The following is a 72,089-nucleotide window of genomic DNA, read 5'->3' on the forward strand; positions in this document are numbered from 1 at the left end:
ATTATGACATCATCAAATGATTATGACATCAACAAAATGATTATGACATCATCCAATGATTATGACATCAAATGATTATGACATCATCAAATGATTATGACATCAACAAAATGATTATGACATCATCCAATGATTATGACATCAAATGATTATGACATCAACAAAATGATTATGACATCATCCAATGATTTTGACATCATCAAATCATTATGACATCAACAAAATGATTATGACATCATCAAAATGATTATGACATCATCAAATGATTATGACATCAAATGATTATGACATCATCAAATGATTATGACATCAATAAAATGATGATGACATCATCCAATGATTATGACATCATCCAATGATTATGACATCATCAAATCATTATGACATCAACAAAATGATTATGACATCATCAAATGATTATGACATCAACAAAATGATTATGACATCATCCAATGATTATGACATCAAATGATTATGACATCATCAAATGATTATGACATCAACAAAATGATTATGACATCATCAAATGATTATGACATCAAAAAAATGATTATGACATCAACAAAATGATTATGACATCATCTAATGATTATGACATTATCAAATGATTATGACATCAACAAAATGATTATGACATCATCCGATGATTATGACATCAAATGATTATGACATCATCAAATGATTATGACATCAACAAAATGATTATGACATCATCTAATGATTATGACATCATCAAATGATTATGACATCAACAAAATGATTATGACATCATCTAATGATTATTACATCATCAAATGATTATGACATCAACAAAATGATTATGACATCATCCAATGATTATGACATCAACAAAATGATTATGACATCATCTAATGATTATGACATTATCAAATGATTATGACATCAACAAAATGATTATGACATCATCCGATGATTATGACATCAAATGATTATGACATCATCAAATGATTATGACATCAACAAAATGATTATGACATCATCTAATGATTATGACATCATCAAATGATTATGACATCATCCAATGATTATGACATCATCAAATCATTATGACATCAACAAAATGATTATGACATCATCTAATGATTATGACATCATCAAATGATTATGACATCAACAAAATGATTATGACATCATCCAATGATTATGACATCAAATGATTATGACATCATCAAATGATTATGACATCAACAAAATGATTATGACATCATCCAATGATTATGACATCAAATGATTATGACATCAACAAAATGATTATGACATCATCCAATGATTTTGACATCATCAAATCATTATGACATCAACAAAATGATTATGACATCAACAAAATGATTATGACATCATCAAATGATTATGACATCAAATGATTATGACATCATCAAATGATTATGACATCAATAAAATGATGATGACATCATCCAATGATTATGACATCATCCAATGATTATGACATCATCAAATCATTATGACATCAACAAAATGATTATGACATCATCAAATGATTATGACATCAACAAAATGATTATGACATCATCCAATGATTATGACATCAAATGATTATGACATCATCAAATGATTATGACATCAACAAAATGATTATGACATCATCCAATGATTATGACATCAAAAAAATGATTATGACATCAACAAAATGATTATGACATCATCTAATGATTATGACATCATCAAATGATTATGACATCAACAAAATGATTATGACATCATCTAATGATTATGACATCATTAAATGATTATGACATCAACAAAATGATTATGACATCATCCAATGATTATGACATTAACAAAATGATTATGACATCATCTAATGATTATGACATTATCAAATGATTATGACATCAACAAAATGATTATGACATCAACAAAATGATTATGACATCATCTAATGATTATGACATCATCAAATGATTATGACATCAACAAAATGATTATGACATCATCTAATGATTATGACATCATCAAATGATTATGACATCATCCAATGATTATGACATCAAATGATTATGACATCATCAAATGATTATGACATCAACAAAATGATTATGACATCATCCAATGATTATGACATCAAATGATTATGACATCATCAAATGATTATGACATCAACAAAATGATTATGACATCATCCAATGATTATGACATCAAATGATTATGACATCAACAAAATGAATATGACATCACCCAATGATTTTGACATCATCAAATCATTATGACATCAACAAAATGATTATGACATCAACAAAATGATTATGACATCATCAAATGATTATGACATCATCAAATGATTATGACATCAAATGATTATGACATCATCAAATGATTATGACATCAACAAAATGATGATGACATCATCCAATGATTATGACATCATCAAATCATTATGACATCAACAAAATGATTACGACATCATCTAATGATTATGACATCAACAAAATGATTATGACATCATCTAATGATTATGACATTATCAAATGATTATGACATCAACAAAATGATTATGACATCATCCAATGATTATGACATCAAATGATTATGACATCATCAAATGATTATGACATCACAAAATGATTATGACATCATCTAATGATTATGATATCATCAAATGATTATGACATCAACAAAATGATTATGACATCATCTAATGATTATGACATCAACAAAATGATTATGACATCATCCAATGATTATGACATCAAGTGATTATGACATCATCAAATGATTATGACATCAACAAAATGATTATGACATCATCCAATGATTATGACATCAACAAAATGATTATGACATCATCCAATGATTATGACATCATCCAATGATTATGACATCATCAAGTCATTATGACATCAACAAAATGATTATGACATCATCTAATGATTATGACATCATCAAATGATTATGACATCAACAAAATGATCTGACATCATCCAATGATTATGACATCAAATGATTATGACATCATCAAATGATTATGACATCATCCAATGATTATGACATCAAATGATTATGACATCAACAAAATGATTATGACATCATCAAATGATTATGACATCAACAAAATGATTATGACATCATCTAATGATTATGACATCATCAAATGATTATGACATCAACAAAATGATTATGACATCATCCAATGATTATGACATCAACAAAATGATTGTGACATCATCCAATGATTATGACATCAAATGTTTATGACATCATCAAATGATTATGACATCAACAAAATGATTATGACATCATCCAATGATTATGACATCAAATGATTATGACATCATCAAATCACTATGACATCAACAAAATGATTATGACATCATCTAATGATTATGACATCATCAAATGATTATGACATCAACAAAATGATTATGACATCATCCAATGATTATGACATCAAATGATTATGACATCATCAAATGATTACGACATCAACAAAATGATTATGGCATCATCAAATGATTATGACATCAACAAAATGATTATGACATCAACAAAATGATTATGACATCATCTAATGATTATGACATTATCAAATGAATATGACATCAACAAAATGATTATGACATCATCCAATGATTATGACATCAAATGATTATGACATCATCAAATGATTATGACATCACAAAATGATTATGACATCATCTAATGATTATGACATCATCAAATGATTATGACATCAACAAAATGATTATGACATCAACTAATGATTATGACATCATCAAATGATTATGACATCAACAAAATGATTATGACATCATCCAATGATTATGACTTCAAATGATTATGACATCATCAAATGATTATGACATCAACAAAATGATTATGACATCATCCAATGATTATGACATCAAATGATTATGACATCAACAAAATGATTATGACATCAGCAAAATGATTATGACATCATCAAATGATTATGACATCAAATGATTATGACATCATCAAATGAGTATGACATCAACAAAATGATGATGACATCATCCAATGATTATGACATCATCCAATGATTATGACATCATCAAATCATTATGACATCAACAAAATGATTATGACATCATCTAATGATTATGACATCATCAAATGATTATGACATCAACAAAATGATTATGACATCATCCAATGATTATGACATCAAATGATTATGACATCATCAAATGATTATGACATCAACAAAATGATTATGACATCATCAAATGATTATGACATCAAAAAAATGATTATGACATCAACAAAATGATTATGACATCATCTAATGATCATGACATTATCAAATGATTATGACATCAACAAAATGATTATGACATCATCCGATGATTATGACATCAAATGATTATGACATCATCAAATGATTATGACATCAACAAAATGATTATGACATCATCCAATGATTTTGACATCATCAAATCATTATGCCATCAACAAAATGATTATGACATCAACAAAATGATTATGACATCATCAAATGATTATGACATCATCAAATGATTATGACATCATCAAACGATTATGACATCAACAAAATGATGATGACATCATCCAATGATTATGACATCATCCAATGATTATGACATCATCAAATCATTATGACATCAACAAAATGATTATGACATCATCTAATGATTATGACATCATCAAATGATTATGACATTACAAAATGATTATGACATCATCTAATGATTATGACATCATCAAATGATTATGACATCAACAAAATGATTATGACATCATCCAATGATTATGACATCATCCAATGATTATGACATCATCAAATCATTATGACATCAACAAAATGATTATGACATCATCTAATGATTATGACATCATCAAATGATTATGACATCAACAAAATGATTATGACATCATCCAATGATTATGACATCAAATGATTATGACATCATCAAATGATTATGACATCACCAAAATGATTATGACATCATCAAATGATTATGACATCAACAAAATGATTATGACATCAACAAAATGATTATGACATCATCTAATGATTATGACATTATCAAATGATTATGACATCAACAAAATGATTATGACATCATCCAATGATTATGACATCAAATGATTATGACATCAACAAAATGATTATGACATCATCCAATGATTTTGACATCATCAAATCATTAAGACATCAACAAAATGATTATGACATCATCCAATGATTATGACATCAAATGATTATGACATCATCAAATGATTATGACATCAACAAAATGATGATGACATCATCCAATGATTATGACATCATCCAATGATTATGACATCATCCAATGATTATGACATCAACAAAATGATTATGACATCATCTAATGATTATGACATCATCAAATGATTATGACATCAACAAAATGATTATGACATCATCCAATGATTATGACATCAAATGATTATGACATCATCAAATGATTATGACATCAACAAAATGATTATGACATCATCCAATGATTATGACATCAAATGATTATGACATCATCCAATGATTATGACATCAAATGATTATGACATCAACAAAATGATTATGACATCATCCAATGAATTTGACATCATCAAATCATTATGACATCAACAAAATGATTATGACATCAACAAAATGATTATGACATCATCAAATGATTATGACATCAAATGATTATGACATCATCAAATGATTATGACATCAACAAAATGATGATGACATCATCCAATGATTATGACATCATCCAATGATTATGACATCATCAAATCATTATGACATCAACAAAAGATTATGACATCATCTAATGATTATGACATCATCAAATGATTATGACATCACAAAATGATTATGACATCATCTAATGATTATGACATCATCAAATGATTATGACATCAACAAAATGATTATGACATCATCTAATGATTATGACATCATCAAATGATTATGACATCAACAAAATGATTATGACATCATCCAATGATTATGACATCAAATGATTATGACATCATCAAATGATTATGACATCAACAAAATGATTATGACATCATCCAATGATTATGACATCAAATGATTATGACATCAACAAAATGATTATGACATCATCCAATGATTTTGACATCATCAAATCATTATGACATCAACAAAATGATTATGACATCAACAAAATGATTATGACATCATCAAATGATTATGACATCAAATGATTATGACATCATCAAATGATTATGACATCATTCAATGATTATGACATCATCAAATCATTATGACATCAACAAAATGATTATGACATCATCAAATGATTATGACATCAACAAAATGATTATGACATCATCCAATGATTATGACATCAAATGATTATGACATCATCAAATGATTATGACATCAACAAAATGATTATGACATCATCAAATGATTATGACATCAAAAAAATGATTATGACATCATCTAATGATTATGACATTATCAAATGATTATGACATCAACAAAATGATTATGACATCATCCGATGATTATGACATCAAATGATTATGACATCATCAAATGATTATGACATCAACAAAATGATTATGACATCATCTAATGATTATGACATCATCAAATGATTATGACATCAACAAAATGATTATGACATCATCTAATGATTATGACATCAACAAAATGATTATGACATCAACAAAATGATTATGACATCATCCAATGATTATGACATCAACAAAATGATTATGACATCATCCAATGATTATGACATCAAATGTTTATGACATCATCAAATGATTATGACATCAACAAAATGATTATGACATCATCCAATGATTATGACATCAAATGATTATGACATCATCAAATCATTATGACATCAACAAAATGATTATGACATCATCTAATGATTATGACATCATCAAATGATTATGACATCAACAAAATGATTATGACATCATCCAATGATTATGACATCAAATGATTATGACATCATCAAATGATTACGATATCAACAAAATGATTATGGCATCATCAAATGATTATGACATCAACAAAATGATTATGACATCATCCAATGATTATGACATGAAATGATTATGACATCATCAAATCATTATGACATCAACAAAATGATTATGACATCAACAAAATGATAATGGCATCATCAAATGATTATGACATCAACAAAATGATTATGACATCAACAAAATGATTATGACATCATCAAATGATTATGACATCATCTAATGATTATGACATCATCAAATGATTATGACATCAACAAAATGATTATGACATCATCCAATGATTATGACATCAAATGATTATGACATCATCAAATGATTATGACATCACCAAAATGATTATGACATCATCAAATGATTATGACATCAACAAAATGATTATGACATCAACAAAATGATTATGACATCATCTAATGATTATGACATTATCAAATGATTATGACATCAACAAAATGATTATGACATCATCCAATGATTATGACATCAAATGATTATGACATCATCAAATGATTATGACATCAACAAAATGATTATGACATCATCCAATGATTATGACATCAAATGATTATGACATCAACAAAATGATTATGACATCATCCAATGATTTTGACATCATCAAATCATTATGACATCAACAAAATGATTATGACATCAACAAAATGATTATGACATCATCAAATGATTATGACATCAAATGATTATGACATCATCAAATGATTATGACATCAACAAAATGATGATGACATCATCCAATGATTATGACATCATCAAATCATTATGACATCAACAAAATGATTATGACATCATCTAATGATTATGACATCATCAAATGATTATGACATCACAAAATGATTATGACATCATCTAATGATTATGACATCATCAAATGATTATGACATCAACAAAATGATTATGACATCATCTAATGATTATGACATCAACAAATGATTATGACATCAACAAAATGATTATGACATCATCCAATGATTATGACATCAAATGATTATGACATCATCAAATGATTATGACATCAACAAAATGATTATGACATCAACAAAATGATTATGACATCATCCAATGATTATGACATCAACAAAATGATTATAACATCATCAAATCATTATGACATCAACAAAATGATTATGACATCAACAAAATGATTATGACATCATCAAATGATTATGACATCAAATGATTATGACATCATCAAATGATTATGACATCAACAAAATGATGATGACATCAACAAAATGATGATGACATCATCCAATGATTATGACATCATCAAATCATTATGACATCAACAAAATGATTATGACATCATCTAATGATTATGACATCATCAAATGATTATGACATCAACAAAATGATTATGACATCATCCAATGATTATGACGTAAAATGATTATGACATCATCAAATGATTATGACATCAACAAAATGATTATGACATCATCCAATGATTATGACATCAAATGTTTATGACATCATCAAATGATTATGACATCAACAAAATGATTATGACATCATCCAATGATTATGACAACAAATGATTATGACATCATTAAATGATTATGACATCAACAAAATGATTATGACATCATCCAATGATTATGACATCAAATGATTATGACATCATCAAATGATTATGACATCACCAAAATGATTATGACATCATCAAATGATTATGACATCAACGAAATGATTATGACATCAACAAAATGATTATGACATCATCTAATGATTATGACATTATCAAATGATTATGACATCAACAAAATGATTATGACATCATCCAATGATTATGACATCAAATGATTATGACATCATCAAATGATTATGACATCAACAAAATGATTATGACATCATCCAATGATTATGACATCAAATGATTATGACATCAACAAAATGATTATGACATCATCCAATGATTTTGACATCATCAAATCATTATGACATCAACAAAATGATTATGACATCAACAAAATGATTTTGACATCATCAAATGATTATGACATCAAATGATTATGACATCATCAAATGATTATGACATCAACAAAATGATGATGACATCATCCAATGATTATGACATCATCCAATGATTATGACATCATCAAATCATTATGACATCAACAAAATGATTATGACATCATCTAATGATTATGACATCATCAAATGATTATGACATCAACAAAATGATTATGACATCATCCAATGATTATGACGTCAAATGATTATGACATCATCTAATGATTATGACATCGTCAAATGATTATGACATCAACAAAATGATTATGACATCATCAGATGATTATGACATCATCAAATGATTATGACATCAACAAAATGATTATGACATCATCCAATGATTTTGACATCATCAAATCATTATGACATCAACAAAATGATTATGACATCAACAAAATGATTATGACATCATCAAATGATTATGACATCAAATGATTATGACATCATCAAATGATGATGACATCAGCAAAATGATGATGACATCATCCAATGATTATGACATCATCAAATGATTATGACATCACAAAATGATTATGACATCATCTAATGATTATGACATCATCAAATGATTATGACATCAACAAAATGATTATGACATCATCCAATGATTATTTCATCATCCAATGATTATGACATCATCAAATCATTATGACATCAACAAAATGATTATGACATCATCTAATGATTATGACATCATCAAATGATTATGACATCAACAAAATGATTATGACATCATCCAATGATTATGACATCAAATGATTATGACATCATCAAATGATTATGACATCACCAAAATGATTATGACATCATCAAATGATTATGACATCAACAAAATGATTATGACATCAACAAAATTATGATGACATCATCCAATGATTATGACATCATCCAATGATTATGACATCATCAAATGATTATGACATCACAAAATGATTATGACATCATCTAATGATTATGACATCATCAAATGATTATGACATCAACAAAATGATTATGACATCATCCAATGATTATGACATCATCAAATCATTATGACATCAACAAAATGATTATGACATCATCTAATGATTATGACATCATCAAATGATTATGACATCAACAAAATGATTATGACATCATCAAATGATTATGACATCAAATGATTATGACATCATCAAATGATTATGACATCACCAAAATGATTATGACATCATCAAATGATTATGACATCAACAAAATGATTATGACATCAACAAAATGATTATGACATCATCTAATGATTATGACATTATCAAATGATTATGACATCATCCAATGATTATGACATCAAATGATTATGACATCATCAAATGATTATGACATCACAAAATGATTATGACATCATCTAATGATTATGACATCATCAAATGATTATGACATCAACAAAATGATTATGACATCATCTAATGATTATGACATCATCAAATGATTATGACATCAACAAAATGATTATGACATCATCCAATGATTATGATATCAAATGATTATGACATCATCAAATGATTATGACATCAACAAAATGATTATGACATCATCCAATGATTATGACATCAAATGATTATGACATCAACAAAATGATTATGACATCATCCAATGATTTTGACATCATCAAATCATTATGACATCAACAAAATGATTATGACATCAACAAAATGATTATGACATCATCAAATGATTATGACATCAAATGATTATGACATCATCAAATGATTATGACATCAACAAAATGATGATGACATCATCCAATGATTATGACATCATACAATGATTATGACATCATCAAATCATTATGACATCAACAAAATGATTATGACATCATCTAATGATTATGACATCATCAAATGATTATGACATCAACAAAATGATTATGACATCATCCAATGATTATGACATCAAATGATTATGACATCATCAAATGATTATGACATCAACAAAATGATTATGACATCATCCAATGATTATGACATCAAATGATTATGACATCAACAAAATGATTATGACATCATCCAATGATTTTGACATCATCAAATCATTATGACATCAACAAAATGATTATGACATCAACAAAATTATTATGACATCATCAAATGATTATGACATCAAATGATTATGACATCATCAAATGATTATGACATCAACAAAATGATGATGACATCATCCAATGATTATGACATCATCCAATGATTATGACATCATCAAATCATTATGACATCAACAAAATGATTATGACATCATCAAATGATTATGACATCAACAAAATGATTATGACATCATCCAATGATTATGACATCAAATGATTATGACATCATCAAATGATTATGACATCAAAAAAATGATTATGACATCAACAAAATGATTATGACATCATCTAATGATTATGACATTATCAAATGATTATGACATCAACAAAATGATTATGACATCATCCGATGATTATGGCATCAAATGATTATGACATCATCAAATGATTATGACATCAACAAAATGATTATGACATCATCTAATGATTATGACATCATCAAATGATTATGACGTCAACAAAATGATTATGACATCATCTAATGATTATGACATCATCAAATGATTATGACATCAACAAAATGATTATGACATCATCCAATGATTATGACATCAACAAAATGATTATGACATCATCCAATGATTATGACATCAAATGTTTATGACATCATCAAATGATTATGACATCAACAAAATGATTATGACATCATCCAATGATTATGACATCAAATGATTATGACATCATCAAATCATTATGACATCAACAAAATGATTATGACATCATCTAATGATTATGACATCATCAAATGATTATGACATCAACAAAATGATTATGACATCATCCAATGATTATGACATCAAATGATTATGACATCATCAAATGATTACGACATCAACAAAATGATTATGGCATCATCAAATGATTATGACATCAACAAAATGATTATGACATCATCCAATGATTATGACATCAAATGATTATGACATCATCAAATCATTATGACATCAACAAAATGATTATGACATCATAAAATGATTATGACATCAACAAAATGATAATGGCATCATCAAATGATTATGACATCAACAAAATGATTATGACATCATCAAATGATTATGACATCATCTAATGATTATGACATCATCAAATGATTATGACATCAACAAAATGATTATGACATCATCCAATGATTATGACATCAAATGATTATGACATCATCAAATGATTATGACATCACCAAAATGATTATGACATCATCAAATGATTATGACATCAACAAAATGATTATGACATCAACAAAATGATTATGACATCATCTAATGATTATGACATTATCAAATGATTATGACATCAACAAAATGATTATGACATCATCCAATGATTATGACATCAAATGATTATGACATCATCAAATGATTATGACATCAACAAAATGATTATGACATCATCCAATGATTATGACATCAAATGATTATGACATCAACAAAATGATTATGACATCATCCAATGATTATGACATCATCAAATCATTATGACATCAACAAAATGATTATGACATCAACAAAATGATTATGACATCATCAAATGATTATGACATCAAATGATTATGACATCAAATGATTATGACATCAACAAAATTATGATGACATCATCCAATGATTATGACATCATCCAATGATTATGACATCATCAAATCATTATGACATCAACAAAATGATTATGACATCATCTAATGATTATGACATCATCAAATGATTATGACATCACAAAATGATTATGACATCATCTAATGATTATGACATCATCAAATGATTATGACATCAACAAAATGATTATGACATCATCCAATGATTATGACATCATCCAATGATTATGACATCATCAAATCATTATGACATCAACAAAATGATTATGACATCATCTAATGATTATGACATCATCAAATGATTATGACATCAACAAAATGATTATGACATCATCAAATGATTATGACATCATCAAATGATTATGACATCACCAAAATGATTATGACATCATCAAATGATTATGACATCAACAAAATGATTATGACATCAACAAAATGATTATGACATCATCTAATGATTATGACATTATCAAATGATTATGACATCATCCAATGATTATGACATCAAATGATTATGACATCATCAAATGATTATGACATCACAAAATGATTATGACATCATCTAATGATTATGACATCATCAAATGATTATGACATCAACAAAATGATTATGACATCATCTAATGATTATGACATCATCAAATGATTATGACATCAACAAAATGATTATGACATCATCCAATGATTATGATATCAAATGATTATGACATCATCAAATGATTATGACATCAACAAAATGATTATGACATCATTCAATGATTATGACATCAAATGATTATGACATCAACAAAATGATTATGACATCAACAAAATGATTATGACATCATCAAATGATTATGACATCAAATGATTATGACATCATCAAATGATTATGACATCAACAAAATGATGATGACATCATCCAATGATTATGACATCATCCAATGATTATGACATCATCAAATCATTATGACATCAACAAAATGATTATGACATCATCCAATGATTATGACATCAAATGATTATGACATCATCAAATGATTATGACATCAAAAAAATGATTATGACATCAACAAAATGATTATGACATCATCTAATGATTATGACATTATCAAATGATTATGACATCAACAAAATGATTATGACATCATCCGATGATTATGACATCAAATGATTATGACATCATCAAATGATTATGACATCAACAAAATGATTATGACATCATCTAATGATTATGACATCATCAAATGATTATGACATCAACAAAATGATTATGACATCATCCAATGATTATGACATCAACAAAATGATTATGACATCATCCAATGATTATGACATCGAATGTTTATGACATCATCAAATGATTATGACATCAACAAAATGATTATGACATCTTCCAATGATTATGACATCAAATGATTATGACATCATCAAATCATTATGACATCAACAAAATGATTATGACATCATCTAATGATTATGACATCATCAAATGATTATGACATCAACAAAATGATTATGACATCATCCAATGATTATGACATCAAATGATTATGACATCATCAAATGATTACGACATCAACAAAATGATTATGGCATCATCAAATGATTATGACATCAACAAAATGATTATGACATCATCCAATGATTATGACATCATCAAATGATTATGACATCATCAAATGATTATGACATCAACAAAATGATTATGACATCTTCCAATGATTATGACATCAAATGATTATGACATCATCAAATGATTATGACATCACCAAAATGATTATGACATCATCAAATGATTATGACATCAACAAAATGATAATGGCATCATCAAATGATTATGACATCAACAAAATGATTATGACATCAACAAAATGATTATGACATCATCAAATGATTATGACATCATCAAATGATTACGACATCAACAAAATGATTATGACATCATCCAATGATTATGACATCAAATGATTATGACATCATCAAATGATTATGACATCACCAAAATGATTATGACATCATCAAATGATTATGACATCAACAAAATGATTATGACATCAACAAAATGATTATGACATCATCTAATGATTATGACATTATCAAATGATTATGACATCAACAAAATGATTATGACATCATCCAATGATTATGACATCAAATGATTATGACATCATCAAATGATTATGACATCACAAAATGATTATGACATCATCTAATGATTATGACATCATCAAATGATTATGACATCAACAAAATGATTATGACATCATCCAATGATTATGATATCAAATGATTATGACATCATCAAATGATTATGACATCAACAAAATGATTATGACATCATTCAATGATTATGACATCAAATGATTATGACATCAACAAAATGATTATGACATCAACAAAATGATTATGACATCATCAAATGATTATGACATCAAATGATTATGACATCATCAAATGATTATGACATCAACAAAATGATGATGACATCATCCAATGATTATGACATCATACAATGATTATGACATCATCAAATCATTATGACATCAACAAAATGATTATGACATCATCTAATGATTATGACATCATCAAATGATTATGACATCAACAAAATGATTATGACATCATCCAATGATTATGACATCAAATGATTATGACATCATCAAATGATTATGACATCAACAAAATGATTATGACATCATCCAATGATTATGACATCAAATGATTATGACATCAACAAAATGATTATGACATCATCCAATGATTTTGACATCATCAAATCATTATGACATCAACAAAATGATTATGACATCAACAAAATGATTATGACATCATCAAATGATTATGACATCAAATGGTTATGACATCATCAAATGATTATGACATCAACAAAATGATGATGACATCATCCAATGATTATGACATCATCCAATGATTATGACATCATCAAATCATTATGACATCAACAAAATGATTTTGACATCATCAAATGATTATGACATCAACAAAATGATTATGACATCATCCAATGATTATGACATCAAATGATTATGACATCATCAAATGATTATGACATCAAAAAAATGATTATGACATCAACAAAATGATTATGACATCATCTAATGATTATGACATTATCAAATGATTATGACATCAACAAAATGATTATGACATCATCCGATGATTATGACATCAAATGATTATGACATCATCAAATGATTATGACATCAACAAAATGATTATGACATCATCTAATGATTATGACATCATCAAATGATTATGACATCAACAAAATGATTATGACATCATCTAATGATTATGACATCATCAAATGATTATGACATCAACAAAATGATTATGACATCATCCAATGATTATGACATCAACAAAATGATTATGACATCATCCAATGATTATGACATCGAATGTTTATGACATCATCAAATGATTATGACATCAACAAAATGATTATGACATCTTCCAATGATTATGACATCAAATGATTATGACATCATCAAATCATTATGACATCAACAAAATGATTATGACATCATCTAATGATTATGACATCATCAAATGATTATGACATCAACAAAATGATTATGACATCATCCAATGATTATGACATCAAATGATTATGACATCATCAAATGATTACGACATCAACAAAATGATTATGGCATCATCAAATGATTATGACATCAACAAAATGATTATGACATCATCCAATGATTATGACATCATCAAATGATTATGACATCATCAAATGATTATGACATCAACAAAATGATTATGACATCTTCCAGTGATTATGACATCAAATGATTATGACATCATCAAATGATTATGACATCACCAAAATGATTATGACATCATCAAATGATTATTACATCAACAAAATGATAATGGCATCATCAAATGATTATGACATCAACAAAATGATTATGACATCATCAAATGATTATGACATCAACAAAATGATTATGACATCATCCAATGATTATGACATCAAATGATTATGACATCATCAAATGATTATGACATCACCAAAATGATTATGACATCATCAAATGATTATGACATCAACAAAATGATTATGACATCAACAAAATGATTATGACATCATCTAATGATTATGACATTATCAAATGATTATGACATCAACAAAATGATTATGACATCATCCAATGATTATGACATCAAATGATTATGACATCATCAAATGATTATGACATCAACAAAATGATTATGACATCATCCAATGATTATGACATCAAATGATTATGACATCAACAAAATGATTATGACATCATCCAATGATTTTGACATCATCAAATCATTATGACATCAACAAAATGATTATGACATCAACAAAATGATTATGACATCATCAAATGATTATGACATCAAATGATTATGACATCATCAAATGATTATGACATCAACAAAATGATGATGACATCATCCAATGATTATGACATCATCAAATCATTATGACATCAACAAAATGATTATGACATCATCTAATGATTATGACATCATCAAATGATTATGACATCACAAAATGATTATGACATCATCAAATGATTATGACATCAACAAAATGATTATGACATCATCTAATGATTATGACATCATCAAATGATTATGACATCAACAAAATGATTATGACATCATCCAATGATTATGACATCAAAGGATTATGACATCATCAAAATGATTATGACATCAGCAAAATGATTATGACATCATCCAATGATTATGACATCAACAAAATGATTATGACATCATCCAATGATTTTGACATCATCAAATCATTATGACATCAACAAAATGATTATGACATCATCAAATGATTATGACATCAAATGATTATGACATCATCAAATGATTATGACATCAACAAAATGATGATGACATCATCCAATGATTATGACATCATCCAATGATTATGACATCATCAAATCATTATGACATCAACAAAATGATTATGACATCATCTAACGATTATGACATCATCAAATGATTATGACATCAACAAAATGATTATGACATCATCCAATGATTATGACGTCAAATGATTATGACATCATCAAATGATTATGACATCATCCAATGATTATGACATCACAAAATGATTATGACATCATCTAATGATTATGACATCATCAAATGATTATGACATCAACAAAATGATTATGACATCATCTAATGATTATGACATCATCAAATGATTATGACATCAACAAAATGATGATGACATCATCCAATGATTATGACATCATCCAATGATTATGACATCATCAAATCATTATGACATCAACAAAATGATTATGACATCATCTAATGATTATGACATCATCAAATGATTATGACATCAACAAAATGATTATGACATCATCCAATGATTATGACATCAAATGATTATGACATCATCAAATGATTATGACATCAACAAAATGATTATGACATCATCCAATGATTATGACATCAAATGATTATGACATCATCCAATGATTATGACATCAAATGATTATGACATCAACAAAATGATTATGACATCATCCAATGAATTTGACATCATCAAATCATAATGACTTCAACAAAATGATTATGACATCAACAAAATGATTATGACATCATCAAATGATTATGACATCAAATGATTATGACATCATCAAATGATTATGACATCAACAAAATGATGATGACATCATCCAATGATTATGACATCATCCAATGATTATGACATAATCAAATCATTATGACATCAACAAAATGATTATGACATCATCTAATGATTATGACATCATCAAATGATTATGACATCACAAAATGATTATGACATCATCTAATGATTATGACATCATCAAATGATTATGACATCAACAAAATGATTATGACATCATCTAATGATTATGACATCAACAAATGATTATGACATCAACAAAATGATTATGACATCATCCAATGATTATGACATCAAATGATTATGACATCATCAAATGATTATGACATCAACAAAATGATTATGACATCAACAAAATGATTATGACATCATCCAATGATTATGACATCAACAAAATGATTATGACATCATCCAATGATTTTGACATCATCAAATCATTATGACATCAACAAAATGATTATGACATCAACAAAATGATTATGACATCATCAAATGATTATGACATCAAATGATTATGACATCATCAAATGATTATGACATCAACAAAATGATGATGACATCATCCAATGATTATGACATGATCCAATGATTATGACATCATCAAATCATTATGACATCAACAAAATGATTATGACATCATCTAATGATTATGACATCATCAAATGATTATGACATCAACAAAATGATTATGACATCATCCAATGATTATGACGTCAAATGATTATGACATCATCAAATGATTATGACATCAACAAAATGATTATGACATCATCCAATGATTATGACATCAAATGATTATGACATCATCAAATCATTATGACATCAACAAAATGATTATGACATCATCTAATGATTATGACATCGTCAAATGATTATGACATCAACAAAATGATTATGACATCATCGGATGATTATGACATCAAATGATTATGACATCATCAAATGATTATGACATCAACAAAATGATTATGACATCATCCAATGATTTTGACATCATCAAATCATTATGACATCAACAAAATGATTATGACATCAACAAAATGATTATGACATCATCCAATGATTTTGACATCATCAAATCATTATGACATCAACAAAATGATTATGACATCATCAAATGATTATGACATCAAATGATTATGACATCATCAAATGATTATGACATCAACAAAATGATGATGACATCATCCAATGATTATGACATCATCAAATCATTATGACATCAGCAAAATGATTATGACATCATCTAATGATTATGACATCATCAAATGATTATGACATCACAAAATGATTATGACATCATCTAATGATTATGACATCATCAAATGATTATGACATCAACAAAATGATTATGACATCATCCAATGATTATGACATCATCAAATCATTATGACATCAACAAAATGATTATGACATCATCTAATGATTATGACATCATCAAATGATTATGACATCAACAAAATGATTATGACATCATCCAATGATTATGACATCAAATGATTATGACATCATCAAATGATTATGACATCACCAAAATGATTATGACATCATCAAATGATTATGACATCAACAAAATGATTATGACATCAACAAAATGATTATGACATCATCTAATGATTATGACATTATCAAATGATTATGACATCAACAAAATGATTATGACATCATCCAATGATTATGACATCAAATGATTATGACATCATCAAATGATTATGACATCACAAAATGATTATGACATCATCTAATGATTATGACATCATCAAATGATTATGACATCAACAAAATGATTATGACATCATCTAATGATTATGACATCATCAAATGATTATGACATCAACAAAATGATTATGACATCATCCAATGATTATGACATCAAATGATTATGACATCAACAAAATGATTATGACATCATCCAATGATTTTGACATCATCAAATCATTATGACATCAACAAAATGATTATGACATCATCCAATGATTATGACATCAAATGATTATGACATCATCAAATGATTATGACATCAACAAAATTATGATGACATCATCCAATGATTATGACATCATCCAATGATTATGACATCATCAAATCATTATGACATCAACAAAATGATTATGACATCATCTAATGATTATGACATCATCAAATGATTATGACATCACAAAATGATTATGACATCATCTAATGATTATGACATCATCAAATGATTATGACATCAACAAAATGATTATGACATCATCCAATGATTATGACATCATCCAATGATTATGACATCATCAAATCATTATGACATCAACAAAATGATTATGACATCATCTAATGATTATGACATCATCAAATGATTATGACATCAACAAAATGATTATGACATCATCAAATGATTATGACATCAAATGATTTATGACACCATCAAATGATTATGACATCACCAAAATGATTATGACATCATCAAATGATTATGACATCAACAAAATGATTATGACATCAACAAAATGATTATGACATCATCTAATGATTATGACATTATCAAATGATTATGACATCAACAAAATGATTATGACATCATCCAATGATTATGACATCAAATGATTATGACATCATCAAATGATTATGACATCACAAAATGATTATGACATCATCTAATGATTATGACATCATCAAATGATTATGACATCAACAAAATGATTATGACATCATCTAATGATTATGACATCATCAAATGATTATGACATCAACAAAATGATTATGAGATCATCCAATGATTATGATATCAAATGATTATGACATCATCAAATGATTATGACATCAACAAAATGATTATGACATCATCCAATGATTATGACATCAAATGATTATGACATCAACAAAATGATTATGACATCAGCCAATGATTTTGACATCATCAAATCATTATGACATCAACAAAATGATTATGACATCAACAAAATGATTATGACATCATCAAATGATTATGACATCAAATGATTATGACATCATCAAATGATTATGACATCAACAAAATGATGATGACATCATCCAATGATTATGACATCATCAAATGATTATGACATCATCCAATGATTATGACATCAAATGATTATGACATCATCAAATGATTATGACATCAACAAAATGATTATGACATCATACAATGATTATGACATCATCAAATCATTATGACATCTACAAAATGATTATGACATCATCTAATGATTATGACATCATCAAATGATTATGACATCAACAAAATGATTATGACATCATCCAATGATTATGACATCAAATGATTATGACATCATCAAATGATTACGACATCAACAAAATGATTATGACATCATCCAATGATTATGACATCAAATGATTATGACATCAACAAAATGATTATGACATCATCCAATGATTTTGACATCATCAAATCATTATGACATCAACAAAATGATTATGACATCAACAAAATGATTATGACATCATCAAATGATTATGACATCATCAAATGATTATGACATCAACAAAATGATGATGACATTATCCAATGATTATGACATCATCCAATGATTATGACATCATCAAATCATTATGACATCAACAAAATGATTATGGCATCATCAAATGATTATGACATCAACAAAATGATTATGACATCATCCAATGATTATGACATCAAATGATTATGACATCATCAAATCATTATGACATCAACAAAATGATTATGACATCATAAAATGATTATGACATCAACAAAATGATAATGGCATCATCAAATGATTATGACATCAACAAAATGATTATGACATCAACAAAATGATTATGACATCATCAAATGATTATGACATCATCTAATGATTATGACATCATCAAATGATTATGACATCAAATGATTATGACATCATCAAATGATTATGACATCACCAAAATGATTATGACATCATCAAATGATTATGACATCAACAAAATGATTATGACATCAACAAAATGATTATGACATCATCTAATGATTATGACATTATCAAATGATTATGACATCAACAAAATGATTATGACATCATCCAATGATTATGACATCAAATAATTATGACATCATCAAATCATTATGACATCAACAAAATGATTATGACATCATAAAATGATTATGACATCAAATGATTATGACATCAACAAAATGATTATGACATCATCCAATGATTATGACATCAAATGATTATGACATCATCAAATCATTATGACATCAACAAAATGATTATGACATCAACAAAATGATAATGACATCATCAAATGATTATGACATCAAATGATTATGACATCAACAAAATGATTATGACATCATCCAATGATTATGACATCATCAAATCATTATGACATCAACAAAATGATTATGACATCATCTAATGATTATGACATCATCAAATGATTATGACATCAACAAAATGATTATGACATCATCCAATGATTATGACATCAAATGATTATGACATCATCAAATGATTATGACATCACCAAAATGATTATGACATCATCAAATGATTATGACATCAACAAAATGATTATGACATCAACAAAATGATTATGACATCATCTAATGATTATGACATTATCAAATGATTATGACATCAACAAAATGATTATGACATCATCCAATGATTATGACATCAAATGATTATGACATCATCAAATGATTATGACATCACAAAATGATTATGACATCATCTAATGATTATGACATCATCAAATGATTATGACATCAACAAAATGATTATGACATCATCTAATGATTATGACATCATCAAATGATTATGACATCAACAAAATGATTATGACATCATCCAATGATTATGACATCAAATGATTATGACATCAACAAAATGATTATGACATCATCCAATGATTTTGACATCATCAAATCATTATGACATCAACAAAATGATTATGACATCATCCAATGATTATGACATCAAATGATTATGACATCATCAAATGATTATGACATCAACAAAATGATGATGACATCATCCAATGATTATGACATCATCAAATGATTATGACATCATCCAATGATTATGACATCAAATGATTATGACATCATCAAATGATTATGACATCAACAAAATGATTATGACATCATACAATGATTATGACATCATCAAATCATTATGACATCTACAAAATGATTATGACATCATCTAATGATTATGACATCATCAAATGATTATGACATCAACAAAATGATTATGACATCATCCAATGATTATGACATCAAATGATTATGACATCATCAAATGATTACGACATCAACAAAATGATTATGACATCATCCAATGATTATGACATCAAATGATTATGACATCAACAAAATGATTATGACATCATCCAATGATTTTGACATCATCAAATCATTATGACATCAACAAAATGATTATGACATCAACAAAATGATTATGACATCATCAAATGATTATGACATCATCAAATGATTATGACATCAACAAAATGATGATGACATTATCCAATGATTATGACATCATCCAATGATTATGACATCATCAAATCATTATGACATCAACAAAATGATTATGACATCATCAAATGATTATGACATCATCAAATGATTATGACATCATCCAATGATTATGACATCAAATGATTGTGACATCATCAAATGATTATGACATCAACAAAATGATTATGGCATCATCAAATGATTATGACATCAACAAAATGATTATGACATCATCCAATGATTATGACATCAAATGATTATGACATCATCAAATCATTATGACATCAACAAAATGATTATGACATCATAAAATGATTATGACATCAACAAAATGATAATGGCATCATCAAATGATTATGACATCAACAAAATGATTATGACATCAACAAAATGATTATGACATCATCAAATGATTATGACATCATCTAATGATTATGACATCATCAAATGATTATGACATCAAATGATTATGACATCATCAAATGATTATGACATCACCAAAATGATTATGACATCATCAAATGATTATGACATCAACAAAATGATTATGACATCAACAAAATGATTATGACATCATCTAATGATTATGACATTATCAAATGATTATGACATCAACAAAATGATTATGACATCATCCAATGATTATGACATCAAATGATTATGACATCATCAAATCATTATGACATCAACAAAATGATTATGACATCATAAAATGATTATGACATCAAATGATTATGACATCAACAAAATGATTATGACATCATCCAATGATTATGACATCAAATGATTATGACATCATCAAATCATTATGACATCAACAAAATGATTATGACATCAACAAAATGATTATGACATCATCAAATGATTATGACATCAAATGATTATGACATCAAATGATTATGACATCAACAAAATGATTATGACATCATCCAATGATTATGACATCATCAAATCATTATGACATCAACAAAATGATTATGACATCATCTAATGATTATGACATCATCAAATGATTATGACATCAACAAAATGATTATGACATCATCCAATGATTATGACATCAAATGATTATGACATCATCAAATGATTATGACATCACCAAAATGATTATGACATCATCAAATGATTATGACATCAACAAAATGATTATGACATCAACAAAATGATTATGACATCATCTAATGATTATGACATTATCAAATGATTATGACATCAACAAAATGATTATGACATCATCCAATGATTATGACATCAAATGATTATGACATCATCAAATGATTATGACATCACAAAATGATTATGACATCATCTAATGATTATGACATCATCAAATGATTATGACATCAACAAAATGATTATGACATCATCTAATGATTATGACATCATCAAATGATTATGACATCAACAAAATGATTATGACATCATCCAATGATTATGACATCAAATGATTATGACATCAACAAAATGATTATGACATCATCCAATGATTTTGACATCATCAAATCATTATGACATCAACAAAATGATTATGACATCATCCAATGATTATGACATCAAATGATTATGACATCATCAAATGATTATGACATCAACAAAATTATGATGACATCATCCAATGATTATGACATCATCCAATGATTATGACATCATCAAATCATTATGACATCAACAAAATGATTATGACATCATCTAATGATTATGACATCATCAAATGATTATGACATCACAAAATGATTATGACATCATCTAATGATTATGACATCATCAAATGATTATGACATCAACAAAATGATTATGACATCATCCAATGATTATGACATCATCCAATGATTATGACATCATCAAATCATTATGACATCAACAAAATGATTATGACATCATCTAATGATTATGACATCATCAAATGATTATGACATCAACAAAATGATTATGACATCATCAAATGATTATGACATCAAATGATTTATGACATCATCAAATGATTATGACATCACCAAAATGATTATGACATCATCAAATGATTATGACATCAACAAAATGATTATGACATCAACAAAATGATTATGACATCATCTAATGATTATGACATTATCAAATGATTATGACATCAACAAAATGATTATGACATCATCCAATGATTATGACATCAAATGATTATGACATCATCAAATGATTATGACATCACAAAATGATTATGACATCATCTAATGATTATGACATCATCAAATGATTATGACATCAACAAAATGATTATGACATCATCTAATGATTATGACATCATCAAATGATTATGACATCAACAAAATGATTATGAGATCATCCAATGATTATGATATCAAATGATTATGACATCATCAAATGATTATGACATCAACAAAATGATTATGACATCATCCAATGATTATGACATCAAATGATTATGACATCAACAAAATGATTATGACATCAGCCAATGATTTTGACATCATCAAATCATTATGACATCAACAAAATGATTATGACATCAACAAAATGATTATGACATCATCAAATGATTATGACATCAAATGATTATGACATCATCAAATGATTATGACATCAACAAAATGATGATGACATCATCCAATGATTATGACATCATCAAATGATTATGACATCATCCAATGATTATGACATCAAATGATTATGACATCATCAAATGATTATGACATCAACAAAATGATTATGACATCATACAATGATTATGACATCATCAAATCATTAAGACATCTACAAAATGATTATGACATCATCTAATGATTATGACATCATCAAATGATTATGACATCAACAAAATGATTATGACATCATCCAATGATTATGACATCAAATGATAATGACATCATCAAATGATTACGACATCAACAAAATGATTATGACATCATCCAATGATTATGACATCAAATGATTATGACATCAACAAAATGATTATGACATCATCCAATGATTTTGACATCATCAAATCATTATGACATCAACAAAATGATTATGACATCAACAAAATGATTATGACATCATCAAATGATTATGACATCATCAAATGATTATGACATCAACAAAATGATGATGACATTATCCAATGATTATGACATCATCCAATGATTATGACATCATCAAATCATTATGACATCAACAAAATGATTATGACATCATCAAATGATTATGACATCATCAAATGATTATGACATCATCCAATGATTATGACATCAAATGATTGTGACATCATCAAATGATTATGACATTAACAAAATGATTATGGCATCATCAAATGATTATGACATCAACAAAATGATTATGACATCATCCAATGATTATGACATCAAATGATTATGACATCATCAAATCATTATGACATCAACAAAATGATTATGACATCATAAAATGATTATGACATCAACAAAATGATAATGGCATCATCAAATGATTATGACATCAACAAAATGATTATGACATCAACAAAATGATTATGACATCATCAAATGATTATGACATCATCTAATGATTATGACATCATCAAATGATTATGACATCAAATGATTATGACATCATCAAATGATTATGACATCACCAAAATGATTATGACATCATCAAATGATTATGACATCAACAAAATGATTATGACATCAACAAAATGATTATGACATCATCTAATGATTATGACATTATCAAATGATTATGACATCAACAAAATGATTATGACATCATCCAATGATTATGACATCAAATGATTATGACATCATCAAATCATTATGACATCAACAAAATGATTATGACATCATAAAATGATTATGACATCAAATGATTATGACATCAACAAAATGATTATGACATCATCCAATGATTATGACATCAAATGATTATGACATCATCAAATCATTATGACATCAACAAAATGATTATGACATCAACAAAATGATTATGACATCATCAAATGATTATGACATCAAATGATTATGACATCAAATGATTATGACATCAACAAAATTATGATGACATCATCCAATGATTATGACATCATCCAATGATTATGACATCATCAAATCATTATGACATCAACAAAATGATTATGACATCATCTAATGATTATGACATCATCAAATGATTATGACATCACAAAATGATTATGACATCATCTAATGATTATGACATCATCAAATGATTATGACATCAACAAAATGATTATGACATCATCCAATGATTATGACATCATCCAATGATTATGACATCATCAAATCATTATGACATCAACAAAATGATTATGACATCATCTAATGATTATGACATCATCAAATGATTATGACATCAACAAAATGATTATGACATCATCAAATGATTATGACATCATCAAATGATTATGACATCATCAAATGATTATGACATCAAAAAAATGATTATGACATCAACAAAATGATTATGACATCATCTAATGATTATGACATTATCAAATGATTATGACATCAACAAAATGATTATGACATCATCCGATGATTATGACATCAAATGATTATGACATCATCAAATGATTATGACATCAACAAAATGATTATGACATCATCTAATGATTATGACATCATCAAATGATTATGACATCAACAAAATGATTATGACATCATCTAATGATTATGACATCATCAAATGATTATGACATCAACAAAATGATTATGACATCATCCAATGATTATGACATCAACAAAATGATTATGACATCATCCAATGATTATGACATCGAATGTTTATGACATCATCAAATGATTATGACATCAACAAAATGATTATGACATCTTCCAATGATTATGACATCAAATGATTATGACATCATCAAATCATTATGACATCAACAAAATGATTATGACATCATCTAATGATTATGACATCATCAAATGATTATGACATCAACAAAATGATTATGACATCATCCAATGATTATGACATCAAATGATTATGACATCATCAAATGATTACGACATCAACAAAATGATTATGGCATCATCAAATGATTATGACATCAACAAAATGATTATGACATCATCCAATGATTATGACATCATCAAATGATTATGACATCATCAAATGATTATGACATCAACAAAATGATTATGACATCTTCCAATGATTATGACATCAAATGATTATGACATCATCAAATGATTATGACATCACCAAAATGATTATGACATCATCAAATGATTATGACATCAACAAAATGATAATGGCATCATCAAATGATTATGACATCAACAAAATGATTATGACATCAACAAAATGATTATGACATCATCAAATGATTATGACATCATCAAATGATTATGACATCAACAAAATGATTATGACATCATCCAATGATTATGACATCAAATGATTATGACATCATCAAATGATTATGACATCACCAAAATGATTATGACATCATCAAATGATTATGACATCAACAAAATGATTATGACATCAACAAAATGATTATGACATCATCTAATGATTATGACATTATCAAATGATTATGACATCAACAAAATGATTATGACATCATCCAATGATTATGACATCAAATGATTATGACATCATCAAATGATTATGACATCACAAAATGATTATGACATCATCTAATGATTATGACATCATCAAATGATTATGACATCAACAAAATGATTATGACATCATCTAATGATTATGACATCATCAAATGATTATGACATCAACAAAATGATTATGACATCATCCAATGATTATGATATCAAATGATTATGACATCATCAAATGATTATGACATCAACAAAATGATTATGACATCATTCAATGATTATGACATCAAATGATTATGACATCAACAAAATGATTATGACATCAACAAAATGATTATGACATCATCAAATGATTATGACATCAAATGATTATGACATCATCAAATGATTATGACATCAACAAAATGATGATGACATCATCCAATGATTATGACATCATACAATGATTATGACATCATCAAATGATTATGACATCAACAAAATGATTATGACATCATCCAATGATTATGACATCAAATGATTATGACATCAACAAAATGATTATGACATCATCCAATGATTTTGACATCATCAAATCATTATGACATCAACAAAATGATTATGACATCAACAAAATGATTATGACATCATCAAATGATTATGACATCAAATGATTATGACATCATCAAATGATTATGACATCAACAAAATGATGATGACATCATCCAATGATTATGACATCATCCAATGATTATGACATCATCAAATCATTATGACATCAACAAAATGATTATGACATCATCAAATGATTATGACATCAACAAAATGATTATGACATCATCCAATGATTATGACATCAAATGATTATGACATCATCAAATGATTATGACATCAAAAAAATGATTATGACATCAACAAAATGATTATGACATCATCTAATGATTATGACATTATCAAATGATTATGACATCAACAAAATGATTACGACATCATCCGATGATTATGACATCAAATGATTATGACATCATCAAATGATTATGACATCAACAAAATGATTATGACATCATCTAATGATTATGACATCATCAAATGATTATGACATCAACAAAATGATTATGACATCATCTAATGATTATGACATCATCAAATGATTATGACATCAACAAAATGATTATGACATCATCCAATGATTATGACATCAACAAAATGATTATGACATCATCCAATGATTATGACATCGAATGTTTATGACATCATCAAATGATTATGACATCAACAAAATGATTATGATCATTTTGTTGATGTCATAATCATTTTGTTGATGTCATAATGATCTGATGATGTCATAATCATTGGATGATGTCATAATCATTTTGTTGATGTCATAATCATTTGATGATGCCATAATCATTTTGTTGATGTCATAATCATTTTGTTGATGTCATAATGATTTGATGATGTTAAAATCATTTTGTTGATGTCATAATCATTGGATGATGTCATAATCATTGGATGATGTCATAATCATTTGATGATGTCATAATCATTTTGATGATGTCATAATCATTTTGTTGATGTCATAATGATTTGATGATGTCATAATCATTTGATGATGTCATAATCATTTTGTTGATGTCATAATCATCTGATGATGTCATAATCATTTGATGTCATAATCATTGGATGATGTCATAATCATTTTGTTGATGTCATAATCATTTGATGATGTCATAATCATTAGATGATGTCATAATCATTTTGTTGATGTCATAATCATTTGATGATGTCATAATCATTAGATGATGTCATAATCATTTTGTTGATGTCATAATCATTTGATGAAGTCATAATCATTTGATGTCATAATCATTTTGTTGATGTCATAATCATTTGATAATGTCATAATCATTTGATGATGCCATAATCATTTTGTTGATGGCATAATCATTTGATGATGTCATAATCATTTGATGTCATAATCATTGGATGATGTCATAAACATTTTGTTGATGTCATAATCATTTGATGTCATAATCATTTGATGATGTCATAATCATTTTGTTGATGTCATAATCATTTTGTTGATGTCATAATGATTTGATGATGTCATAATCATTGGATGATGTCATAATCATTTTGTTGATGTCATAATCATTTGATGATGTCATAATCATTTTGTTGATGTCATAATCATTTGATGATGTCATAATCATTTGATGTCATAATCATCGGATGATGTCATAATCATTTTGTTGATGTCATAATCATTTGATAATGTCATAATCATTTGATGATGCCATAATCATTTTGTTGATGGCATAATCATTTGATGATGTCATAATCATTTGATGTCATAATCATTGGATGATGTCATAAACATTTTGTTGATGTCATAATCATTTGATGTCATAATCATTTGATGATGTCATAATCATTTTGTTGATGTCATAATCATTTTGTTGATGTCATAATTATTTGATGATGTCATCATCATTGGATGATGTCATAATCATTTTGTTGATGTCATAATCATTTGATTATGTCATAATCATTTTGTTGATGTCATAATCATTTTGTTGATGTCATAATGATTTGATGATGTCATAATCATTGGATGATGTCATAATCATTGGATGTTGTCATAATCATTTTGTTGATGTCATAATCATTTGATGATGCCATAATCATTTTGTTGATTTCATAATCATTTTATGATGTCATAATCATTTTGTTGATGTCATAATGATTTGATGATGTCATAATCATTTGATGTCATAATCATTGGATGATGTCATAATCATTTTGTTGATGTCATAATCATTTGATGATGCCATAATCATTTTGTTGATGTCATAATCATTTGATGTCATAATCATTGGATGATGTCATAATCATTTTGTTGATGTCATAATCATTTGATGATGTCATAATCTTTAGATGATGTCATAATTATTTTGTTGATGTCATAATCATTTTGTTGATGTCATAATGATTTGATGATGTCATAATCATTTGATGTCATAATCATTGGATGATGTCATAATCATTTTGTTGATGTCATAATCATTTGATGATGTCATAATCATTTGATGTCATAATCATTGGATGATGTCATAATCATTTTGTTGATGTCATAATCATTTGATGTCATAATCATTAGATGATGTCATAATCATTTTGTTGATGTCATAATCATTAGATGATGTCATAATCATTTTGTTGATGTCATAATCATTTGATGATGTCATAATCATTTGATGATGTCATAATCATTTTGTTGATGTCATAATCTTTTTGTTGATGTCATAATCATTTGATGATGTCATAATCGTTAGATGATGTCATAATCATTTTGTTGATGTCATAATCATTTGATGATGTCATAATCATTTGATGTCATAATCATGGGATGATGTCATAATAATTTTGTTGATGTCATAATCATTTGATGATGTCATAATCATTAGATGATGTCATAATCATTTTGTTGATGTAATAATGATTTGATGATGTCATAATCATTGGATTATGTCATAATCATTGGATGATGTCATCATCATTTTGTTGATGTCATAATCATTTGATGATGTCATAATCATTTGATGTAATAATCATTGGATGATGTCATAATCATTTTGTTGATGTCATAATCATTTGATGATGTCATAATCATTAGATGATGTCATAATCATTTTGTTGATGTCATAATCATTTGATAATATCATAATCATTAGATGATGTCATAATCATTTTGTTGATGTCATAATCATTTGATGATGTCATAATCATTAGATGATGTCATAATCATTTTGTTGATGTCATAATCATTTGATGATGTCATAATCATTAGATGATGTCATAATCATTTTGTTGATGTCATAATCATTTGATGTCATAATCATTGGATGATGTCATAAACATTTTGTTGATGTCATAATCATTTGATGATGTCATAATCATTTTGTTGATGTCATAATCATTTGATGATGTCATAATCATTTGATGTCATAATCATGGGATGATGTCATAATCATTTTGTTGATGTCATAATCATTTGATGATGTCATAATCATTAGATGATGTCATAATCATTTTGTTGATGTCATAATCATTTGATGATGTCATAATCATTAGATGATGTCATAATCATTTTGTTGATGTCATAATCATTTGATGATGTCATAATCATTAGATGATGTCATAATCATTTTGTTGATGTCATAATCATTTGATGATGTCATAATCATTAGATGATGTCATAATCATTTTGTTGATGTCATAATCATTTGATGATGTCATAATCATTTGATGTCATAATAATTGGATGATGTCATAAACATTTTGTTGATGTCATAATCATTTGATGATGTCATAATCATTTTGTTGATGTCATAATCATTTGATGATGTCATAATCATTTTGTTGATGTCATAATCATTTGATGATGTCATAATCATTAGATGATGTCATAATCATTTTGTTGATGTCATAATCATTTGATGATGTCATAATCATTTTGTTGATGTCATAATCATTTGATGATGTCATAATCATTTGATGTCATAATCATTGGATGATGTCATAATCATTTTGTTGATGTCATAATCATTAGATGATGTCATAATCATTAGATGATGTCATAATCATTTTGTTGATGTCATAATCATTTGATGATGTCATAATCATTTTGTTGATGTCATAATCATTTGATGATGTCATAATCATTTTGTTGATGTCATAATCATTTGATGATGTCATAATCATTAGATGATGTCATAATCATTTTGTTGATGTCATAATCATTTGATGATGTCATAATCATTAGATGATGTCATAATCATTTTGTTGATGTCATAATCATTTGATGATGTCATAATCATTTGATGTCATAATCATTTGATGTCATAAACATTTTGTTGATGTCATAATCATTTGATGATGTCATAATCATTTTGTTGATGTCATAATCATTTGATGATGTCATAATCATTAGATGATGTCATAATCATTTTGTTGATGTCATAATCATTTGATGATGTCATAATCATTAGATGATGTCATAATCATTTTGTTGATGTCATAATCATTTGATGATGTCATAATCATTTGATGTCATAATCATTTGATGTCATAAACATTTTGTTGATGTCATAATCATTTGATGATGTCATAATCATTTTGTTGATGTCATAATCATTTGATGATGTCATAATCATTAGATGATGTCATAATCATTTTGTTGATGTCAAAATCATTTGATGATGTCATAATCATTTTGTTGATGTCATAATCATTTGATGATGTCATAATCATTTGATGTCATAATCATGGGATGATGTCATAATCATTTTGTTGATGTCATAATCATTTGATGATGTCATAATCATTAGATGATGTCATAATCATTTTGTTGATGTCATAATGATTTGATGATGTCATAATCATTGGATGATGTCATAATCATTGGATGATGTCATCATCATTTTGTTGATGTCATAATCATTTGATGATGTCATAATCATTTGATGTCATAATCATTGGATGATGTCATAATCATTTTGTTGATGTCATAATCATTTGATGATGTCATAATCATGGGATGATGTCATAATCATTTTGTTGATGTCATAATCATTTGATGATGTCATAATCATTAGATGATGTCATAATCATTTTGTTGATGTCATAATCATTTGATGATGTCATAATCATTAGATTATATCATAATCATTTTGTTGATGTCATAATCATTTGATGATGTCATAATCATTAGATGATGTCATAATCATTTTGTTGATGTCATAATCATTTGATGATGTCATAATCATTTGATGTCATAATCATTGGATGATGTCATAAACATTTTGTTGATGTCATAATCATTAGATGATGTCATAATCATTTTGTTGATGTCATAATCATTTGATGATGTCATAATCATTTTGTTGATGTCATAATCATTTGATGATGTCATAATCATTTGATGATGTCATAATCATTTTGTTGATGTCATAATCATTTTGTTGATGTCATAATCATTTGATGATGTCATAATCATTAGATGATGTCATAATCATTTTGTTGATGTCATAATCATTTGATGATGTCATAATCATTAGATGATGTCATAATCATTTTGTTGATGTCATAATCATTTGATGATGTCATAATCATTAGATGATGTCATAATCATTTTGTTGATGTCATAATCATTTGATGATGTCATAATGATTTGATGATGTCATAATCATTTGATGTGATAATCATTGGATGATGTCATAATCATTTGATGATGTCATAATCATTTTGTTGATGTCATAATCATTTGATGATGCCATAATCATTTTGTTGATGTCATAATCATTGGATGATGCCATAATCATTTTGTTGATGTCATAATCATTAGATGATGTCATCATCATTTTGTTGATGTCATAATCATTTGATGATGTCATAATCATTTGATGTCATAATCATTGGATGATGTCATAATCATTTTGTTGATGTCATAATCATTTGATGATGTCATAATCATTAGATGATGTCATAATCATTTTGTTGATGTCATAATGATTTGATGATGTCATAATCATTGGATGATGTCATAATCATTGGATGATGTCATCATCATTTTGTTGATGTCATAATCATTTGATGATGTCATAATCATTTGATGTCATAATCATTGGATGATGTCATAATCATTTTGTTGATGTCATAATCATTTGATGATGTCATAATCATTAGATGATGTCATAATTATTTTGTTGATGTCATAATCATTTTGTTGATGTCATAATGATTTTAAGATGTCATAAACATTTGATGATGTCATAATCATTAGATGATGTCATAATCATTTTGTTGATGTCATAATCATTTGATGATGTCATAATCATTAGATGATGTCATAATCATTTTGTTGATGTCATAATCATTTGATGATGTCATAATCATTTGATGTCATAATCATTGGATGATGTCATAAACATTTTGTTGATGTCATAATCATTTGATTATGTCATAATCATTTTGTTGATGTCATAATCATTTGATGATGCCATAATCATTAGATGATGTCATAATCATTTTGTTGATGTCATAATCATTTGATGATGTCATAATCATTTTGTTGATGTCATAATCATTTGATGATGTCATAATCATTGGATGATGTCATAATCATTTTGTTGATGTCATAATCATTAGATGATGTCATAATCATTAGATGATGTCATAATCATTTTGTTGATGTCATAATCATTTGATGATGTCATAATCATTTTGTTGATGTCATAATCATTAGATGATGTCATAATCATTTTGTTGATGTCATAATCATTTGATGATGTCATAATCATTTGATGATGTCATAATCATTTTGTTGATGTCATAATCATTTTGTTGATGTCATAATCATTTGATGATGTCATAATCGTTAGATGATGTCATAATCATTTTGTTGATGTCATAATCATTTGATGATGTCATAATCATTTGATGTCATAATCATGGGATGATGTCATAATAATTTTGTTGATGTCATAATCATTTGATGATGTCATAATCATTAGATGATGTCATAATCATTTTGTTGATGTCATAATGATTTGATGATGTCATAATCATTGGATGATGTCATAATCATTGGATGATGTCATCATCATTTTGTTGATGTCATAATCATTTGATGATGTCATAATCATTGGCTGATGTCATAATCATTGGATGATGTCATAATCATTTTGTTGATGTCATAATCATTTGATGATGTCATAATCATTTTGTTGATGTCATAATCATTTTGTTGATGTCATAATGATTTGATGATGTCATAATCATTGGATGATGTCATAATCATTGGATGATGTCATAATCATTTGATGATGTCATAATCATTTTGTTGATGTCATAATCATTTTGTTGATGTCATAATCATTTGATGATGTCATAATCATTGGCTGATGTCATAATCATTGGATGATGTCATAATCATTGGATGATGTCATAATCATTTTGTTGATGTCATAATCATTTGATGATGTCATAATCATTAGATGATGTCATAATCATTTTGTTGATGTCATAATCATTTGATGATGTCATAATCATTAGATGATGTCATAATCATTTTGATGATGTCATAATCATTTGATGATGTCATAATCATTTGATGTCATAATCATCGGATGATGTCATAATCATTTTGTTGATGTCATAATCATTTGATAATGTCATAATCATTTGATGATGCCATAATCATTTTGTTGATTGCATAATCATTTGATGATGTCATAATCATTTGATGTCATAATCATTGGATGATGTCATAAACATTTTGTTGATGTCATAATCATTTGATGATGTCATAATCATTTGATGTCATAATCATTTGATGATGTCATAATCATTTTGTTGATGTCATAATCATTTTGTTGATGTCATAATGATTTGATGATGTCATAATCATTGGATGATGTCATAATCATTTTGTTGATGTCATAATCATTTGATGATGTCATAATCATTTTGTTGATGTCATAATCATTTTGTTGATGTCATAATGATTTGATGATGTCATAATCATTGGATGATTTCATAATCATTGGATGATGTCATAATCATTTTGTTGATGTCATAATGAATTGATGATGTCATAATCATTGGATGATGTCATAATCATTGGATGATGTCATAATCATTTTGTTGATGTCATAATCATTTGATGATGCCATAATCATTTTGTTGATGTCATAATCATTTTATGATGTCAGAATCATTTTGTTGATGTCATAATGATTTGATGATGTCATAATCATTTGATGTCATAATCATTGGATGATGTCATAATCATTTTGTTGATGTCATAATCATTTGATGATGCCATAATCATTTTGTTGATGTTGTAATCATTTGATGATGCCATAATCATTTTGTTGATGTCATAATCATTTTATGATGTCATAATCATTTTGTTGATGTCATAATCATTTTGTTGATGTCATAATGATTTGATGATGTCATAATCATTGGATGATGTCATAATCATTGGATGATGTCATCATCATTTTGTTGATGTCATAACCATTTGATGATGTCATAATCATTTGATGTCATAATCATTGGATGATGTCATAATCATTTTGTTGATGTCATAATCATTTGATGATGTCATAATCTTTAGATGATGTCATAATTATTTTGTTGATGTCATAATCATTTTGTTGATGTCATAATGATTTGATGATGTCATAATCATTTGATGTCATAATCATTGGATGATGTCATAATCATTTTGTTGATGTCATAATCATTTGATGATGTCATAATCATTTGATGTCATAATCATTGGATGATGTCATAATCATTTTGTTGATGTCATAATCATTTGATGTCATAATCATTAGATGATGTCATAATCATTTTGTTGATGTCATAATCATTAGATGATGTCATAATCATTTTGTTGATGTCATAATCATTTGATGATGTCATAATCATTTTGTTGATGTCATAATCATTTTGTTGATGTCATAATCATTTGATGATGTCATAATCGTTAGATGATGTCATAATCATTTTGTTGATGTCATAATCATTTGATGATGTCATAATCATTAGATGATGTCATAATCATTTTGTTGATGTCATAATCATTTGATGATATCATAATCATTTGATGTCATAATCATTGGATGATGTCATAAACATTTTGTTGATGTCATAATCATTTGATTATGTCATAATCATTTTGTTGATGTCATAATCATTTGATGATGCCATAATCATTAGATGATGTCATAATCATTTTGTTGATGTCATAATCATTTGATGATGTCATAATCATTTTGTTGATGTCATAATCATTTGATGATGTCATAATCATTTGATGTCATAATCATTGGATGATGTCATAATCATTTTGTTGATGTCATAATCATTAGATGATGTCATAATCATTAGATGATGTCATAATCATTTTGTTGATGTCATAATCATTTGATGATGTCATAATCATTTTGTTGATGTCATAATCATTAGATGATGTCATAATCATTTTGTTGATGTCATAATCATTTGATGATGTCATAATCATTTGATGATGTCATAATCATTTTGTTGATGTCATAATCATTTTGTTGATGTCATAATCATTTGATGATGTCATAATCGTTAGATGATGTCATAATCATTTTGTTGATGTCATAATCATTTGATGATGTCATAATCATTTGATGTCATAATCATGGGATGATGTCATAATAATTTTGTTGATGTCATAATCATTTGATGATGTCATAATCATTAGATGATGTCATAATCATTTTGTTGATGTCATAATGATTTGATGATGTCATAATCATTGGATGATGTCATAATCATTGGATGATGTCATCATCATTTTGTTGATGTCATAATCATTTGATGATGTCATAATCATTGGCTGATGTCATAATCATTGGATGATGTCATAATCATTTTGTTGATGTCATAATCATTTGATGATGTCATAATCATTTTGTTGATGTCATAATCATTTTGTTGATGTCATAATGATTTGATGATGTCATAATCATTGGATGATGTCATAATCATTGGATGATGTCATAATCATTTGATGATGTCATAATCATTTTGTTGATGTCATAATCATTTTGTTGATGTCATAATCATTTGATGATGTCATAATCATTGGCTGATGTCATAATCATTGGATGATGTCATAATCATTGGATGATGTCATAATCATTTTGTTGATGTCATAATCATTTGATGATGTCATAATCATTAGATGATGTCATAATCATTTTGTTGATGTCATAATCATTTGATGATGTCATAATCATTAGATGATGTCATAATCATTTTGATGATGTCATAATCATTTGATGATGTCATAATCATTTGATGTCATAATCATCGGATGATGTCATAATCATTTTGTTGATGTCATAATCATTTGATAATGTCATAATCATTTGATGATGCCATAATCATTTTGTTGATTGCATAATCATTTGATGATGTCATAATCATTTGATGTCATAATCATTGGATGATGTCATAAACATTTTGTTGATGTCATAATCATTTGATGATGTCATAATCATTTGATGTCATAATCATTTGATGATGTCATAATCATTGGATGATGTCATAATCATTTTGTTGATGTCATAATCATTTGATGATGTCATAATCATTTTGTTGATGTCATAATCATTTTGTTGATGTCATAATGATTTGATGATGTCATAATCATTGGATGATTTCATAATCATTGGATGATGTCATAATCATTTTGTTGATGTCATAATGAATTGATGATGTCATAATCATTGGATGATGTCATAATCATTGGATGATGTCATAATCATTTTGTTGATGTCATAATCATTTGATGATGCCATAATCATTTTGTTGATGTCATAATCATTTTATGATGTCAGAATCATTTTGTTGATGTCATAATGATTTGATGATGTCATAATCATTTGATGTCATAATCATTGGATGATGTCATAATCATTTTGTTGATGTCATAATCATTTGATGATGCCATAATCATTTTGTTGATGTTGTAATCATTTGATGATGCCATAATCATTTTGTTGATGTCATAATCATTTTATGATGTCATAATCATTTTGTTGATGTCATAATCATTTTGTTGATGTCATAATGATTTGATGATGTCATAATCATTGGATGATGTCATAATCATTGGATGATGTCATCATCATTTTGTTGATGTCATAACCATTTGATGATGTCATAATCATTTGATGTCATAATCATTGGATGATGTCATAATCATTTTGTTGATGTCATAATCATTTGATGATGTCATAATCTTTAGATGATGTCATAATTATTTTGTTGATGTCATAATCATTTTGTTGATGTCATAATGATTTGATGATGTCATAATCATTTGATGTCATAATCATTGGATGATGTCATAATCATTTTGTTGATGTCATAATCATTTGATGATGTCATAATCATTTGATGTCATAATCATTGGATGATGTCATAATCATTTTGTTGATGTCATAATCATTTGATGTCATAATCATTAGATGATGTCATAATCATTTTGTTGATGTCATAATCATTAGATGATGTCATAATCATTTTGTTGATGTCATAATCATTTGATGATGTCATAATCATTTGATGATGTCATAATCATTTTGTTGATGTCATAATCATTTGATGATGTCATAATCATTTTGTTGATGTCATAATCATTAGATGATGTCATAATCATTTTGTTGATGTCATAATCATTTGATGATGTCATAATCATTTGATGATGTCATAATCATTTTGTTGATGTCATAATCATTTTGTTGATGTCATAATCATTTGATGATGTCATAATCGTTAGATGATGTCATAATCATTTTGTTGATGTCATAATCATTTGATGATGTCATAATCATTTGATGTCATAATCATGGGATGATGTCATAATAATTTTGTTGATGTCATAATCATTTGATGATGTCATAATCATTAGATGATGTCATAATCATTTTGTTGATGTCATAATGATTTGATGATGTCATAATCATTGGATGATGTCATAATCATTGGATGATGTCATCATCATTTTGTTGATGTCATAATCATTTGATGATGTCATAATCATTGGCTGATGTCATAATCATTGGATGATGTCATAATCATTTTGTTGATGTCATAATCATTTTGTTGATGTCATAATCATTTGATGATGTCATAATCATTTTGTTGATGTCATAATCATTTTGTTGATGTCATAATGATTTGATGATGTCATAATCATTTTGTTGATGTCATAATCATTTGATGATGTCATAATCATTGGCTGATGTCATAATCATTGGATGATGTCATAATCATTGGATGATGTCATAATCATTTTGTTGATGTCATAATCATTTGATGATGTCATAATCATTAGATGATGTCATAATCATTTTGTTGATGTCATAATCATTTGATGATGTCATAATCATTAGATGATGTCATAATCATTTTGATGATGTCATAATCATTTGATGATGTCATAATCATTTGATGTCATACTCATCGGATGATGTCATAATCATTTTGTTGATGTCATAATCATTTGATAATGTCATAATCATTTGATGATGCCATAATCATTTTGTTGATTGCATAATCATTTGATGATGTCATAATCATTTGATGTCATAATCATTGGATGATGTCATAAACATTTTGTTGATGTCATAATCATTTGATGATGTCATAATCATTTGATTTCATAATCATTTGATGATGTCATAATCATTTTGTTGATGTCATAATCATTTTGTTGATGTCATAATGATTTGATGATGTCATAATCATTGGATGATGTCATAATCATTTTGTTGATGTCATAATCATTTGATGATGTCATAATCATTTTGTTGATGTCATAATCATTTTGTTGATGTCATAATGATTTGATGATGTCATAATCATTGGATGATTTCATAATCATTGGATGATGTCATAATCATTTTGTTGATGTCATAATGAATTGATGATGTCATAATCATTGGATGATGTCATAATCATTGGATGATGTCATAATCATTTTGTTGATGTCATAATCATTTGATGATGCCATAATCATTTTGTTGATGTCATAATCATTTTATGATGTCAGAATCATTTTGTTGATGTCATAATGATTTGATGATGTCATAATCATTTGATGTCATAATCATTGGATGATGTCATAATCATTTTGTTGATGTCATAATCATTTGATGATGCCATAATCATTTTGTTGATGTTGTAATCATTTGATGATGCCATAATCATTTTGTTGATGTCATAATCATTTTATGATGTCATAATCATTTTGTTGATGTCATAATCATTTTGTTGATGTCATAATGATTTGATGATGTCATAATCATTGGATGATGTCATAATCATTGGATGATGTCATCATCATTTTGTTGATGTCATAACCATTTGATGATGTCATAATCATTTGATGTCATAATCATTGGATGATGTCATAATCATTTTGTTGATGTCATAATCATTTGATGATGTCATAATTTTAGATGATGTCATAATTATTTTGTTGATGTCATAATCATTTTGTTGATGTCATAATGATTTGATGATGTCATAATCATTTGATGTCATAATCATTGGATGATGTCATAATCATTTTGTTGATGTCATAATCATTTGATGATGTCATAATCATTTGATGTCATAATCATTGGATGATGTCATAATCATTTTGTTGATGTCATAATCATTTGATGTCATAATCATTAGATGATGTCATAATCATTTTGTTGATGTCATAATCATTAGATGATGTCATAATCATTTTGTTGATGTCATAATCATTTGATGATGTCATAATCATTTGATGATGTCATAATCATTTTGTTGATGTCATAATCATTTTGTTGATGTCATAATCATTTGATGATGTCATAATCGTTAGATGATGTCATAATCATTTTGTTGATGTCATAATCATTTGATGATGTCATAATCATTAGATGATGTCATAATCATTTTGTTGATGTCATAATCATTTGATGATGTCATAATCATTTGATGTCATAATCATTGGATGATGTCATAAACATTTTGTTGATGTCATAATCATTTGATTATGTCATAATCATTTTGTTGATGTCATAATCATTTGATGATGCCATAATCATTAGATGATGTCATAATCATTTTGTTGATGTCATAATCATTTGATGATGTCATAATCATTTTGTTGATGTCATAATCATTTGATGATGTCATAATCATTTGATGTCATAATCATTGGATGATGTCATAATCATTTTGTTGATGTCATAATCATTAGATGATGTCATAATCATTAGATGATGTCATAATCATTTTGTTGATGTCATAATCATTTGATGATGTCATAATCATTTTGTTGATGTCATAATCATTAGATGATGTCATAATCATTTTGTTGATGTCATAATCATTTGATGATGTCATAATCATTTGATGATGTCATAATCATTTTGTTGATGTCATAATCATTTTGTTGATGTCATAATCATTTGATGATGTCATAATCGTTATATGATGTCATAATCATTTTGTTGATGTCATAATCATTTGATGATGTCATAATCATTTGATGTCATAATCATGGGATGATGTCATAATAATTTTGTTGATGTCATAATCATTTGATGATGTCATAATCATTAGATGATGTCATAATCATTTTGTTGATGTCATAATGATTTGATGATGTCATAATCATTGGATGATGTCATCATCATTTTGTTGATGTCATAATCATTTGATGATGTCATAATCATTGGCTGATGTCATAATCATTGGATGATGTCATAATCATTTTGTTGATGTCATAATCATTTGATGATGTCATAATCATTTTGTTGATGTCATAATCATTTTGTTGATGTCATAATGATTTGATGATGTCATAATCATTGGATGATGTCATAATCATTGGATGATGTCATAATCATTTGATGATGTCATAATCATTTTGTTGATGTCATAATCATTTTGTTGATGTCATAATCATTTGATGATGTCATAATCATTGGCTGATGTCATAATCATTGGATGATGTCATAATCATTGGATGATGTCATAATCATTTTGTTGATGTCATAATCATTTGATGATGTCATAATCATTAGATGATGTCATAATCATTTTGTTGATGTCATAATCATTTGATGATGTCATAATCATTAGATGATGTCATAATCATTTTGATGATGTCATAATCATTTGATGATGTCATAATCATTTGATGTCATAATCATCGGATGATGTCATAATCATTTTGTTGATGTCATAATCATTTGATAATGTCATAATCATTTGATGATGCCATAATCATTTTGTTGATTGCATAATCATTTGATGATGTCATAATCATTTGATGTCATAATCATTGGATGATGTCATAAACATTTTGTTGATGTCATAATCATTTGATGATGTCATAATCATTTGATGTCATAATCATTTGATGATGTCATAATCATTTTGTTGATGTCATAATCATTTTGTTGATGTCATAATGATTTGATGATGTCATAATCATTGGATGATGTCATAATCATTTTGTTGATGTCATAATCATTTGATGATGTCATAATCATTTTGTTGATGTCATAATCATTTTGTTGATGTCATAATGATTTGATGATGTCATAATCATTGGATGATTTCATAATCATTGGATGATGTCATAATCATTTTGTTGATGTCATAATGAATTGATGATGTCATAATCATTGGATGATGTCATAATCATTGGATGATGTCATAATCATTTTGTTGATGTCATAATCATTTGATGATGCCATAATCATTTTGTTGATGTCATAATCATTTTATGATGTCAGAATCATTTTGTTGATGTCATAATGATTTGATGATGTCATAATCATTTGATGTCATAATCATTGGATGATGTCATAATCATTTTGTTGATGTCATAATCATTTGATGATGCCATAATCATTTTGTTGATGTTGTAATCATTTGATGATGCCATAATCATTTTGTTGATGTCATAATCATTTTATGATGTCATAATCATTTTGTTGATGTCATAATCATTTTGTTGATGTCATAATGATTTGATGATGTCATAATCATTGGATGATGTCATAATCATTGGATGATGTCATCATCATTTTGTTGATGTCATAACCATTTGATGATGTCATAATCATTTGATGTCATAATCATTGGATGATGTCATAATCATTTTGTTGATGTCATAATCATTTGATGATGTCATAATCTTTAGATGATGTCATAATTATTTTGTTGATGTCATAATCATTTTGTTGATGTCATAATGATTTGATGATGTCATAATCATTTGATGTCATAATCATTGGATGATGTCATAATCATTTTGTTGATGTCATAATCATTTGATGATGTCATAATCATTTGATGTCATAATCATTGGATGATGTCATAATCATTTTGTTGATGTCATAATCATTTGATGTCATAATCATTAGATGATGTCATAATCATTTTGTTGATGTCATAATCATTAGATGATGTCATAATCATTTTGTTGATGTCATAATCATTTGATGATGTCATAATCATTTGATGATGTCATAATCATTTTGTTGATGTCATAATCATTTTGTTGATGTCATAATCATTTGATGATGTCATAATCGTTAGATGATGTCATAATCATTTTGTTGATGTCATAATCATTTGATGATGTCATAATCATTTGATGTCATAATCATGGGATGATGTCATAATAATTTTGTTGATGTCATAATCATTTGATGATGTCATAATCATTTGATGATGTCATAATCATTTTGTTGATGTCATAATGATTTGATGATGTCATAATCATTGGATGATGTCATAATCATTGGATGATGTCATCATCATTTTGTTGATGTCATAATCATTTGATGATGTCATAATCATTTGATGTCATAATCATTGGATGATGTCATAATCATTTTGTTGATGTCATAATCATTTGATGATGTCATAATCATTAGATGATGTCATAATCATTTTGTTGATGTCATAATCATTTGATAATATCATAATCATTAGATGATGTCATAATCATTTTGTTGATGTCATAATCATTTGATGATGTCATAATCATTAGATGATGTCATAATCATTTTGTTGATGTCATAATCATTTGATGATGTCATAATCATTAGATGATGTCATAATCATTTTGTTGATGTCATAATCATTTGATGATGTCATAATCATTTGATGTCATAATCATTGGATGATGTCATAAACATTTTGTTGATGTCATAATCATTTGATGATGTCATGATCATTTTGTTGATGTCATAATCATTTGATGATGTCATAATCATTTGATGTCATAATCATGGGATGATGTCATAATCATTTTGTTGATGTCATAATCATTTGATGATGTCATAATCATTAGATGATGTCATAATCATTTTGTTGATGTCATAATCATTTGATGATGTCATAATCATTAGATGATGTCATAATCATTTTGTTGATGTCATAATCATTTGATGATGTCATAATCATTAGATGATGTCATAATCATTTTGTTGATGTCATAATCATTTGATGATGTCATAATCATTAGATGATGTCATAATCATTTTGTTGATGTCATAATCATTTGATGTCATAATCATTGGATGATGTCATAAACATTTTGTTGATGTCATAATCATTTGATGATGTCATAATCATTTTGTTGATGTCATAATCATTTGATGATGTCATAATCATTTTGTTGATGTCATAATCATTTGATGATGTCATAATCATTAGATGATGTCATAATCATTTTGTTGATGTCATAATCATTTGATGATGTCATAATCATTTTGTTGATGTCATAATCATTTGATGATGTCATAATCATTTGATGTCATAATCATTGGATGATGTCATAATCATTTTGTTGATGTCATAATCATTAGATGATGTCATAATCATTAGATGATGTCATAATCATTTTGTTGATGTCATAATCATTTGATGATGTCATAATCATTTTGTTGATGTCATAATCATTTGATGATGTCATAATCATTTTGTTGATGTCATAATCATTTGATGATGTCATAATCATTAGATGATGTCATAATCATTTTGTTGATGTCATAATCATTTGATGATGTCATAATCATTAGATGATGTCATAATCATTTTGTTGATGTCATAATCATTTGATGATGTCATAATCATTTGATGTCATAATCATTTGATGTCATAAACATTTTGTTGATGTCATAATCATTTGATGATGTCATAATCATTTTGTTGATGTCATAATCATTTGATGATGTCATAATCATTAGATGATGTCATAATCATTTTGTTGATGTCAAAATCATTTGATGATGTCATAATCATTTTGTTGATGTCATAATCATTTGATGATGTCATAATCATTTGATGTCATAATCATGGGATGATGTCATAATCATTTTGTTGATGTCATAATCATTTGATGATGTCATAATCATTAGATGATGTCATAATCATTTTGTTGATGTCATAATGATTTGATGATGTCATAATCATTGGATGATGTCATAATCATTGGATGATGTCATCATCATTTTGTTGATGTCATAATCATTTGATGATGTCATAATCATTTGATGTCATAATCATTGGATGATGTCATAATCATTTTGTTGATGTCATAATCATTTGATGATGTCATAATCATGGGATGATGTCATAATCATTTTGTTGATGTCATAATCATTTGATGATGTCATAATCATTAGATGATGTCATAATCATTTTGTTGATGTCATAATCATTTGATGATGTCATAATCATTAGATTATGTCATAATCATTTTGTTGATGTCATAATCATTTGATGATGTCATAATCATTAGATGATGTCATAATCATTTTGTTGATGTCATAATCATTTGATGATGTCATAATCATTTGATGTCATAATCATTGGATGATGTCATAAACATTTTGTTGATGTCATAATCATTAGATGATGTCATAATCATTTTGTTGATGTCATAATCATTTGATGATGTCATAATCATTTTGTTGATGTCATAATCATTTGATGATGTCATAATCATTTGATGATGTCATAATCATTTTGTTGATGTCATAATCATTTTGTTGATGTCATAATCATTTGATGATGTCATAATCATTAGATGATGTCATAATCATTTTGTTGATGTCATAATCATTTGATGATGTCATAATCATTAGATGATGTCATAATCATTTTGTTGATGTCATAATCATTTGATGATGTCATAATCATTAGATGATGTCATAATCATTTTGTTGATTTCATAATCATTTGATGATGTCATAATGATTTGATGATGTCATAATCATTTGATGTGATAATCATTGGATGATGTCATAATCATTTGATGATGTCATAATCATTTTGTTGATGTCATAATCATTTGATGATGCCATAATCATTTTGTTGATGTCATAATCATTGGATGATGCCATAATCATTTTGTTGATGTCATAATCATTAGATGATGTCATCATCATTTTGTTGATGTCATAATCATTTGATGATGTCATAATCATTTGATGTCATAATCATTGGATGATGTCATAATCATTTTGTTGATGTCATAATCATTTGATGATGTCATAATCATTAGATGATGTCATAATCATTTTGTTGATGTCATAATGATTTGATGATGTCATAATCATTGGATGATGTCATAATCATTGGATGATGTCATCATCATTTTGTTGATGTCATAATCATTTGATGATGTCATAATCATTGGATGATGTCATAATCATTTTGTTGATGTCATAATCATTTGATGATGTCATAATCATTAGATGATGTCATAATTATTTTGTTGATGTCATAATCATTTTGTTGATGTCATAATGATTTTAAGATGTCATAAACATTTGATGATGTCATAATCATTTTGTTGATGTCATAATCATTAGATGATGTCATAATCATTTTGTTGATGTCATAATCATTTGATGATGTCATAATCATTAGATGATGTCATAATCATTTTGTTGATGTCATAATCATTTGATGATGTCATAATCATTTGATGTCATAATCATTGGATGATGTCATAAACATTTTGTTGATGTCATAATCATTTGATTATGTCATAATCATTTTGTTGATGTCATAATCATTTGATGATGCCATAATCATTAGATGATGTCATAATCATTTTGTTGATGTCATAATCATTTGATGATGTCATAATCATTTTGTTGATGTCATAATCATTTGATGATGTCATAATCATTTGATGTCATAATCATTGGATGATGTCATAATCATTTTGTTGATGTCATAATCATTAGATGATGTCATAATCATTAGATGATGTCATAATCAATTTGTTGATGTCATAATCATTTGATGATGTCATAATCATTTTGTTGATGTCATAATCATTTGATGATGTCATAATCATTTGATGTCATAATCATTGGATGATGTCATAATCATTGGATGATGTCATAATCATTTTGTTGATGTCATAATCATTTGATGATGTCATAATCATTAGATGATGTCATAATCATTTTGTTGATGTCATAATCATTTTGTTGATGTCATAATCATTTGATGATGCTATAATTATTTTGTTGATGTCATAATCATTTTATGATGTCATAATCATTTTGTTGATGTCATAATCATTTTGTTGATGTCATAATGATTTGATGATGTCATAATCATTTGATGTCATAATCATTGGATGATGTCATAATCATTTTGTTGATGTCATAATCATTTGATGATGTCATAATGATTTTGTTGATGTCATAATCATTTGATGATGCCATAATCATTTTGTTGATGTCATAATCATTTTATGATGTCATAATCATTTTGTTGATGTCATAATCATTTTGTTGATGTCATAATGATTTGATGATGTCATAATCATTTGATGTCATAATCATTGGATGATGTCATAATCATTGGATGATGTCATAATCATTTTGTTGATGTCATAATCATTTGATGATGTCATAATCATTTTGTTGATGTCATAATCATTTGATGATGTCATAATCATTAGATGATGTCATAATCATTTTGTTGATGTCATAATCATTTTGTTGATATCATATTGATTTGATGATGTCATAATCATTTGATGTCATAATCATTGGATGATTTCATAATCATTTTGTTGATGTCATAATCATTTGATGATGTCAATCATTTTGTTGATGTCATAATCATTTTGTTGATGTCATAATGATTTGATGATGTCATAATCATTGGTTGATGTCATAATCATTGGATGATGTCATAATAATTTTGTTGATGTCATAATCATTTGATGATGTCATAATCATTTGATGATGTCATAATCATTTTGTTGATGTCATAATCATTGGATGATGTCATAATCATTTTGTTGATGTCATAATCATTGGATGATGTCATAATCATTGGATGATGTCATATTCATTTTGTTGATGTCATAATCATTTGATGATGTCATAATCATTAGATGATGTCATAATCATTTGATGTCATAATCATTTTGTTGATGTCATAATCATTTGATGATGTCATAATCATTAGAAGATGTCATAATCATTTGATGTCATAATCATTGGATGATGTCATAACCATTTTGTTGATGTCATAAACATTTGATGATGTCATAATCATTGGATGATGTCATAATCATTTTGTTGATGTCATAATCATTTGATGATGTCATAATCATTTGATGTCATAATCATTGGATGATGTCATAATCATTTTGTTGATGTCATAATCATTTGATGATGTCATAATCATTTGATGTCATAATCATTGGATGATGTCATAATCATTTTGTTGATGTCATAATCATTAGATGATGTCATAATCATTAGATGATGTCATAATCATTTTGTTGATGTCATAATCATTTGATGATGTCATAATCATTTTGTTGATGTCATAATCATTTGATGATGTCATAATCATTTTGTTGATGTCATAATCATTTGATGATGTCATAATCATTTTGTTGATGTCATAATCATTTTGTTGATGTCATAATGATTTGATGATGTCATAATCATTTTGTTGATGTCATAATCATTTGATGATGTCATAATCATTTTGTTGATGTCATAATCATTTGATGATGTCATAATCATTTTGTTGATGTCATAATCATTTTGTTGATGTCATAATGATTTGATGATGTCATAATCATTGGATGATGTCATAATCATTGGATGATGTCATAATCATTTTGTTGATGTCATAATCATTTCATGATGTCATAATCATTTGATGTCATAATCATTGGATGATGTCATAATCATTTTGTTGATGTCATAATCATTTGATGATGTCATCATCATTTTGTTGATGTCATAATCATTTTGTTGATGTCATAATCATTGGATGATGTCATAATCATTGGATGATGTCATAATCATTTGATGATGTCATAATCATTTTGATGATGTCATAATCATTTTGTTGATGTCATAATGATTTGATGATGTCATAATCATTGGATGATGTCATAATCATTGGATGATGTCATAATCATTTTGTTGATGTCATAATCATTTGATGATGTCATAATCATTTGATGTCATAATCATTGGATGATGTCATAATCATTTTGTTGATGTCATAATCATTTGATGATGTCATAATCATTTTGTTGATGTCATAATCATTTTGTTGATGTCATAATGATCTGATGATGTCATAATCATTGGATGATGTCATAATCATTTTGTTGATGTCATAATCATTTGATGATGCCATAATCATTTTGTTGATGTCATAATCATTTTGTTGATGTCATAATGATTTGATGATGTTAAAATCATTTTGTTGATGTCATAATCATTGGATGATGTCATAATCATTGGATGATGTCATAATCATTTGATGATGTCATAATCATTAGATGATGTCATAATCATTTTGTTGATGTCATAATCATTTGATGATGTCATAATCATTAGATGATGTCATAATAATTTTGTTGATGTCATAATCATTTGATGAAGTCATAATCATTTGATGTCATAATCATTTTGTTGATGTCATAATCATTTGATAATGTCATAATCATTTGATGATGCCATAATCATTTTGTTGATGGCATAATCATTTGATGATGTCATAATCATTTGATGTCATAATCATTGGATGATGTCATAAACATTTTGTTGATGTCATAATCATTTGATGTCATAATCATTTGATGATGTCATAATCATTTTGTTGATGTCATAATCATTTTGTTGATGTCATAATGATTTGATGATGTCATAATCATTGGATGATGTCATAATCATTTTGTTGATGTCATAATCATTTGATGATGTCATAATCATTTTGTTGATGTCATAATCATTTGATGATGTCATAATCATTTGATGTCATAATCATCGGATGATGTCATAATCATTTTGTTGATGTCATAATCATTTGATAATGTCATAATCATTTGATGATGCCATAATCATTTTGTTGATGGCATAATCATTTGATGATGTCATAATCATTTGATGTCATAATCATTGGATGATGTCATAAACATTTTGTTGATGTCATAATCATTTGATGTCATAATCATTTGATGATGTCATAATCATTTTGTTGATGTCATAATCATTTTGTTGATGTCATAATTATTTGATGATGTCATCATCATTGGATGATGTCATAATCATTTTGTTGATGTCATAATCATTTGATTATGTCATAATCATTTTGTTGATGTCATAATCATTTTGTTGATGTCATAATGATTTGATGATGTCATAATCATTGGATGATGTCATAATCATTGGATGATGTCATAATCATTTTGTTGATGTCATAATGATTTGATGATGTCATAATCATTGGATGATGTCATAATCATTGGATGTTGTCATAATCATTTTGTTGATGTCATAATCATTTGATGATGCCATAATCATTTTGTTGATTTCATAATCATTTTATGATGTCATAATCATTTTGTTGATGTCATAATGATTTGATGATGTCATAATCATTTGATGTCATAATCATTGGATGATGTCATAATCATTTTGTTGATGTCATAATCATTTGATGATGCCATAATCATTTTGTTGATGTCATAATCATTTGATGTCATAATCATTGGATGATGTCATAATCATTTTGCTGATGTCATAATCATTTGATGATGTCATAATCTTTAGATGATGTCATAATTATTTTGTTGATGTCATAATCATTTTGTTGATGTCATAATGATTTGATGATGTCATAATCATTTGATGTCATAATCATTGGATGATGTCATAATCATTTTGTTGATGTCATAATCATTTGATGATGTCATAATCATTTGATGTCATAATCATTGGATGATGTCATAATCATTTTGTTGATGTCATAATCATTTGATGTCATAATCATTAGATGATGTCATAATCATTTTGTTGATGTCATAATCATTAGATGATGTCATAATCATTTTGTTGATGTCATAATCATTTGATGATGTCATAATCATTTGATGATGTCATAATCATTTTGTTGATGTCATAATCATTTTGTTGATGTCATAATCATTTGATGATGTCATAATCGTTAGATGATGTCATAATCATTTTGTTGATGTCATAATCATTTGATGATGTCATAATCATTTGATGTCATAATCATGGGATGATGTCATAATAATTTTGTTGATGTCATAATCATTTGATGATGTCATAATCATTAGATGATGTCATAATCATTTTGTTGATGTCATAATGATTTGATGATGTCATAATCATTGGATGATGTCATAATCATTGGATGATGTCATCATCATTTTGTTGATGTCATAATCATTTGATAATGTCATAATCATTTGATGTAATAATCATTGGATGATGTCATAATCATTTTGTTGATGTCATAATCATTTGATGATGTCATAATCATTAGATGATGTCATAATCATTTTGTTGATGTCATAATCATTTGATAATATCATAATCATTAGATGATGTCATAATCATTTTGTTGATGTCATAATCATTTGATGATGTCATAATCATTAGATGATGTCATAATCATTTTGTTGATGTCATAATCATTTGATGATGTCATAATCATTAGATGATGTCATAATCATTTTGTTGATGTCATAATCATTTGATGATGTCATAATCATTTGATGTCATAATCATTGGATGATGTCATAAACATTTTGTTGATGTCATAATCATTTGATGATGTCATAATCATTTTGTTGATGTCATAATCATTTGATGATGTCATAATCATTTGATGTCATAATCATGGGATGATGTCATAATCATTTTGTTGATGTCATAATCATTTGATGATGTCATAATCATTAGATGATGTCATAATCATTTTGTTGATGTCATAATCATTTGATGATGTCATAATCATTAGATGATGTCATAATCATTTTGTTGATGTCATAATCATTTGATGATGTCATAATCATTAGATGATGTCATAATCATTTTGTTGATGTCATAATCATTTGATGATGTCATAATCATTAGATGATGTCATTATCATTTTGTTGATGTCATAATCATTTGATGATGTCATAATCATTTGATGTCATAATCATTGGATGATGTCATAAACATTTTGTTGATGTCATAATCATTTGATGATGTCATAATCATTTTGTTGATGTCATAATCATTTGATGATGTCATAATCATTTTGTTGATGTCATAATCATTTGATGATGTCATAATCATTAGATGATGTCATAATCATTTTGTTGATGTCATAATCATTTGATGATGTCATAATCATTTTGTTGATGTCATAATCATTTGATGATGTCATAATCATTTGATGTCATAATCATTGGATGATGTCATAATCATTTTGTTGATGTCATAATCATTAGATGATGTCATAATCATTAGATGATGTCATAATCATTTTGTTGATGTCATAATCATTTGATGATGTCATAATCATTTTGTTGATGTCATAATCATTTGATGATGTCATAATCATTTTGTTGATGTCATAATTATTGGATGATGTCATAATCATTTGATGATGTCATAATCATTTGATGTCATAATCATTGGATGATGTCATAATCATTTTGTTGATGTCATAATCATTTGATGATGTCATAATCATTAGATGATGTCATAATCATTTTGTTGATGTCATAATGATTTGATGATGTCATAATCATTGGATGATGTCATAATCATTGGATGATGTCATCATCATTTTGTTGATGTCATAATCATTTGATGATGTCATAATCATTGGATGATGTCATAATCATTTTGTTGATGTCATAATCATTTGATGATGTCATAATCATTAGATGATGTCATAATTATTTTGTTGATGTCATAATCATTTTGTTGATGTCATAATGATTTTAAGATGTCATAAACATTTGATGATGTCATAATCATTTTGTTGATGTCATAATCATTAGATGATGTCATAATCATTTTGTTGATGTCATAATCATTTGATGATGTCATAATCATTAGATGATGTCATAATCATTTTGTTGATGTCATAATCATTTGATGATGTCATAATCATTTGATGTCATAATCATTGGATGATGTCATAAACATTTTGTTGATGTCATAATCATTTGATTATGTCATAATCATTTTGTTGATGTCATAATCATTTGATGATGCCATAATCATTAGATGATGTCATAATCATTTTGTTGATGTCATAATCATTTGATGATGTCATAATCATTTTGTTGATGTCATAATCATTTGATGATGTCATAATCATTTGATGTCATAATCATTGGATGATGTCATAATCATTTTGTTGATGTCATAATCATTAGATGATGTCATAATCATTAGATGATGTCATAATCAATTTGTTGATGTCATAATCATTTGATGATGTCATAATCATTTTGTTGATGTCATAATCATTTGATGATGTCATAATCATTTGATGTCATAATCATTGGATGATGTCATAATCATTGGATGATGTCATAATCATTTTGTTGATGTCATAATCATTTGATGATGTCATAATCATTAGATGATGTCATAATCATTTTGTTGATGTCATAATCATTTTGTTGATGTCATAATCATTTGATGATGCTATAATTATTTTGTTGATGTCATAATCATTTTATGATGTCATAATCATTTTGTTGATGTCATAATCATTTTGTTGATGTCATAATGATTTGATGATGTCATAATCATTTGATGTCATAATCATTGGATGATGTCATAATCATTTTGTTGATGTCATAATCATTTGATGATGTCATAATGATTTTGTTGATGTCATAATCATTTGATGATGCCATAATCATTTTGTTGATGTCATAATCATTTTATGATGTCATAATCATTTTGTTGATGTCATAATCATTTTGTTGATGTCATAATGATTTGATGATGTCATAATCATTTGATGTCATAATCATTGGATGATGTCATAATCATTGGATGATGTCATAATCATTTTGTTGATGTCATAATCATTTGATGATGTCATAATCATTTTGTTGATGTCATAATCATTTGATGATGTCATAATCATTAGATGATGTCATAATCATTTTGTTGATGTCATAATCATTTTGTTGATATCATATTGATTTGATGATGTCATAATCATTTGATGTCATAATCATTGGATGATTTCATAATCATTTTGTTGATGTCATAATCATTTGATGATGTCAATCATTTTGTTGATGTCATAATCATTTTGTTGATGTCATAATGATTTGATGATGTCATAATCATTGGTTGATGTCATAATCATTGGATGATGTCATAATAATTTTGTTGATGTCATAATCATTTGATGATGTCATAATCATTTGATGATGTCATAATCATTTTGTTGATGTCATAATCATTGGATGATGTCATAATCATTTTGTTGATGTCATAATCATTGGATGATGTCATAATCATTGGATGATGTCATATTCATTTTGTTGATGTCATAATCATTTGATGATGTCATAATCATTAGATGATGTCATAATCATTTGATGTCATAATCATTTTGTTGATGTCATAATCATTTGATGATGTCATAATCATTAGAAGATGTCATAATCATTTGATGTCATAATCATTGGATGATGTCATAACCATTTTGTTGATGTCATAAACATTTGATGATGTCATAATCATTGGATGATGTCATAATCATTTTGTTGATGTCATAATCATTTGATGATGTCATAATCATTTGATGTCATAATCATTGGATGATGTCATAATCATTTTGTTGATGTCATAATCATTTGATGATGTCATAATCATTTGATGTCATAATCATTGGATGATGTCATAATCATTTTGTTGATGTCATAATCATTAGATGATGTCATAATCATTAGATGATGTCATAATCATTTTGTTGATGTCATAATCATTTGATGATGTCATAATCATTTTGTTGATGTCATAATCATTTGATGATGTCATAATCATTTTGTTGATGTCATAATCATTTGATGATGTCATAATCATTTTGTTGATGTCATAATCATTTTGTTGATGTCATAATGATTTGATGATGTCATAATCATTTTGTTGATGTCATAATCATTTGATGATGTCATAATCATTTTGTTGATGTCATAATCATTTGATGATGTCATAATCATTTTGTTGATGTCATAATCATTTTGTTGATGTCATAATGATTTGATGATGTCATAATCATTGGATGATGTCATAATCATTGGATGATGTCATAATCATTTTGTTGATGTCATAATCATTTCATGATGTCATAATCATTTGATGTCATAATCATTGGATGATGTCATAATCATTTTGTTGATGTCATAATCATTTGATGATGTCATCATCATTTTGTTGATGTCATAATCATTTTGTTGATGTCATAATCATTGGATGATGTCATAATCATTGGATGATGTCATAATCATTTGATGATGTCATAATCATTTTGATGATGTCATAATCATTTTGTTGATGTCATAATGATTTGATGATGTCATAATCATTGGATGATGTCATAATCATTGGATGATGTCATAATCATTTTGTTGATGTCATAATCATTTGATGATGTCATAATCATTTGATGTCATAATCATTGGATGATGTCATAATCATTTTGTTGATGTCATAATCATTTGATGATGTCATAATCATTTTGTTGATGTCATAATCATTTTGTTGATGTCATAATGATCTGATGATGTCATAATCATTGGATGATGTCATAATCATTTTGTTGATGTCATAATCATTTGATGATGCCATAATCATTTTGTTGATGTCACAATCATTTTGTTGATGTCATAATGATTTGATGATGTTAAAATCATTTTGTTGATGTCATAATCATTGGATGATGTCATAATCATTGGATGATGTCATAATCATTTGATGATGTCATAATCATTAGATGATGTCATAATCATTTTGTTGATGTCATAATCATTTGATGATGTCATAATCATTAGATGATGTCATAATAATTTTGTTGATGTCATAATCATTTGATGAAGTCATAATCATTTGATGTCATAATCATTTTGTTGATGTCATAATCATTTGATAATGTCATAATCATTTGATGATGCCATAATCATTTTGTTGATGGCATAATCATTTGATGATGTCATAATCATTTGATGTCATAATCATTGGATGATGTCATAAACATTTTGTTGATGTCATAATCATTTGATGTCATAATCATTTGATGATGTCATAATCATTTTGTTGATGTCATAATCATTTTGTTGATGTCATAATGATTTGATGATGTCATAATCATTGGATGATGTCATAATCATTTTGTTGATGTCATAATCATTTGATGATGTCATAATCATTTTGTTGATGTCATAATCATTTGATGATGTCATAATCATTTGATGTCATAATCATCGGATGATGTCATAATCATTTTGTTGATGTCATAATCATTTGATAATGTCATAATCATTTGATGATGCCATAATCATTTTGTTGATGGCATAATCATTTGATGATGTCATAATCATTTGATGTCATAATCATTGGATGATGTCATAAACATTTTGTTGATGTCATAATCATTTGATGTCATAATCATTTGATGATGTCATAATCATTTTGTTGATGTCATAATCATTTTGTTGATGTCATAATTATTTGATGATGTCATCATCATTGGATGATGTCATAATCATTTTGTTGATGTCATAATCATTTGATTATGTCATAATCATTTTGTTGATGTCATAATCATTTTGTTGATGTCATAATGATTTGATGATGTCATAATCATTGGATGATGTCATAATCATTGGATGATGTCATAATCATTTTGTTGATGTCATAATGATTTGATGATGTCATAATCATTGGATGATGTCATAATCATTGGATGTTGTCATAATCATTTTGTTGATGTCATAATCATTTGATGATGCCATAATCATTTTGTTGATTTCATAATCATTTTATGATGTCATAATCATTTTGTTGATGTCATAATGATTTGATGATGTCATAATCATTTGATGTCATAATCATTGGATGATGTCATAATCATTTTGTTGATGTCATAATCATTTGATGATGCCATAATCATTTTGTTGATGTCATAATCATTTGATGTCATAATCATTGGATGATGTCATAATCATTTTGCTGATGTCATAATCATTTGATGATGTCATAATCTTTAGATGATGTCATAATTATTTTGTTGATGTCATAATCATTTTGTTGATGTCATAATGATTTGATGATGTCATAATCATTTGATGTCATAATCATTGGATGATGTCATAATCATTTTGTTGATGTCATAATCATTTGATGATGTCATAATCATTTGATGTCATAATCATTGGATGATGTCATAATCATTTTGTTGATGTCATAATCATTTGATGTCATAATCATTAGATGATGTCATAATCATTTTGTTGATGTCATAATCATTAGATGATGTCATAATCATTTTGTTGATGTCATAATCATTTGATGATGTCATAATCATTTGATGATGTCATAATCATTTTGTTGATGTCATAATCATTTTGTTGATGTCATAATCATTTGATGATGTCATAATCGTTAGATGATGTCATAATCATTTTGTTGATGTCATAATCATTTGATGATGTCATAATCATTTGATGTCATAATCATGGGATGATGTCATAATAATTTTGTTGATGTCATAATCATTTGATGATGTCATAATCATTAGATGATGTCATAATCATTTTGTTGATGTCATAATGATTTGATGATGTCATAATCATTGGATGATGTCATAATCATTGGATGATGTCATCATCATTTTGTTGATGTCATAATCATTTGATAATGTCATAATCATTTGATGTAATAATCATTGGATGATGTCATAATCATTTTGTTGATGTCATAATCATTTGATGATGTCATAATCATTAGATGATGTCATAATCATTTTGTTGATGTCATAATCATTTGATAATATCATAATCATTAGATGATGTCATAATCATTTTGTTGATGTCATAATCATTTGATGATGTCATAATCATTAGATGATGTCATAATCATTTTGTTGATGTCATAATCATTTGATGATGTCATAATCATTAGATGATGTCATAATCATTTTGTTGATGTCATAATCATTTGATGATGTCATAATCATTTGATGTCATAATCATTGGATGATGTCATAAACATTTTGTTGATGTCATAATCATTTGATGATGTCATAATCATTTTGTTGATGTCATAATCATTTGATGATGTCATAATCATTTGATGTCATAATCATGGGATGATGTCATAATCATTTTGTTGATGTCATAATCATTTGATGATGTCATAATCATTAGATGATGTCATAATCATTTTGTTGATGTCATAATCATTTGATGATGTCATAATCATTAGATGATGTCATAATCATTTTGTTGATGTCATAATCATTTGATGATGTCATAATCATTAGATGATGTCATAATCATTTTGTTGATGTCATAATCATTTGATGATGTCATAATCATTAGATGATGTCATTATCATTTTGTTGATGTCATAATCATTTGATGATGTCATAATCATTTGATGTCATAATCATTGGATGATGTCATAAACATTTTGTTGATGTCATAATCATTTGATGATGTCATAATCATTTTGTTGATGTCATAATCATTTGATGATGTCATAATCATTTTGTTGATGTCATAATCATTTGATGATGTCATAATCATTTGATGTCATAATCATTGGATGATGTCATAATCATTTTGTTGATGTCATAATCATTAGATGATGTCATAATCATTAGATGATGTCATAATCATTTTGTTGATGTCATAATCATTTGATGATGTCATAATCATTTTGTTGATGTCATAATCATTTGATGATGTCATAATCATTTTGTTGATGTCATAATTATTGGATGATGTCATAATCATTAGATGATGTCATAATCATTTTGTTGATGTCATAATCATTTGATGATGTCATAATCATTAGATGATGTCATAATCATTTTGTTGATGTCATAATCATTTGATGATGTCATAATCATTTGATGTCATAATCATTTGATGTCATAAACATTTTGTTGATGTCATAATCATTTGATGATGTCATAATCATTTTGTTGATGTCATAATCATTTGATGATGTCATAATCATTAGATGATGTCATAATCATTTTGTTGATGTCAAAATCATTTGATGATGTCATAATCATTTTGTTGATGTCATAATCATTTGATGATGTCATAATCATTTGATGTCATAATCATGGAATGATGTCATAATCATTTTGTTGATGTCATAATCATTTGATGATGTCATAATCATTAGATGATGTCATAATCATTTTGTTGATGTCATAATGATTTGATGATGTCATAATCATTGGATGATGTCATAATCATTGGATGATGTCATCATCATTTTGTTGATGTCATAATCATTTGATGATGTCATAATCATTTGATGTCATAATCATTGGATGATGTCATAATCATTTTGTTGATGTCATAATCATTTGATGATGTCATAATCATGGGATGATGTCATAATCATTTTGTTGATGTCATAATCATTTGATGATGTCATAATCATTAGATGATGTCATAATCATTTTGTTGATGTCATAATCATTTGATGATGTCATAATCATTAGATTATGTCATAATCATTTTGTTGGTGTCATAATCATTTGATGATGTCATAATAATTAGATGATGTCATAATCATTTTGTTGATGTCATAATCATTTGATGATGTCATAATCATTTGATGTCATAATCATTGGATGATGTCATAAACATTTTGTTGATGTCATAATCATTAGATGATGTCATAATCATTTTGTTGATGTCATAATCATTTGATGATGTCATAATCATTTTGTTGATGTCATAATCATTTGATGATGTCATAATCATTTGATGATGTCATAATCATTTTGTTGATGTCATAATCATTTTGTTGATGTCATAATCATTTGATGATGTCATAATCATTAGATGATGTCATAATCATTTTGTTGATGTCATAATCATTTGATGATGTCATAATCATTAGATGATGTCATAATCATTTTGTTGATGTCATAATCATTTGATGATGTCATAATCATTAGATGATGTCATAATCATTTTGTTGATGTCATAATCATTTGATGATGTCATAATGATTTGATGATGTCATAATCATTTGATGTGATAATCATTGGATGATGTCATAATCATTTGATGATGTCATAATCATTTTGTTGATGTCATAATCATTTGATGATGCCATAATCATTTTGTTGATGTCATAATCATTGGATGATGCCATAATCATTTTGTTGATGTCATAATCATTAGATGATGTCATCATCATTTTGTTGATGTCATAATCATTTGATGATGTCATAATCATTTGATGTCATAATCATTGGATGATGTCATAATCATTTTGTTGATGTCATAATCATTTGATGATGTCATAATCATTAGATGATGTCATAATCATTTTGTTGATGTCATAATGATTTGATGATGTCATAATCATTGGATGATGTCATAATCATTGGATGATGTCATCATCATTTTGTTGATGTCATAATCATTTGATGATGTCATAATCATTTGATGTCATAATCATTGGATGATGTCATAATCATTTTGTTGATGTCATAATCATTTGATGATGTCATAATCATTAGATGATGTCATAATTATTTTGTTGATGTCATAATCATTTTGTTGATGTCATAATGATTTTAAGATGTCATAAACATTTGATGATGTCATAATCATTAGATGATGTCATAATCATTTTGTTGATGTCATAATCATTTGATGATGTCATAATCATTAGATGATGTCATAATCATTTTGTTGATGTCATAATCATTTGATGATGTCATAATCATTTGATGTCATAATCATTGGATGATGTCATAAACATTTTGTTGATGTCATAATCATTTGATTATGTCATAATCATTTTGTTGATGTCATAATCATTTGATGATGCCATAATCATTAGATGATGTCATAATCATTTTGTTGATGTCATAATCATTTGATGATGTCATAATCATTTTGTTGATGTCATAATCATTTGATGATGTCATAATCATTTGATGTCATAATCATTGGATGATGTCATAATCATTTTGTTGATGTCATAATCATTAGATGATGTCATAATCATTAGATGATGTCATAATCATTTTGTTGATGTCATAATCATTTGATGATGTCATAATCATTTTGTTGATGTCATAATCATTTGATGATGTCATAATCATTTGATGTCATAATCATTGGATGATGTCATAATCATTGGATGATGTCATAATCATTTTGTTGATGTCATAATCATTTGATGATGTCATAATCATTAGATGATGTCATAATCATTTTGTTGATGTCATAATCATTTTGTTGATGTCATAATCATTTGATGATGCTATAATCATTTTGTTGATGTCATAATCATTTTATGATGTCATAATCATTTTGTTGATGTCATAATGATTTGATGATGTCATAATCATTTGATGTCATAATCATTGGATGATGTCATAATCATTTTGTTGATGTCATAATCATTTGATGATGTCATAATGATTTTGTTGATGTCATAATCATTTGATGATGCCATAATCATTTTGTTGATGTCATAATCATTTTATGATGTCATAATCATTTTGTTGATGTCATAATCATTTTGTTGATGTCATAATGATTTGATGATGTCATAATCATTTGATGTCATAATCATTGGATGATGTCATAATCATTGGATGATGTCATAATCATTTTGTTGATGTCATAATCATTTGATGATGTCATAATCATTTTGTTGATGTCATAATCATTTGATGATGTCATAATCATTAGATGATGTCATAATCATTTTGTTGATGTCATAATCATTTTGTTGATGTCATATTGATTTGATGATGTCATAATCATTTGATGTCATAATCATTGGATGATGTCATAATCATTTTGTTGATGTCATAATCATTTGATGATGTCAATCATTTTGTTGATGTCATAATCATTTTGTTTTTATTGTCATAATGATTTGATGATGTCATAATCATTGGTTGATGTCATAATCATTGGATGATGTCATAATAATTTTGTTGATGTCATAATCATTTGATGATGTCATAATCATTTGATGATGTCATAATCATTTTGTTGATGTCATAATCATTGGATGATGTCATAATCATTTTGTTGATGTCATAATCATTGGATGATGTCATATTCATTTTGTTGATGTCATAATCATTTGATGATGTCATAATCATTAGATGATGTCATAATCATTTTGTTGATGTCATAATCATTTGATGATGTCATAATCATTTGATGTCATAATCATTGGATGATGTCATAAACATTTTGTTGATGTCATAATCATTTGATTATGTCATAATCATTTTGTTGATGTCATAATCATTTGATGATGCCATAATCATTAGATGATGTCATAATCATTTTGTTGATGTCATAATCATTTGATGATGTCATAATCATTTTGTTGATGTCATAATCATTTGATGATGTCATAATCATTTGATGTCATAATCATTGGATGATGTCATAATCATTTTGTTGATGTCATAATCATTAGATGATGTCATAATCATTAGATGATGTCATAATCATTTTGTTGATGTCATAATCATTTGATGATGTCATAATCATTTTGTTGATGTCATAATCATTTGATGATGTCATAATCATTTGATGTCATAATCATTGGATGATGTCATAATCATTGGATGATGTCATAATCATTTTGTTGATGTCATAATCATTTGATGATGTCATAATCATTAGATGATGTCATAATCATTTTGTTGATGTCATAATCATTTTGTTGATGTCATAATCATTTGATGATGCTATAATTATTTTGTTGATGTCATAATCATTTTATGATGTCATAATCATTTTGTTGATGTCATAATCATTTTGTTGATGTCATAATGATTTGATGATGTCATAATCATTTGATGTCATAATCATTGGATGATGTCATAATCATTTTGTTGATGTCATAATCATTTGATGATGTCATAATGATTTTGTTGATGTCATAATCATTTGATGATGCCATAATCATTTTGTTGATGTCATAATCATTTTATGATGTCATAATCATTTTGTTGATGTCATAATCATTTTGTTGATGTCATAATGATTTGATGATGTCATAATCATTTGATGTCATAATCATTGGATGATGTCATAATCATTTTGTTGATGTCATAATCATTTGATGATGTCATAATCATTTTGTTGATGTCATAATCATTTGATGATGTCATAATCATTAGATGATGTCATAATCATTTTGTTGATGTCATAATCATTTTGTTGATATCATATTGATTTGATGATGTCATAATCATTTGATGTCATAATCATTGGATGATTTCATAATCATTTTGTTGATGTCATAATCATTTGATGATGTCAATCATTTTGTTGATGTCATAATCATTTTGTTGATGTCATAATGATTTGATGATGTCATAATCATTGGTTGATGTCATAATCATTGGATGATGTCATAATAATTTTGTTGATGTCATAATCATTTGATGATGTCATAATCATTTGATGATGTCATAATCATTTTGTTGATGTCATAATCATTGGATGATGTCATAATCATTTTGTTGATGTCATAATCATTGGATGATGTCATAATCATTGGATGATGTCATATTCATTTTGTTGATGTCATAATCATTTGATGATGTCATAATCATTAGATGATGTCATAATCATTTGATGTCATAATCATTTTGTTGATGTCATAATCATTTGATGATGTCATAATCATTAGAAGATGTCATAATCATTTGATGTCATAATCATTGGATGATGTCATAACCATTTTGTTGATGTCATAAACATTTGATGATGTCATAATCATTGGATGATGTCATAATCATTTTGTTGATGTCATAATCATTTGATGATGTCATAATCATTTGATGTCATAATCATTGGATGATGTCATAATCATTTTGTTGATGTCATAATCATTTGATGATGTCATAATCATTTGATGTCATAATCATTGGATGATGTCATAATCATTTTGTTGATGTCATAATCATTAGATGATGTCATAATCATTAGATGATGTCATAATCATTTTGTTGATGTCATAATCATTTGATGATGTCATAATCATTTTGTTGATGTCATAATCATTTGATGATGTCATAATCATTTTGTTGATGTCATAATCATTTGATGATGTCATAATCATTTTGTTGATGTCATAATCATTTTGTTGATGTCATAATGATTTGATGATGTCATAATCATTTTGTTGATGTCATAATCATTTGATGATGTCATAATCATTTTGTTGATGTCATAATCATTTGATGATGTCATAATCATTTTGTTGATGTCATAATCATTTTGTTGATGTCATAATGATTTGATGATGTCATAATCATTGGATGATGTCATAATCATTGGATGATGTCATAATCATTTTGTTGATGTCATAATCATTTCATGATGTCATAATCATTTGATGTCATAATCATTGGATGATGTCATAATCATTTTGTTGATGTCATAATCATTTGATGATGTCATCATCATTTTGTTGATGTCATAATCATTTTGTTGATGTCATAATCATTGGATGATGTCATAATCATTGGATGATGTCATAATCATTTGATGATGTCATAATCATTTTGATGATGTCATAATCATTTTGTTGATGTCATAATGATTTGATGATGTCATAATCATTGGATGATGTCATAATCATTGGATGATGTCATAATCATTTTGTTGATGTCATAATCATTTGATGATGTCATAATCATTTGATGTCATAATCATTGGATGATGTCATAATCATTTTGTTGATGTCATAATCATTTGATGATGTCATAATCATTTTGTTGATGTCATAATCATTTTGTTGATGTCATAATGATCTGATGATGTCATAATCATTGGATGATGTCATAATCATTTTGTTGATGTCATAATCATTTGATGATGCCATAATCATTTTGTTGATGTCATAATCATTTTGTTGATGTCATAATGATTTGATGATGTTAAAATCATTTTGTTGATGTCATAATCATTGGATGATGTCATAATCATTGGATGATGTCATAATCATTTGATGATGTCATAATCATTTTGATGATGTCATAATCATTTTGTTGATGTCATAATGATTTGATGATGTCATAATCATTTGATGATGTCATAATCATTTTGTTGATGTCATAATCATCTGATGATGTCATAATCATTTGATGTCATAATCATTGGATGATGTCATAATCATTTTGTTGATGTCATAATCATTTGATGATGTCATAATCATTAGATGATGTCATAATCATTTTGTTGATGTCATAATCATTTGATGATGTCATAATCATTAGATGATGTCATAATCATTTTGTTGATGTCATAATCATTTGATGAAGTCATAATCATTTGATGTCATAATCATTTTGTTGATGTCATAATCATTTGATAATGTCATAATCATTTGATGATGCCATAATCATTTTGTTGATGGCATAATCATTTGATGATGTCATAATCATTTGATGTCATAATCATTGGATGATGTCATAAACATTTTGTTGATGTCATAATCATTTGATGTCATAATCATTTGATGATGTCATAATCATTTTGTTGATGTCATAATCATTTTGTTGATGTCATAATGATTTGATGATGTCATAATCATTGGATGATGTCATAATCATTTTGTTGATGTCATAATCATTTGATGATGTCATAATCATTTTGTTGATGTCATAATCATTTGATGATGTCATAATCATTTGATGTCATAATCATCGGATGATGTCATAATCATTTTGTTGATGTCATAATCATTTGATAATGTCATAATCATTTGATGATGCCATAATCATTTTGTTGATGGCATAATCATTTGATGATGTCATAATCATTTGATGTCATAATCATTGGATGATGTCATAAACATTTTGTTGATGTCATAATCATTTGATGTCATAATCATTTGATGATGTCATAATCATTTTGTTGATGTCATAATCATTTTGTTGATGTCATAATTATTTGATGATGTCATCATCATTGGATGATGTCATAATCATTTTGTTGATGTCATAATCATTTGATTATGTCATAATCATTTTGTTGATGTCATAATCATTTTGTTGATGTCATAATGATTTGATGATGTCATAATCATTGGATGATGTCATAATCATTGGATGATGTCATAATCATTTTGTTGATGTCATAATGATTTGATGATGTCATAATCATTGGATGATGTCATAATCATTGGATGTTGTCATAATCATTTTGTTGATGTCATAATCATTTGATGATGCCATAATCATTTTGTTGATTTCATAATCATTTTATGATGTCATAATCATTTTGTTGATGTCATAATGATTTGATGATGTCATAATCATTTGATGTCATAATCATTGGATGATGTCATAATCATTTTGTTGATGTCATAATCATTTGATGATGCCATAATCATTTTGTTGATGTCATAATCATTTGATGATGCCATAATCATTTTGTTGATGGCATAATCATTTGATGATGTCATAATCATTTGATGTCATAATCATTGGATGATGTCATAATCATTTTGTTGATGTCATAATCATTTGATGATGTCATAATCATTTGATGATGTCATAATCATTTGATGTCATAATCATTTGATGATGTCATAATCATTTTGTTGATGTCATAATCATTTGATGATGTCATAATCATTTTGTTGATGTCATAATCATTTGATGATGTCGAAATCATTTTGTTGATGTCATAATCATTTTGTTGATGTCATAATGATTTGTTGATGTCATAATCATTGGATGATGTCATCATCATTGGATGATGTCATAATCATTTTGTTGATGTCATAATCATTTGATGATGTCATAATCACTTGATGTCATAATCATTGGATGATGTCATAATCATTTTGTTGATGTCATAATCATTTGATGATGTCATAATCATTTTGTTGATGTCATAATCATTTTGTTGATGTCATAATGATTTCATGATGTCATAATCATTGGATGATGTCACAATCATTTTGTTGATGTCATAATCATTTGATGATGCCATAATCATTTTGTTGATGTCATAATCATTTTGTTGATGTCATAATGATTTCATGATGTTATAATCATTGGATGATGTCATAATCATTTTGTTGATGTCATAATCATTTGATGTCATAATCATTGGATGATGTCATAATCATTTTGTTGATGTCATAATCATTTGATGATGTCATAATCATTAGATGATGTCATAATCATTTTGTTGATGTCATAATCATTTGATGATGTCATAATCATTTGATGTCATAATCATTGGATGATGTCATAAACATTTTGTTGATGTCATAATCATTTGATGATGTCATAATCATTTGATGATGTCATAATCATTTGATGATGTCATAATCATTTTGTTGATGTCATAATCATTTTGTTGATGTCATAATGATTTGATGATGTCATAATCATTGGATGATGTCATAATCATTGGATGATGTCATAATCATTTTGTTGATGTCATAATCATTTGATGATGCCATAATCATTTTGTTGATGTCATAATCATTTTATGATGTCATAATCATTTTGTTGATGTCATAATCATTTGATGATGTCATAATCATTAGATGATGTCATAATTATTTTGTTGATGTCATAATCATTTTGTTGATGTCATAATGATTTGATGATGTCATAATCATTTGATGTCATAATCATTGGATGATGTCATAATCATTTTGTTGATGTCATAATCATTTGATGATGTCATAATCATTTGATGTCATAATCATTGGATGATGTCATAATCATTTTGTTGATGTCATAATCATTTGATGTCATAATCATTAGATGATGTCATAATCATTTTGTTGATGTCATAATCATTAGATGATGTCATAATCATTTTGTTGATGTCATAATCATTTGATGATGTCATAATCATTTGATGATGTCATAATCATTTGATGATGTCATAATCATTTTGTTGATGTCATAATCATTTTGTTGATGCCATAATCATTTGATGATGTCATAATCATTAGATGATGTCATAATCATTTTGTTGATGTCATAATCATTTGATGATGTCATAATCATTAGATGATGTCATAATCATTTTGTTGATGTCATAATCATTTGATGATGTCATAATCATTAGATGATGTCATAATCATTTTGTTGATGTCATAATCATTTGATGATGTCATAATCATTAGATGATGTCATAATCATTTTGTTGATGTCATAATCATTTGATGATGTCATAATCATTAGATGATGTCATAATCATTTTGTTGATGTCATAATCATTTGATGATGTCATAATCATTTGATGTCATAATCATTGGATGATGTCATAATCATTTTGTTGATGTCATAATCATTAGATGATGTCATAATCATTAGATGATGTCATAATCATTTTGTTGATGTCATAATCATTTGATGATGTCATAATCATTTTGTTGATGTCATAATCATTTTGTTGATGTCATATTGATTTGATGATGTCATAATCATTTGATGTCATAATCATTGGATGATGTCATAAT

The sequence above is a fragment of the Dendrobates tinctorius genome, unplaced genomic scaffold (assembly GCF_039654945.1).
Source record: "Dendrobates tinctorius isolate UK_male_01 unplaced genomic scaffold, ASM3965494v1 ptg000019l, whole genome shotgun sequence".
NCBI classification, from domain to species: Eukaryota; Metazoa; Chordata; class Amphibia; order Anura; family Dendrobatidae; genus Dendrobates; species Dendrobates tinctorius.